The following is a 57,479-nucleotide window of genomic DNA, read 5'->3' as shown; positions in this document are numbered from 1 at the left end:
TAAGGTACGGCCAACCAGTAACACACATCTAACTTCTCACTAATCACCATTATCATTCATCGTAATAATCATAGACACACATTCTAACGCACATTATTGCACACATACACATAAGCTCTATCACACTCATCAAACACAAAACTTCATAAATTTTCCCAAACTATCACACAAACTACAGTACTATTATATCACAAACACCAAAACATGTCACACACAATCAAATCACACAAAGCAACATGATATCCCGCAAATCACAGCTATCTTACACCCAGCAGTTTAATCAAATACATGTTTTTCAAATAGCACCTATCATATTTAAATTATACATATCAAAGCAACAACAAAAATGAACAGTTATCCCATAACCACCTAGCTGTTGAATAATATATCACATAAATTAGTTTATATATAATTCAAGTACATAAAAATCACATTTAGCTTTCTATTATTTGAGTAGCTATCTGAGAAAAGGGGTTTAATACATGTGCGTAAAGTGTCGTCCCAGATTAGCCTGTGCAGTCTGCACAGAATAATCAGGCACGACATTTTCCACTTTTATTTTATTTTTTGTTTAAAGAAAGTATTTTCTAAGCAGAAATGCAGTTAAGGCGGAAAGTGTCATACCTGATTGGCCTGTGCGGACTGCACAGACTAATCTGGGATGACAGTTTATGCACATGCATTAAGCCCAGTTTTCACAGAGTACATTTCATCTTATTTGCAGACTTTCCTATTAGTGACTGAAGTGTTGATTTGGTTTTGCACAAAAAAACACACTGTGATTTACATATCGGAATATTTTTTGTATAATGTTCTTTGTAAAAAATTTGAACAAGGGACAAAATTGTCACAAAACCAGGTTTTCATTGTGAAAAAAAAATCTGATAAAGGGAGAAAACTCAAACTGAACTTTTGAAATGACCAAAAAAAATTAACCCCCTTTGTAAGTATTTTTTTTTTTTTTTTAAATCTATTTTTAGTCGTGGCGACCTTGACATTGGAGATATTGACGTGATTCTTTCGTGGGACACACCGTCCCATGATGGTGAACAAATGTGCCAAATGATTTTAAAATCTCACAATGAATGACATAGTTATGGCCAGGACAAGCTCATTTATGGCCATTTTTGACCTTTGAACTCAAAGTGTGACCTTGACCTTGGAGATATCGACGTAATTATTTCGCGCGACACACCGTCCAATGATGGTGAACAAATGTGCCAAATGATTTTAAAATCTGACGATGAACGACATAGTCATGGCTCGGACAAGCTCATTTATGGCCATTTTTGACCTTTGAACTCAAAGTGTGACCTTGACCTTGGAGATATTGACGTAATTATTTCGCGCGACACACCGTCCAATGATGGTGAACAAATGTGCCAAATGATTTTAAAATCTGACAATGAACGACATAGTTATGGCCCGGACAAGCTTATTCCGCCAGCCCGCCAGCCAGCCAGCCAGCCCGCCAGCCAGCCAGCCAGCCAGCCAGCCCGCCCGCATTCGCCAATCTAATAACCAGTTTTTTCCTTCGGAAAACCTGGTTAAAAATCTCTATAAACATATCTAAATTAAATAAATAAGCATTGACAAATCAACTAAAAAAATAAAAATTAAAAAAAACAAAAACATGATGACAACAATATATATATTCAATAAAAAATCTGCTTACATAACAATGCAACAGCCTGGTGAATAAAACACAACAATTAAAGCTTTGTAAGATGGGACTTTAACACACTAGAGAATAAATGGCACATTACAAAATTGACTTATAAGGTACGTACACACAGATATAAAAAATGGCTGCACACTCTTCTCTACACTGTCTAGAGCTGGTAATAAATTATATAATATATTTTATATATGAGTCCCAATCTGAGAAAACTGGGCATAATGCATATGCGTAAAGTGTCGTCCCAGATTAGCCTGTGCAATCCACACAGGCTAACCAGGGACCACACTTTCCGCCTTAAATGGATTTTTGCAAAGAAGATACTTCATTTAAACGAAAAATGTCATAAAAGCGGCAAGTGTCGTCCCTGATTAGCCTGTGCGGATTGCACAGGCTAATCTGGGACAAAACTTTACGCACGTGCATTATGCCCAGTTTACTCAGAACACGACTCATATCGTCATCCCAGTACAGCCTGTGTAGTCCACAAAGGCTAATCACCGATGCAACTTTTTTCTTTTATGGAAATTTATGGAATTTTTTGTTAAAAGATGTCTTTTCTAAATGAAAATCCAGAATAGGCAGAAAGTGTTGTCGATCATCAGCCTGTGCAAACTGCACAGTCTAATCTGGGATGACACTTGGGACACATGCATTAAAGCCCATTTTTCCAGAGCGCACGCAGCTCATTCAATAAACCATCACTTACTTTTGTAGAATAAAACTGCTTTTTTGTGTTGAAAGAGGATTTAAACAAAAAACGTCCATTGTTTCTCAAATTCATTTGCAGGTTTTAATTCTTAAAGTGGAAAGCAACGTGATGAATAGATGGCACAAAATTGCCACATGAGACTTCATATTAAAGTCACCGAACTATCATATTGTGAACAAAAAAAAGGAGCATGGATTTTGAACTTAACAGTTTTTACTTACTCTGTCTACCCCCATTTAAATGTGAAAAAATGTGTTAGACAGCACACGCCAACATCAGCTTTTTTTTAACATGCACTTTACATACACATTTTACATAGAATTTAACTGGGGGTCTAATTTATTTGTTGAGTGCATTGTAATATGGGTTTGCATCTGTGTAGCCATTTGACAGTGCATTGAAATATGGGTTTGCATGTGTGTAGCCATTTGACACAAGGAATTTGAAGTTGAATTTGGCCTATCTTCATAACAAGATCTTTTTATGACAGTGCTGTAATTTTAAGAAATGCATTTTATAGATTGCATAAATATCGTAACACTAATTTGATTTGGCCTTAAATTATTCACATGCCTAATATGACTATATCATGGACTCCCACATTAAATAAAGTTGTTAGAGGAATTCAAAGAAAAATGACTGAGTTTTTAAAGAATAGTACTCCTTTGAATAATTATGAATTTTCTACAGTGTTTCATATTTGTTTTAAATATGCAAATAATTCATATTCTTCTTCTAAATATAAAAACTGGTTAATTTCCTAGTAACTTCATTTTTCATATGATTTCTATAACAAAAAGTTTTACTGTTTCCATCTCAGAAGTTAAGTGAAAATGGCTGTTGCAAAAGGCTTAAAACCAATCAACCTGCGAGTGACGCCCAGGCTGTTTAGGTGTCCTGCTGTTTGATGCCCATCAGTATCGTAAGGTTGGAAATGAAGCCTTGAAAAGTTGAATCTAGTAAGAATGATATCTAATTTACTTTGATTTTCTACAAACGCGTTTAAACGAAGAGCCAAACGGTAAAGGGTTAAATTCTATACTGTCTACAGTACGGACATTCACGACCACTATACTGTCTACAGTACGGACATTCATGATCACTATTCTCTGTTGGTGTGGTATTGTGGATGGATTCCCTTGTACATAAACTCTGTCGGATGATCCAGGAATTTCGAGGGCAACCAACTGCAATACAAGGAACAAGATTTGCTTATAGATCACTAATCATGGCAGATATACCTTAGCCTAAAACATATTGAATTACTTTCGGCCAACATGACTTATTTTGGATAATTCAATAGTGATAACTCCACAATAGTAATTAGGCTGGGAACAGTAAATGTGAGCATGTGAATGCAATAATTTTTATTTACTCAGAGAGCAGAAATGAAAGTGGTCAACTGCAGACAGCCTGACTAACCTAGAATGCAATAATTTGTATATACTTAGAGAGCAGAAATGAAAATGGTCAACTGCAAACAGACTGACTATCCTATCTAATAACACCATTTTGACCATGCAGATTTTTAATTAAAGAGAAACTTAAAAAAAAATGTGTCATTTAACTGCTCTTTGTTTTGCACCTTGACCTAAAAGGTATGCAGCACAAGAGCACTGACCTCATAATAGGCAGGGTGTATCTATATCTGCCGGGTATAAACACACTGGGCTCGTTTCTCTGTACACCATCAACAACTGCCGCAGCAACATCACGCGGTGTAAGCATCCCATCTCTGAAAACAGGTTTGAGAAATAGTGTTATTCATTAGCATATGCTACATTGTTTATGCGTTTTTATTTATTTATTTTCTATAATTTTGATAAATGCAACTCGTTTAAACATAAATTACAAGAGCATTGCATAACGGGTGCCAACGCTCGGCTGCGGGTGCAGTTTTGAATAAATGAAAGCTTGTCAGATTATTTTTTTTTAAAGGTCACAGTGACCTTGAGCTTTGACCTAGTGACCCCAACAATGGGTGTGGCATGTAGAACTCATCAACATGCATCTACAAATGAGGTTTCAAAGTTGTAGGTGGAAGCACTTTGATTTTAGAACAAAATGTCAAGGTTTTAGCTTGGCGCACGAGCTGGCTATGACAATACCTCAGGTTTTTTCCGATAACAGTCGAGCTTAAAACAGTATGATTGGAGGAATAATAATTGTTTTAATAATATCTCTTCGAATAATTAAACTCAATAAATATTTATAAGCAAATCAATAACAATTAGGGATGGCAACGGTTATTCGGTTAACCGTTTATCCGTTTATGAAGGAGGTTAACCGGTTACAAAATTAATATTTGTTACTCTTGCAGAAAACATAATTTTTGGTTGAATGCAATAAATACTCAAATCGTTAGTTTTGTTTTACTTTATTTCACTGTATTGGCTAATCCACCTATCTTATCGCAAATTATCGGCAATTACCAACCCGCGATGCCCCCCTGTGGATCAAAAGCAGTTAGAGTTGTAAACCATCGGGGTGCAACGTATTAATGAGCAGCCACACGGGCAATTAGCACATACTCTGTAGTGTGTTTGTTTACCACTTTACATTTTATTGTGTTTCAATTATTCACATATTGATAAATTTAATTTATAAACCGACCAAAAAGGCTTGTCAATTATCATATTTGACTGCCGCATGTTCTTTTATTACGGTGCTGACTACCATTGTTTGATAAAATCAATAAAGCTGGACACTGATTTTACCCGATCACTGTTGTTTTAACAACAAACAATCTTAAACGCTCTAATAAAGACATTCAGTATATACAGGCCTTAATAACAGAGGTTTGGAAACCACTATGCCCATTGCAAAATATATTTACGCTAATTGACAATTGTTATTAATCAGCAAACTGTTAATGCACGTAATTCTTCAAGGATAATTAGTGTTGATAAAACACAACATAATTCAAATTCTGCACTAACTTTTATTGATCAAGATGTAAAACAATAATAATGTGTAAATGACATGAAGGTAATATTACAACAAAGAAATATCACAGTTCACCGACAAGCATTTTAAAAAATGTCGGAAATGACTAAGTATTAATTCAAAATGTATCATATTAAATTTAGAATTTGAATTCCAAACTTAAAGGACCAACAAATTTTGTAAAGAAACAGTATTTAATTGATAAAATGGATAAAGTAATTAGATTACAAGGCAATGAACAAGACAGAGTCTTTTTGGATATACATGTAATTGTTTATAAAAGTTTATGTTTTCAGATTTTTTTTCATTTATGTGGTACAAATAACAACAGTCGGTTAACCAATTAAACGCTCGAATATCAAAACAGGTTAACCGGTTACGGATTTGCTTTGGTTTGCCATCCCTAATAACAATACAAGCCTAGATCTGGGAAAATGTACTTTAATGCATGTGCTTAAAGTGTCCTCCCAGATTAGCCTGTGCAATCCACACAGGCTAATCAGGGATGACACCTTATGCCTTGGCTGGATTTATATTAAGAAGAAATTTCCTTTAAACCAAACATTCCATAAAAGCCAAAAGTATAACTCAAATTAGCCTGTGCAAACTGGTTTCAGGTTTCTTGCTGTATTCTTTATTGGTTTGTCAATTGAACATTTTTTATCATTGTAAAACTAAATAGTTGTGCCTCACTTTTGGAAAACGGGGTTTAATGCATGTGCATTAAGTTTTATCCAAGATAAACTCATGCAGTCCGCACATGCAAATCAGGGACAATACTTTCTGCCTGAGCTTGATTTTCGCTAGACTTCCTTCAAATGAAATATTCCATTAAAGTGGAAAGTGTCTTTCCTGATAAGCCTGATCTGGCTGCACAGACCTATCTGGGATGATACTTTACCCACATGTATTAATCCTTCCCATTCAGAGGCGAAGTGAAAATTGCTATGTGCAAACAGCATAAAACCAGAAAAGCCTGCAAGTATCTGGCAGTCTGTTCAGGTTTTATGATGTTTGCTGTTTATCAGTATCTAAGGGTAGGAAATGAAGCCTTTAAAATTTGAATCTAGTAAAAAAGGTCTTTAATTAAATTTTATTTTCTGAGGGACTGCAAATGCGTCAAAATACGTATCTAACTGGTAAAGGGTTAAACCCCATTTTCTCAAAGCAAGGTACACTTGATTTGTACATAAAGGTGATCCATACCATCATATATTGCTTGGACAAAACGAAAGACCATCATTCAAAATTTCACTTAGCTTATATTATTTATATAAATTGAGCTTTGTCACTCAAAATATAGTGAATATACACACATAAGAATACTATTTGTTTCATTGCAAAACAAAGCCTCATTCTGGGAAGACAAGGTTTAATACATGTGCATATACATTTTGTTACAGATAAGCCTGTGCAGTCCCATAGGTTAATCAGGGACAACACTTTCTGCCTATACCGAATTTTCGCTTACCTGTCAATGGCATACTGTGCTAACCCAGTATCTACAAACATTGGGTAAGCAGTGGTCAGATGTATCCCTGTATGTCCCTCCCTTCTCAGTTCATCACGTAGTCCCTGTGTAAACCCCTTTACTGCGTACTTGGAGGACCTACAATTGCACGGACTGTATTCATCAACTTATTCCAGGGGTGTGATTTCTACTCCTTTTCAGCTCACTGCCTCTTTTTCAATGCTAATATAGTTTTACAAATTGGTCTTCACTTTGCTGGATCTATATGAGACATGTTCTGAGAAAACGGGGCTTAATGCATGTGCGTATAGTGTCATCCCAGATTAGCCTGTGCAGTCTGCACAGGCTTATCAGGGATGACACTTTCCACTTTAATGGTATTTTTTGTTTAAAGGAAGTCTGTTCTACACGAATATCCAGTTAAGGCGGAGAGTGTCGTCCCTGATTAGCCTGTGCTGACTGCACAGGCTTATCTGGGGAGACGCTTTACGCACTTGCATTAAGCCCAGTTTTCTGAATCCTGTTGGGTTACTGTAAAATCATTTTTTATTCATGGGACATTAACCCATTTATGCCTAGTGGACTTTCCCATCCTTATTAATTGGATCAATTTATTTTCAAAATTAGGGATGTTTAGTATATTTATTTCTATATCTAGAATATTTCTTACAGAAATTCCTTTAAGTAAACAGCGCAGACAAAGATGAGGCGCCGCATCATGCGGCATCTCATCTGGGTCTAGGCTGTTTGCCAAGGTCTTTTTTCTAGACGATAGGCATAAATGAGTTAATTTCCGTTGATTTTGTGCATTTACCAATCCACCAATGAAACACAAGCACATCAGAACATCACAGATACAAAGTCCTAATATTTTTTTCCAAAGTCAGAAATTCACGAATTTAAGTGTCCTGCAAAAGTCATATTTGAAAAACCACGAAATTTCACGCAGCTGAAATAAAACAATTTTACAGTATTTTCTTCCTTGAGGTGTTTTCAAATTCAAACCCTGGCTTTTCTTCGACTTATCACTGAAAGTAAGAAATATTGTTGAAATTGTTGAGCTTTAATATGGTTTCTGACTTACAAATCATCATCTTACTTAATTCAGAATGATTTAAACAGGGTCATGCAAAAATAGGTCTTATGCCATATGTGGCATTATTCAGACCAACTTGGGCATATGTGCAGTCTGGTCAGGTGCTATCCTGTTGGCTATTAAGTGATGCAACATTCTCAGGTCTATTAAGCACAAAGTGTACCTCCTGACCTGACTGCCCAAATGCCAATAAAAACACAGGGCTTTTTTTTCTTCTGTTAGAATGGCCATTTTGCACAAACTTGGGAAATTTGCCATTCAAATTTTTACAATTTTAAGAAGTTTGCAACTCAAATTTTATCAATTTTAGAAAGTTCATTACTGATTTTCAAAATTGTCACTACATCTGCACGTAAGCTATCTGCAGCCGACTTATCAGTCATAAGGGCTCATGCTGCTTCAGTAGATGCAATGATTTCACGTGACTTGACTCGCTCAACTGACCAGCACATCGCTGATGAAGACTATGTGATATAGTCGAAATATCCGAGTAAGCAAATATTACATTTATTGACTCAAATTCTACTAATGCGTTGCTTGCATCCGTAAATAATATATTTGTTTTCAGAAATCCCCGCTGTAGAAGCATGAACGAGGTTACAAAACAGACCATTCGTATTATTATTTTAATTAATTGTTTGTTAAATTTTGTTTTAGCGATTATGAAGCATTTTTGTTGTTGTCTATGGTATCGCTGAAGTTATTGTTGAACTCATGTTCAACGTTTTATTAATTGAGAATATAAGCAAGCGTAACTATTTGCGTTGTTTTCCCAAATCTATTAATAGCCTAAGATTATGACTATGTTATTGAGGTGCATGTGAGAGCAAGGAACGACAACTCTGCGTGGAGATTGCCGTGCAATTGTACTCTCCCTTGTTTATGGGCAGCCACATCTATAAATAGCCTCAGATTTATGAATGAGCTGAGCAATAATACTACGTCAAGAAGACAGCAGAAAGTGGACTATTTTAATCATTCATAAACAATCTCTTCTGCAACACATATAATACAATCATTGTTTATTGATTCTTTTCTATATAAGCTCCGTTCGAAACTATTACATTTAACACGATATTCATATAATGTTTCCATTTGTGAATGAATATAGTTGGAGAACTCAAACCTGTTGCATAAATTATACAACTCTTTCCCGTGCGGATACGGCGTGTGTGGCGTTAGCAGGCTCTCCATAGATAAACGATATATGCTGGTCGCTAAGCGACCAACTAGAAATTGCAATGCTTATGTGAAATATTTCTCTGCATGTCATAGGAAAACTGAGCCAAATGCAAAGATGTTTCATAGCAATGATTCCCCTAAGATGTATGTTTTCAAACAGGAAAATTCAGTACAAGAGGACTTGCTTCCTCATACAAAAGTCATCATTATATAAGCCACATTCTGGGAAAACAGGGCTTAATGCAGTCAGTACAGGCTTATCAGCGATGGCATGTACTCAGCTTTCATTGAACTTTTTGTTTGAAGAAAAGCCTCATCTAAACAAAAACCCAGTTTAAGCAGAAAGCGTTATCCAAGATCAGCATGGCATATAAGACAGGCTTATCTGGGATTACACTTCAGGCACATGCATTAAGCCCCGTGTTTTCAGAACATGACTCTCACATACTCAGTACTTGAACAATTATGAAAGGGCCATTATTCCATAACATTTGTTGCACCTACATTTCCTTCCTACAATCACCTGCACAGTAATTTATCTACCGGTAGGAACATTCTGCCACCAAGCAGTCAATGAATACACGAAATTTTGGGGACTTTAAATTCAGTAGTGAAAAAATTTCAAAGGGCTTCTGCCAAAACCGGGCGAAGCCAAAATGGCTTTAATTACAATCATATAGACATTAAGGTCATTTAGCTCAGAGTCTTAACAAAATCAGCCCAGCAATTTATGAAGAGGTGAGTATACAAAATTTGGGGGTGTTTACTTTCTTCAGAAGAAAAACACACAAAGAGCTATAATTTTTCCAAAACTGTTTGCAGTCAAAATTCCTTTATAAAAAATATCTCCGCATGAAGGTCAATCGACTTAGAAAGTAAAAACAAAATTGATTAGCGTTCTGAAAAAACTGGGCATAATGCATGTGTGTAAAGTGTCGTCCCAGATTAGCCTGTGCAGTCCGCACAGGCTAATCAGGGATGACACTTTCCGCTTTTATGACATCTTTTGTCATAAAGGCGGAAAGTGTCGTCCCTGATTAGCCTGTGCGGACTGCAGACTCAATTGGTAAAGCAGTTAAATACAAATAAAGTGCACATATTGGGGCTCATGAGGACTTTCAGTACAACTGGGAATCTGAACCTTCTGACCCCTGATTTTGAGAGTTTTGCTAAGAAAATGTGAACTTGAAAAACAGCAATGTTTTCTGGTAATTTTAAGATATACCTATAATTATGAGTATGTACATACTTTGCTTTCAAAATAATTGCAGTCCTCATGGATTTTTTTTAAATGATTTGAATAGGGAATGATAATGTAATGTAAATTGGCCATATTGCTTGTCACTTAAAATCAGGAGGTTTCAATTAATTTTGGGGTTAAAATGAACATAACAAAATCAGAGGGTCAGATTTTTTGGCGTCATGTAACAATTTTTGGATATAAATTACATCTGTACAAATAGAAATTAAAGAACTTGCAGCTTATGTATTCTTAATCAGAAAATTTACAACAGGCCATAATTCTGCCAGAAGTTGTCTCCACCAGATTTCCCATGCTACTCAGCATCTACACATTGAACTCTTTCAGCTGTGCAAGATTGATTGACGTCCACCCAAAAGTTAAATGTGTTCATCTTATAGTCACAGGCTGTGATTCACATAAAATGGATTTAGGTTAAATGACAACAGTGTTAACTGTTAATAATAAACAGCTTTGGGTATGTAAGTATGTAAGTTCATAAGTATGGATTGTGGATTGACAAGTGTAATCTTTTATGCCTAGGCCACAAAAAAAAGTCCGTTTCGGGTCTCCCGACCATGTCTCCCGAATCAGCACCGACCCTCAACATTTTATTGGGGTCGCCAAAAAAAAATTTTTTTTTTTATTTTTTTTCATTTTCGTTCATACAAGATGTAATATAAAGCAAACAAAGCATATATATATATATGCATGTATTTCATTTTAAAAGCTTTAGAAGCCTTCCATTTTAGTACCCCACGTGCCCCCCCTCCAAAAAAAAAAAATCCCTACCTACAAACCCTGTTTTTTTTCCCAAGGAGACCAGAAATGGACCTTTTCTTTATTTTTGCCCTATCACTTTGGGAGTTGGGGGAGGGGGGGCGTTGATAATATATCAAAATGGGTACAGGTACAAAAAATTAAACATGAACTCCCCTTATGAGTATAGAAATTATTTGAGCCAATTTCTGGGAAAACTGGGATTAATTGATGCAAAGAATTTTGTCATCCCAGATTAATCCGAGCAGTTTGCACAGTCTAATCAGGGACAACACTTTCCGCTTTTATGAAGTCTTTTTATACATGAAAATCCGGTCTGCGCTAAAAGTGTCTTCCCGCAGCGGTCTGTGTACACTTAACGAACATGCATTAAGCCCTGTTTTCCCACAACATGGCTCATTACATACAACTGCTTACTCACGCATAGTCTGTCAGGTAGGCAACGGCTCTCTGTGCACTCATGGAGGCCACATTCACAATGTGACCCTCATTCTGTCGGATCATGTGGGGTAAAAACTCCCTACATGTCTGAAAGATGGGATCATGCAAGGTAAAAACTGCCTACAAGTCTGAAAAATTGGAACATGTAAGGTAAAATCATCCTACAAGTTTGAAAGATTGGATCATGTTAGGTAAAAACTGCCTACAAGTCTGAAAGATTGGATCAAGTAAGGTAAAAACTCCCTACAAGTCTGAAAGATTGGATCATGTAAGGTAAAAACTCCCTACAAGTCTGAAAGATCAGATCATGTGAGGTGAAAACTCCCTACAAGTCTGAAAGATTGGATCATATGAGGTAAAATCTCCCTACATGTCTGAAAGATTGGATCATGTGAGGTAAAAACTCCCTACAGGTCTGAAAGATTGGATCATGTAAGATAAAATCTCCCTAAAAGTTTGAAAGATCGGATCATGAGAAGTAAAATCTCCCTACAAGTCTGAAAGATTGGATTATGTGAGGTAAAATCTCCATACATGTCTAAAAGATTGGATCAGGTGAGGTAAAAACTCCCTACATGTCTGAAAGATTGGATCAAGTGAAGTAAAAACTCCCTACAAGTCTGAAAGATTGGATCATGTGAGGTAAAAACTCCCTACGTGTCTGAAAGATCAGATCATGTGAGGTAAAAACTCCCTACATGTCTGAAAGATTGGATCATGTGAGGTAAAAACTCCCTACATGTCTGAAAGATTGAATCATGTGAGGTCAAATTCCCTTCATGTCTGAAAGATTGGATCATGCAAGGTAAAATCTCCATACAAGTTTGAAAGATTGGATCATGTGAGGTAAAAACTGCCTACAAGTCTGCAAGATTGTATCATGTGAGGTAAAAACTCCCTACACGTCTGAAAGATTGGATCATGTGAGGTAAAAACTCCCTACACATCTGAAAGATTGGATCATGTGTGGTAAAATCTCCCTACATGTCTAAAAGATTGGATCATGTGAGGTAAAAACTCCCTACACATCTGAAAGATTGGATCATGTGAGGTAAAAACTCCCTACACATCTGAAAGATTGGATCGTGTGAGGTAAAAACTCCCTACACATCTGACAGATTGGATCATGTGAGGTTAAAACTCCTTACATGTCCGAAAGGGAAATCATTCTTTCAGATCATGTGAGGTAAAAACTCCCTTCATGTCTGAAAGATTAGATCATGTGAGGTAAAATCTCCCTACACATCTGAAAGATTGGATCATGTGAGGTAAAAACTCCCTACATGTCTGACAGATTGGATCATGTGAGGTTAAAACTCCTTACATGTCTGAAAGGGAAATCATTCTTTCAGATCATGTGAGGTAAAAACTCTCTACATGTCTGAAAGATTGGATCATGCGAGGTAAAAACTACCTACACATCTGAAAGATTGGATTATGTGAGGTACAAACTTCCTACATATCTGAAAGAGAAATCATTCTTTCAGATCATGTGAGGTAAAAACTCCCTACAAGTATGAAAGATTGGATCATGTGAGGTAAAAACTCCCTACACATCTGAAAGATTGGATCATGTGAGGTAAAAACTCCCTACATATCTGAAAGATTGGATCATGTGAGGTAAAAACTCCCTACACAACTGACAGATTGGATCATGTGAGGTTAAAACTCCTTACATGTCTGAAAGGGAAATCATTCTTTCAGATCATGTGAGGTAAAAACTCCCTACATGTCTGAAAGATTGGATCATGTGAGGTAAAATCTCCCTACACATCTGAAAGATTGGATCATGTGAGGTAAAAACTCCCTACATGTCTGAAAGATTGGATCATGTGAGTTAAAAACTCCCTACACATCTGACAGATTGGATCATGTGAGGTTAAAACTCCTTACATGTCTGAAAGGGAAATCATTCTTTCAGATCATGTGAGGTAAAAACTCCCTACATGTCTGAAAGATTGGATCATGTGAGGTAAAATCTCCCTACACATCTGAAAGATTGGATCATGTGAGGTACAAACTTCCTACATATCTGAAAGATTGGATCATGTGAGGTAAAATCTCCCTACACATCTGAAAGATTGGATCATGTGAGGTAAAAACTCCCTACATGTCTGAAAGGGAAATACACAAACATGGGCCTCCCTCATAAAACTCTGTCGGATTATGCGAGTTAAAAACTGGTTACAAGTCTTTAAGGGAACACCAAGGATTGCCCATTCTCATACTACTTCTTATGTTAACCCTTTTTCACTTACATACCCATTTTGACTAGTTTGTTTTCATTCCTAAGCCTAAGATACTGATGAGCAGCAAACAGCAAAAAAACTCAGTTACTCACAGACTGTTCTGGTTTTATGCTGGTTGCTTATAGCCATTTTCCCTTTTCTTGTGAGTGGGGAAGGGTTAAGGTATTCTTATATTATTTATTTACATAGCCCTCATTCTGTTTTGGAGGAAGCAATCCACAGTGGTAGAATAGGAATAAGTCTGCATCATTTCTAATAAAAGGTGAATCTTTTTTTTCACATTTGACTGTATCTTTGTAATGATCTGTCTCTTCTAATTTTATATAAAAACTCACTATGTTTAAACAGCAATAAAGTGTCCGTGACAAATGTTCTTAAGACAATTTACACATTTAAAGAAAATTGTAGCGCAATGTAGAGTAATTCCGACAGTCGTCTAATTTCAGCACTTTTCACAATATTTATCAGAATAGTCTTAAATCATAATCATCCCGTATGATTTCGTTGTAAATTGTGACGTAGTTGGTGTCGTGACGTCACCAGATAACATCTCTCTGTCAAGTGCCCCGCTGTTTGCATGTAGGTGAGTCATTTAAAATACGTACATTGTATTACTTAGCGAATTTTTCTAGCGTTATGGGCTTCCATAAGGGAGGTTACATAATTGTCAATTACGTCCCTTAAGTAATTCGCTGTATTTCTGGTATTTGTACAAGTTTTAGTATAACATTTGTTTCACTTCACATTGTATTTGTGTTTGAATGACGCCTAGCGTTTTAAAAACTATGATTTGTGGGGTGTCGAAATTATCCTACAATTTTATACGATGGTGGGTAATTCCGACACTCCAAAATGTTTTTAAGCATTCCGAGCGCATATATATATACATATATATATACATGGCAAGATAGATTTGTTAAATAGAATTACTCTTTAAGTTGTTGTTAACGAAGCTTATTGAATATTATGTATATATATAAAAAAAGAGCTTTTTAAAGATTTTGAAGGTTATTAATTAATGATTTTTTTATTTATTTAAGCACGATGTCGAGGCGAATTGTGTAAAAACCTAAGCACAGGCAATATTCTCCTTCAAAATTAAACGCAGCAATAAAAGTGGTCGAAATGGAATGTCTAAGAAAAAAGCTGCACAAACCTTTGGGATTCCACGCACCACACTTCTCGACAAACTGTCTGGGAGAACATCTTTTAGTGCAACACCTGGTCGCACAACTGTACTAACACACGCAGAAGAGCAAGTGTTGGTTGATTACTGCAAGCACTGTGCTAAAATCAGTTACCCACTTAAACGATATGAACTTAGCCTAGAAATCAAGAAAGTCCTCGATCACTACAGTCGATTTAACCCTTTTAAGAACAATCTGCCCGGAAAAGATTGGTACAGCGGGTTCATGAAGCGCCATCCTGATATTTCCGAGCGAAAAGCATCAACTCTTGGTCACCAACAAGCTATTGTGAACCAAGCGATGATTGCAAATTGGTTTCAAAACTTAACCACCTACCTTAAAACGGATGTAGATGATTTGGAATGTCTGGTTGGTGATCCTAAGAGGTTCTTCAATGCAGACGAGAGGGGTTTCCCCTTGTGCATAAACACGGGCAAAGTACTTGCAGAAAAGGGGGTACGACATGTGTACCAGGTAACAAGCAGCAACAAACAACAAATAACTGTCATGGCTTGCTTTAATGCTTGTGGAGATTATGTTCCACCGTTGATTGTCTATCTGGGTCAGCGATACCGTGATATGGGCATAGGTGAGTTTCCAGACGCCATTTACAGCATGACAGATAATGGCTGGATGGATATCCAGCTGTTTTTATCATTTTTGCACCATCTGGATGACTTCATTGGTCAAAAGCAGATACAAAGGCCTGTGATATTGTTTGTAGATGGGCATTCCACACACACGAGTCTTGATGCGGCGCAGTTCTGTTATGATCACCAGATCATACTCTACTGCCTGCTGGAAAATGCTACTCACGTCTTACAGCCCTGTGACATTGGCTTCTTTGGTCCATTAAAATCGGCCTGGAAACGACGAGTGAAAAGCTGGCACACTGAACATCTTGGTCAAATTTTCACCAAGAAACAGTTTCCGGGTGTATTTCGCAAATATTGGGAAGATGTTTCCAAGATAGAAAATGCCATACATGGTTTTCAGCGATGTGGATTATTTCCACTAAATCCTGAAAATATTGACCGATCTAAGCTTCATCCCTCAGAAATACAGTAATGTATCTGTTGGTTCGGGCGGTGACGAAGGCTCTTCAAAAGTGAAGCACTGCAGCGCTCCTTCAGAAAATGGTGACCAGCCTGTAAGCGCCTGCAATACAAGCGCCGAGACTCTGACGAAAAGTTCCGCCTCTTTATCCGGTACTGTTGGAGCTTCGCCAGTGACAAGTGCTTCACATCACTTCCCATCCAAAGCCAACAACAGAATGAGGGATCCGTCAGGGTTATACACACTGACCGGGAACATCAGGTGTCCGAGTCATTTGCTCTTCTTCGAGCACCAGAGCTGACCCCCAAAAACCCTGTGAAAAGACTCCGAAGCAAGCTCCCAAAAGCACTTTCCGGGCAAGCGGCATTGCAGATGCTGAAAGACCGCGAGATTGAAAAAGTTGCTCAAGAAGATGCTAAGAGAAAGAGAAAAGAAGAAAGAATGCAGCGCAAGAAGGATAAAGAGAAGGAAAAAGAACTGAAACGTAAGATCCGCGAAGAAGAGAAGCAAAAGACACAGGAGGCAAGGCATCTAAAGGAGCTTGTCAATGCGCAGAGGAAAAGGGGTGCTGACTCACCTTCTTCGTCTGACTCCGACAGAGATATTCCCTTTGTTGAGAGCGATGACAATTAAAATGATGGTGCTCAGTGCCCGGGATGTGATACTGATGACTGTGATCCCACCAAATGGGTTGCATGCACGAAATGCCAGAGAAAGTGGCACATCTCATGCACTGGAGATGCCATCCTGTGTGAAATTCCAACCAAGCAGATCGCACAATATCCATTCATCTGCGAATTTTGCATGTGACAATTGGTGAAAAATCAATCGTCATGGCTCATTTGCCACATGTATATTTGTGCGCTTATATAAGTCATTTGTTGCTATTACATATGCCAATATTAAAAAACAAGAGTTCCGCGGTCGGAGATGACCGCATTGAAGCCGGATTTTTTATTTAAATGACAGGAAAGTACCTTTCGTGTTTTTGTCAATGCAATACTTAAATTACTGAAATATTGTTCAAAGGTCAAAATGAAATGTAAGTACTTTTCAAGGCATGAGCAAACCTTGTGTTATGTGGTCATCTAAGTGTGCTTGCAAACCTTTACGTCAAGTTTGAGATTCTAGGTCCAAGCATACCAAAGTTACAACAATTTTAACATTTTAACATTTAAGTTCACAGTGACCTTGACCTTCAAATGAATGACATTGAAATGAATGACCTTGAAATGACCAGTGGTCATCTAAGTGTGCTTGCAAACCTTAACGTCAAGTTTGAGATTCTAGGTCCAAGCATACCAAAGTTATAACAATTTTAACATTTTAACATTGAAGGTCACAGTGACCTTGACCTTCAAATGAATGACATTGAAATGAGCAGTGGTGATCTTCTAGTACTGGCCAACCTTTATGTCAAGTTTGAAGACTCTAGGTACAAGCATACCAAAGTTATAACATGGAATAAGAACTTTAACATTTTTACCTACCAAAGTTATAAGAACTTTAACATTTTTACATTCAAGGTCACAGTGACCTTGACCTTAGAATGAATGACCTTGAAATGACCAGTGGTCATCTAAGTGTGCTTGCAAACCTTCATGTCAAGTTTGAAGACTCTATGTCCAAGCATACCAAAGTTATAACAATTTTAACATTTTAACATTTAAGGTCACAGTGACCTTGACCTTCAAATGAATGACATTGAAATGACCAGTGGTCATCTTCTAGTACTGGCCAATCTTTATTTCAAGTTTGAAGACTCTAGGTACAAGCATACCAAAGTTATAACATGAAATAAGAACTTTAACATTTTTACATTCAAGGTCACAGTGACCTTGACCTTCAAATGAATGACCTTGAAATGTCCAGTGGTTACTTACTAGTTCTGGCCAACCTTCATGTCAAGTTTCAAGACTCTAGGTCCAAGCATACCAAAGTTATAACAACTTTAACATTTTTACATTCAAGGTCACAGTGACCTTGACCTTCAAATGAATGACCTTGAAATGTCCAGTGGTTACTTACTAGTTCTGGCCAACCTTCATGTCAAGTTTCAAGACTCTAGGTCCAAGCATACCAAAGTTATAACAACTTTAACATTTTTATATTGAAGGTCACAGTGACCTTCACCTTCAAATGAATGACCTTGAAATGACCAGTGGTCATCTGTTAATCCTGGCCAACCTTCATGTCAAGTTTGAAGACTCTAGGTCCAAGCATACCAAAGTTATACCATGAAATAAGAACTTTAACATTTTTACATTCAAGGTCACAGTGACCTTGACCTTCAAATGAATGACCTTGAAATGACCAGTGGTTACTAACTAGTTATGGCCAACCTTCATGTCAAGTTTCAAGACTCTAGGTCCAAGCATACCAAAGTTTTAACAACTTTAACATTTTTTATATTGAAGGTCACAGTGACCTTGACCTTCAAATGAATGACCTTGAAATGACCAGTGGTCATCTGTTAATCCTGGCCAACCTTCATGTCAAGTTTGAAGACTCTAGGTCCAAGCATACCAAAGTTATACCATGAAATAAGAACTTTAACATTTTCGAGCACGCCGCCACCCCGCCCGCCCGCCCGCCCCCCCCGCCCGCCCGACAACATCAATCTATAAGCCGAGATTTTTTCGAAAAAAATCCGGCTAAAAAATCATTTAGTAATGTATGAATATTGTGAGTTAAATAAATATTCTGGTCGCTGTGTTCAATATAAATTAAAATTTTGCTATGATATCGTTTTAAGATGGATTTATATTAAGTCACGTAGGAGCACTTTATTTTTTTATTCTCTGATTGGTAATTAACACTAGTTTAGTTTAATCCTATTTATTTAGGCTCGATTGCATGAAAAGCCTACGACTTATTGAGACACTCTTCTGATCGCTAGGCGGACACCACATCCACTAAACTACCGCAACCTAATTAACACTAGACATTAAATAGATCATGGAATTCAATTAATTGAGAGATACAATGTAAATAACTGATAAGAACAGTTGTTAAAAATTAATAGAAAGACAAGTGTCAAAATTTGCCGCAAACTGTCGAAATTAGCCGCCAACTGTCAAAATTACACTCCGCCGCCTTTAGTTAAATCGCTTGAAGTTTTGAGTTATGCCGGCAACGATAATAACATTTGTTAGCAAATATCTACAAGTCAAAATGGTGTTTTTCATTAAGTTTGGGCACTAGGAGGGTAATTTCGACACTCTTACTCTTATGTTGTCGAAATTACCCGACTTTGTTCTATGTCAGATATGACATCAACTGTTTTTTGACTTATGAAACAATTGCCCTTTAAAGCCCATAATCTTTTAGAAGGGTATAGAAGACAGCTCAGGCACTTATTTGTCAATTTTATGGACTATTTAAATGTGTCAGTCCCAAGCTCAGTCCAGTGGTCCTCTGCCCCATTACATTAGTACAAGAACTGGGCCTGTATTCACCAAACAATTCTTAGACTTAAGTCTAAGAATAAAGAATTTTCAAAGCAAATCATTCAAGAATTGCTTAAATCTTTAGTTAAACTTGGAATTAATTACATCTATGTACATAATTCTTGATGCAGCACATTTTGATAATGACATTATAAACAGTGGTAGCCTAAATATATTCAAACGCCAGACAATTTTTTGGGGGGTGCAAATCTATTTTTTATGCTCAAGTCTAACAAGGGATAGATGAATATAGATCATAAGCTTATATTTCGCATTGTTTTGCATCATTATTGAACTAATGGAGCCTTGTTTCACCAAGAAATAAATTAAGCATACCCAAAAATGTGCGAGAACATTGACATCAAATGTCCTGCGAATGTCCTGTTCAGAGAGGCTTAGTAAGGCTCCACCATGCAGAATACCAGCATTGTTGACCAGCATTTCCACCTCCCCCACATCCTGCCGCACTTTTTTTGCAACTGCCTGCATGGGAGAAAGTTTCTTTGAGCCTTGTTCTGGGAATTCTGGGTTTAGTGCTGTTCGCAAATTCTAATCAGGGACACTTTTAATGTATTTTACACTTAAAGGAAGTCTCTTCTTAGCAAAAATCCAGTTAAAGGGGAAAGTGCTGTCCCTGATTAGCCGGCAATCAGCCCAGCTTTTCCAGAACAATGCTTAGTTAGTGCAATTTTTTTTACAAAAAGGGCATAGGGATAAACAACAGTGAAAGCTCCAAGAAGTGAAAGAAACACGAAGATTCCAGGATAGCTTAAATATTTATATAATGGCTGTATGCAATTAAAAGCGAGACAATGACATCAGGTTTCTACTGTTTATATTGTTCCTTTTCAAGGTTTAAATTAGAAACATAATGCAAAACGCACCTTAGTACCTGCACAACAAAACAGCTTGATTTAGTATTAAGAAATTTTGATTCAAAATTAAGGTTAAAGAATGCATTGTAAAAGCATAATGTTATTAAAGAAAACAAGAGGATGATATCATTAACCCTTTCAGTGCGGGAACCGAATTTTAAAGGCCTTTGCAAACAGTTTGGATCCAGATGAGACACCACAGAACGTGGCGTCTCATCTGGATCCAAACTGTTTGCTATTCTGATAGTATTCTTTGAAAAAAAATGAAGAAAATGCTTATTTTACAAATTCAGCAGACGACATTTAAGCAGACGACAAATTTCCCAGCATGCAAAGGGTTAAATGTCAAAACCAAATAGATGAGCTGTGGGGGTAAAATGCTGTATTAGCTTTTATAGTAAATTAAAGCAGAAATCTAAAACAAATAATTTGTTATACAGAAAATACTTAGAACCAACTTTTATATCTTCTATTTTGCTGACATCACAAACATATGAGACTGCAGTATGTCCTGTTTTCTGGATTTCATTTTTAACCTTCTCAAGATTAGCCTGAAATATAAAAAAGTATTCTCTGAAATATTTTTTTATTTTCTCAAGAAAAGACTGAAATCAAAAATGCCATGGCTCCGTTAAGACACTTCCTTTAATTGATTTGTGTACCACCGTAAAAACATTTCACTTGCACCCATACAAGTCAAGTGTGAACTAGGGTCAAGATGGACAACATGATTTCCCATCACACACATCTCATGTCTCCCAGACTCTGGATCTGTCAATGTCAGTCATACATTCCCCTCTCAGCTCAACATTTAAAAGAAAACATTTACGCACAGCAGCCAAGTTTTTGTGACTGGCACTTTTGTTAATACTTCATCTTTATTCATGACAATATGTAATTTCTCAATAAAAACAATTCAAAATCTAGAAACACACCACTTACTAATTGATTTCTTTTCAGGCTACTTGAATACCTAATACATTTTGGTCATAAATTTAATTGTATGAATATGTTATTGTCCTTTAGATCAAAATTTTTCACATAATTACCAGTCATATTTATTTGCTTGTTGCTGTACTCAACAGTTTAAACAATCACCTCAAACTGCCTGTCTATTCAACAGGTAGGTAGTGCATCGATGGCATGAAAGATTTTCATAGACAATCCTTAATCAAATGAGCTAGTCAAACCTTTCCCTCTAACAAGGCATACCACATCAAAGGCTCATTAATGGCACTTTTTGCTAGGAATTTAGACATTTTGAATGTCCAAAATATACCCAATCATGCGGATTGGTATTGCCATGAATAAAGACAGTGCCCCAGTTAATTATTTGGGAAATAGGGTATTCACCCATTGATTTTAAAAAATAGGGTGATTTCATTCTTTAAATAGGTTGAAACGAGTTATAAAAACAAATACCTTAAAATCATTGCTGCTTTACTTCTTTTGAAGCTGCGCACTTGTATTAATTCAATAAAACTGTAGACTATCATAATTAACTGATTCGGCACTTATTGGCCCTTGCTTTCTTGGTTTGAAAACGTTTGCAATCGATTGATATTTTGGCACAACAATCGCGGACATCTTTCGACCTCTCTGAGACGTTTTTATTTCCCATCGTTATAGAAACTGAAAGTACAGGCGCTTTAAAAATACATGCACAATGAGCGACGAATTAAGTCAGATTGAAAACGCATGTATGTGGTCGTAAATAATTTGGCCAGATGCTTTATTAAACTATGAAATCTTGTCCGCAGAGCGTTTAAGTAACTTTAATATTTTCCTGCTCCGTCATCCAGGCGCTTGCTGAATGAAAATGTCGCGGCGTTACGATAATAATTCTGAAGAGAAAATACCAAAAATTAGCAAAGCATTTTGCATCGAAGCTACATGTATTGAATCGTACTCATCTAATTTGACGAATATGCGTTAAAGTCGAATTGGTTGTGTTTTCAATACGCATAATATTGTAGTTCTTTGTGTTTTAAACATTTTAATAGGGTGAAAGACGCAGATACGCAGCTGATCTGGGGCACTGATAAAGATGACAAATTACAAAACAATAGTGCCAGTCACACAAACATTATGTATGATAATTATTTTTAATAGATTTGGGTAGATTTGGGTAATTGATTTCGCCCGTCTAAATACTTTTACACGGAGTCCACAATATGTGAAGCTTATTTACCAAACACTGTATTAACTAGACTGCCAAATACAAAAGAGTACCTCAACTTACACTGTTGATATCCCAAAGGACCAGTCGCGCTCCAATCTCGCTGAATTGCAGAGCCAGCTCTCGTCCGATACCGTGGCCCGCGCCGGTAACTAGTACAACTTTACCAGCGAAACTTTTCTTCTTTATTGGCACGAACATGCGAAAGACAGCTTCTCCGTAACAGTAAATTAGATAAAGTATTGTTCTTAAGACCTCAAGCACTGCATGCATGTTAACTGTCATATTTTAATCGCATGTAAATCTACAAAATGCTAACCGATGGGACCAAAGTCCACTGACAGATATACTTGTTTGTGTTTCAAATAAAATGTATGTTGTTAAAAAAGCAAAAGACTCTGGGCTACAATGTGCTAACAATGACAAGTGACTCGTGGATTCTAAAAATGATATAATTGGCAAATAGTCGATAAATCTTATTCACACGAAAATGCATACCGATTTAATATGATTATAGGTGCAACCTAATTTACGGGCAAAAGGTTTTTAAGTTTTTTTTTTGATAACCATCTATTTTTAATAAATATATGGACATGATTGTGTTAAAAAATTATAATTGTTGCAATAATTAAAGTCAATAACGGGAAAGACATTTCCACAATTAAGTATATGACGTAAAAGAAAACGTTTGGACTTATCCGATTAATAGATGCAATAATCCGAGTATCAAACAAAAGTAGTATTACATAACGTATTATTTATGTATGGTGTTTTTGAAAGCAACAAAAATAATTTCACTGTTCAGACAAATAAAGTAAAATACATACAATCATAGTATTAAACCAAATATAAATGGGCCGTGCTCTGTGAAAATGGGTCCAATTCATGGGTGTAAAGTGTGGGGTACGGACAAAAGCCCTCTCAGACATTAGCCCCTAGGACAAAAGCCCCTAGGACAATAGCCCCTTCAAAAAAGTGCACTCACGGACATTAGCCCCCAGGTGTTTTAAAAAGTTGTATTTTTATTTCATTTGTTTTATTTCATAAGTAATTACTTATTAATATTTTATGGTAACACGTAAATTTTAGTGTTTTCACAATTTCTTTACTTTTAAACTATTACTATTGTAGGCTTATTAATTAACTATGAAGTATTTTTTAATATTTATTGTTTCATAATAACAAGGTGACAAGATTGCAAACAGGTACGTGTACGAGTCAACAAAAGGGCAAGTAAAACACTACTCTATGAATCATTAGATTTAAGTAGGAACAAAACGCACAGGAAAGTTTACACTTATGACACAACGAACATTATAATAGTCACATTATCTAGTTTTCTGTAAGAGAACACGCATACAACTCACAAAGCACTTAATTTCTGCTTCCATCGGACGCAGTTTCCAACAGCTTGCAAGAACTCTGCAAGGGTCTTTCTGCCTCCTGAGTAATCCTGGCACAAGTTGTGAAGGCGCTCCTGGATGTTCTTTGTGGCTCGCTTCACTCGTTTTCTCTGTGGTTGGCCTTGGGAATCCTGGTACAGTGCAGTTTCAACCATGGCATGGTCCTTTCTGAAGTGGTCTATCACTGTCCAGATCGACGGGTGATGATATCCGATGAGTTTCTGGAAGCTGTGGTTCCAAGCCTCACAGAGGTTATTGGTTCGAGGCTCGTTGTCCAAGGTCTGTAAGTGCACGTTCCAAAGATGAGGAGGGAACAGTGGTGGAATTCTGCGGACACAAACGGGCTGCACATCTTCTTCTGGACCTGCAGGTGGTTGGATCCGGCGGATAGTGGTTTTCGTCGTCGCTTTCTTTGTATACATATATCCTTCAAAACACAGTTTAACACCACCACGATTATTCCTGATAACTTCCATGTTACAATATTAAAAATATGTGTTGCAGTCATTTTTCTCCCCAATATATATTGAAATGGACAATACCCATAAACAGTTTGCAAGAAAACGATCCTTTGATGTTTTAAACATTGTTTCACTTTTTTGAAATGGTATTATGATGTTTAATAATTGCCCCCAAAAAACTCATTGATGCCTTTTCTTTAAATAGATTAACTATAATTACATGTGCTTACACATACAGCCATTAATAAAGGTGTGAATGCATAATGGTGTTAAATTGCATAATCATTTTTTCTACAAACACCAATAATTAATTAATTAGTAAACTGTCATACCAATTAACCTATCAAAATCTACTTTAATTATTTGAAGTCAAACATATAGTACAGAAGATGCAATACTCTTGTTGTTTATCCAGTTGTTAAAAAAACTAATAATTTTTTCTTAAGTTTATATATATAAATATATATATATATATATATATATATATATATATATATATATATATATATATATATATATATATATATATATATATATACACATATATATAAAGAAGAAATCATAAGATGTTTAGTTATAAAAAGAGCACTTAATATATATATATATATATATCTTTTTATAACTAAACATCTTATAATGTCATCTTGATATGTATATCATTTTCTACCTTTTAATTGCATTTACTTTTTAAAAAGATGAAATTTAATACATAAAATGAATTTTAAAAAAAGGTAGGGGCTAACGTCCTAATGGGCTTTTGTCCGAAGGGGCAAATGTCCTAAGGGGCTTTTGTCCTAGGGGTTTTTGTCCTAGGGGCTAATGTCCGTGAGGGCTTTTGTCCTACACTCGTAAAGTGTCGCCCCAGATTAGCCTGTGCACAGGCTAATCAGGAATGACACTTTCCGCGTTTATGTTTTTTTGCGTTTACGGACAGTCTCTTCTTTGCATCAAATCCAGTTTATGCTGAAATTGCCGTCCCTGATAAGCCTGTGCGGACTGCATATACTAATCTGAGACGGCACTATAGGAACATGTATTAAACCCACTTTTCACAGAGCACGGTCCATATATAGTGATCAAGCCCTTCAAATCAGGCGTGTATGACTATTCCTTGAACAAAACCGTCACTTGACACTAACTAATATAAGATTTCAAACTGCTTCTAAAAGACAAAGCTAACCGATTGTAGTAACAATTTCTGATCGACGCAAAGATATAAGATAAAACTACTGATATTTATTACTTTTTAAATAATTATTTATGTTATTTTCTCCTTTTAATAATTAAAAAAGAACCATCGCAATTGTGTTAATAATAAGTATTAAACATATAGTGAGAAAAAGATTTAATGGTATATTTTTTACCGGAGGCTAGCAACAGTTACTAAGAATTCTGTATTTCAACAAGTTAAGTTTATTAATGAATCTTATACATACAAGAAAATTTACATCTGATACTACGTGTTGTGTATATATCATCAGGCTTGGTTATTAAAAGAAAAAATGATTACTGTACACATTACACTATTGTGCACACATATTATTAATCTTTAGTTTTCATTAATACTAATAAGTTCACATCATTTACTTTTTATTTGTTATACAATAAAGTCTATTGAAACAGAAACAATTATCATCGGCTTATCTATAAATTCAATATTGATTGGCGACTCCAAGACGGCAAGGATTGAAATATGACTAATTGTGGCATGATAAGAAGTAAAGAAAATTGCCTTTGATCTGTTAACGCCTCGTAATAAATAAGAGAAAAGGTGTTGAGAAACTCTTAATGCAATATTGAGTGAAGTGTCAAAGACGGCAACAATGGACATCTGGTTAATTATCAAATAATTACTATTTATAAATATTACTATTTATCTTTTAATGCCGTTTGAGAAACCTTTGACAAACAGTTGAGAAAGTTGAAATTTATAGAAACTCTCAAAACCTGCTTAGCTCATTGACTCAACTTGTATATAAGCAACATTCTAGCTGTATTATTTAAAAAAGAACTTTGTTCAAACCAACTTGTGATTTTAAAATGCAGTTCAAGGAGCTGGAAGTAACCATGATTATTTTCGTTTCATTCATAGTATTTGGATTGTGTAAAGCAGGTATGGCATTTTTCTTAATGTTCGCATGTCAATGAAATTCATTGTTAAACATAAGTAGAGTATTGTATATATTATTTTGAATATAGCATTGCTTATTTAATGTTCATATTCAAACAAAGCAGGGACCTGTTTGTATAGGTCCCTGAACAAAACCAATGCGATTCGATAAAACATATAATGACGGCCACTTTGTTTTTCAACACATACAATGCAGAACTAAATAACAATATGATTATGGAATACAATTCGTGAAACTGAGCAATACAAAATTCTTGTTGTAGGTGACTTTAAAATGCATTACAACGTTGTTTTTGTACAAAACCATATTTAAACAGGGACGCTTGTAAGCACAACGTATGATAAGATATTATTTTTTATAAATTTATTTGTATTTAAACATATCGACGAGTATTTCGAATAGTATGGTTTATTAACAAATTTTGTTGTTGTTGATCTTCACACATATATTTAAATGATAAATAGTGGCTCTACGCACAAACTCGGAAAGCACAAGTCCTATCTATTTGTTAATTTTACACATGTCATATATATATACGACAACTTGAATAATATGGGCAAAGAATACAGCCGTTATCGCCGATAAATAACCGAGAAGAAAAAGTTTCAAAGCTGAAAAATATATATTAAACAAAACTGTACAGTATATGTTGCGATATTAAATATTTTCGAAAAAACTTCTTACACGAGTGTCGCTTTTTTTGCGTATCATTAAGTAAGCAGGTATCACTTCATGCTTTTGATCTATTATGTAAGTTAGACATTATCGGTATATCATTCGTGGTCTCCCCTTTATTACATATCAAACGAAACAACATATTTTATGACCGCCATCATTTTCTTGTACTAGACATCAGATGCTTCCCTAATGGCACCATAGTGGTTCCTAACCCCGGCGGGCATTTCAACAAGGTGGATGTAGAGTCAAAGACGTGTCGTCTGCGAGGCTCCGAGATGCACGAGGAGCTTTGGCTCGACAACTGTCAGATGGTGAGTGGTATTTACAAGATTTTCCGAAGAGCTTTAACCCTTTCAGTGCGGGAACCGAATTTTGAAGGCCTTTGCAAACAGTTTGGATCCAGATGAGACGCCACAGAACGTGGCGTCTCATCAGGATCCAAACTGTTTGCTATTCTGATTATATTCTTTGAAAAAATCGAAGAAAATGCTCATTTTAGAAATTCAGCCGACGACATTTTAGCAGACGACAAATTTCCCAGCATGCAAAGGGTTAAATTTAACGCTTTCTTCATGATTGTATTGGATGTATCGTTCTGAAGCAGATACACAGAGTACTGCTTATTATTCATTTCATATAAGCCAATGACTGTACTGTACTATATGAGTTTTATGACATACGTGATATAAGTTATCTTTTAACAACCGCTAGGCGTTTAATCAAAATGAAATATTTTTCACGACTTATTTACATAATATACATATATTTATGTTCCAATTGCATGGCATATGACATTTAAAATAAAAACATCCCCAATAGCACCATAATTAAGACTATGGACACAGTTAAGAACAATTTCATAAATTCATACAATAAAACAATTGCGAAACACAGAAATTGAGGAGCGGTAATAATTGTTTTATTATACAGGACGCTATCCACAATGTGACATTATTGAAACTTGTGGAACCAGGTATCATCATAAACGGCACTTTTCGGTCTTTCGTCTGCAAACAGATCCCGGACGAGGGCATCATCGTGAACGTCAGTGTGGGCATGAAAGTCACGTGAGTATTGCAATAATATGTGTCAAATGCAAAATATATATTCAAACCGTAATAATGAGTGGGTTGTGATAATTGACGTGATCGACACGGTGAAGCAACACAGCATAACGATTGTATTTTCTTAAATGTGAATTGCTATAGAGATCATATTTTTGCGGCGGTAACATGCAGAATGTTTTTAACCCTTTAAAACAAAGTAACATTAAAACCGAAAATTTTATACATATTATACAAAATCAACTGACGGTCCAGGAGCGTTAAAATACGATTTATCACGTGAATGTATAATTTTAAAGCACAATATACTGTTCTTTTCAGGGAGGACCCATCGATACCCACAAAAGAGCAGGTGTTGGATAATGGAGTCCGAATAATAACACGTCTTGGGGAAAACACTACCGGTGCAAAGGTTCCCGCGCAGGCCGCAACAAAGATCGTCTGGGACTTACAGATAGGTAAGCGAATGTATTTTTAAAAACATTTACTGATCCTACATGTTTTGTGAAATCTAATGCGAATGTGTTACTACTGTGCAGTGACATTTAACATTCTATGGCACATACATTGTTGTGAAAAAGTATTTACTTAAAAGCAATTATAAAATATAATGTAATTGACCGTACAGCGTAAAAAGCTTGTTTTCCATTATAGCGCAATTCCGGATCATACCGGAAGTGTGCAGCTACATGTCGAAGAGCGGCCCCGTGATTCTGCTTCAGAACGGGTAAGATATGCTATTTTAAAGAGGCATGTTCTATAATGAGATTTATTTTTCAAACAAAAAATAAGCTGGAAATAAAAATCAGTAGTAATTTGTGTGGAAAAATAACTCCAAATTGCCCTCTTATTCGCAATAAATGACGTTAAAACACATTTTGTCTTAATTTTGTCTTAATTTATAATTATTCATTCTTGCAACGCATGATATATGATAAACATGCGTAGTAGGTAACAACTTGATATCATATGCTAAATATGTGTCGAGGACAACAATATGATGTTATATGCTAAATATATGAGTCACATGCATTAAAAACCCCAAGATGCTCAAATCCGTCACACGCGTGTAGCACCGTTTTCCCATACAGCCTCTAAAATGTGCCCATTGAATTGAGCCTGGTTTTATTTTTTTAGTAGAATATGTTGTTATGTACGCGCATATTTATAATTCACGTTTATATTCATAGATGCAGTAAAGCTTCCGGTCAGGTGTCGGACTTTGTAACCGGTGCAAGCGGCGGCTTCCTGATGTTATTTCCGGCCAGTTTCAGCGACCGAGCCTCCAATGACGTTGCCATAGTGTGTTCCGTGAGGGTGTGTCTTTCCAGTGACGCAGATAGCTGCAATGCGGTAAGTGGAAATAGATATGCGTTTCTTGTGGGGAATCAAAAATAAATAATTGAATTTTATTTTATATCAAGATAGATTGCGTGTGGTTAAACCCATATGGGAATTTATAATGTATGAAGGTAATTGTGTGGTTTGGAGCAGAAATATATAACAAATAAATGCTAATTAATTAAGCAAATACGCGAGTTATAATACATTGTTCAATGTTTGTTTTCATACTTGCAATGCACTTACTTCTCAATATACAGTTTATCATTGGTTTATTTCAGAATTGCGGAGCTAACAGCAAAACTAACCAGCGCCGACGCCGACATTTGGAGAAGCGTTCCACTTCCGTTCAGAGGTTGCTATCCTCACGATCCAATATGATACTCCGAAAGTCTCGTCATTCTTCAGAAATTCACAGTGTCCGAAGTCGACACCGACCGTGGGAATGATTATGTCATATTTATGTATTGTTCTGGCTGTGCTGTAGCATAAACATTACGAAAGATACTTTCATCTGAACAAACACAACAACACTAAAACTGATTGAAAACCGTGCTAGATGTGTATATAGCATGTATTTATATAGTACATAGTGTACATACCGTGTTGCAGATTGGTATAGGTTAATTCTACTAATTTCTGTATGCTAGTTTTCAAACTGTGTTATGCCCAGTTCAAGTTTGATCAATCAGATTGCTAAGGGTATATATTTTTCATGAAACTAATTTGTATTACTTCTTCACTGTCTGGCTTATATTTCGTTTCAGATAAGCCCGATGGGAACGAAAGTTATAGTGAATGTTTGAAATCATATTGCTGTTGTTGTGTTTTTTTTGCATTTGGCATTGACATTATTATTTTATTTTAATTAAAATAATTATGCTTATTTTATGAGAAAAAAAGTCAAACATACAGATTTTGTATTCCTTTGCCTTGTAAGACCAAGTGTTAATCTTGCAGAACGGGTTCCCATTCCTGTCTATGTTGCGCCACCATTTTGATTCGTGTTACGGTAAGTTATCGAGACTTTCATTAACAAAAGATCACGCATAATAATGACAGTTGCATCCATATAGCGTAAAAACAGTGCATGAGGCCCTCAAATACAAAGAGTTTGATACTATGCTGGTATTATACATTATTTGAAATAGTTTAGAATATTTTATTTAAAATATGTTTGATTGTCACATGTGGTGTTCATTTTGATCGCGGTGGCGGAATTGTATTTACTTAGGCAGACAAAATGAAATCCATCCACATATGGCATCACTAAGAATTGTTGACATACGAGCTAATAATTTATTTAAACCGTGTAATGAAACGAATGTTTCTCTGGTCTATTTATTTAAATGTATTATTTATTAAATTAGATGTAACGCAATGTCTTTATTTACATGCCCAAAACATGGCTCTAAACATTAACAGTCTTTGCTTGAAATAATTAAATTGAAAATCAACACCAACACGCCATTAAGTAAAAAGTGAGCAATATATGAAATAGTATTTTTAGAATATTTAAGCGCATGTAACTGTAGTACTTCGCGTCATATAACTTGTATTCAAAAAACAGACCTAAATTAATTATCTGGTGCAAATTTAGTGTGTCGTTTTAGCGTTTCTGAATACATACAATCTCAATATTCACGTGAATAGGCAAGCGTTTGTATAATGCCAACTGATACACTGTTTGTTCTTTGCTTCTTATAAATAATCTGAAATAAATATATATGATTGTTGTCAAATAAGTATATATTACTTACTTAAATAATTAAGAAAGTAACCGGTCTGAAAAAGGGGAAGGGGTTATGCTTTTACATGTTTTAATTAATGCGTCGGAATCGGCGCTGCAGGCGACGCGGTCGCGGCCAATTATTTGATATTTTAGGTAGCCGTTCTTTGAGAGCGAAAACAGCAGTTGCAATGAATACCTTAAACTTAAATGAACTTTACTCGACACTTGTGTACTATAGGATATAGATTCTTAATTACCGGGCGTCATTGTAGCCGCTAGACCGGTCTGTATCCATGAACAGAACGGGTGTCTATAATGTACATTATATCAAGTACATGCATCTAATCAACACGATTATAGTCTTAGTATGAGCTTGTGCTGCCAGTGACTGTTATGTTTCACATTGTATTGATTGTCGTACACACGTAAGATCCTACTTTTTTTTTATCATTTCGTGACGGTTTCTTCATTACTTAAGGACCGGAAGTACCCGGATTGTTTCACATAACTCAACCACAAAAATGGGCATACATTTCGAATCATGGCTGCACTTGTACGTGTTTTATGTTGAACTGAAATATATTCATTTTGTCGGGGTCTTTTACTGTGTGAGGTGGGACCGGTGAGAGTACCCTGGGAAAACTCAATATTTTCCAGATGGTGACCATCAATCCAACGCACATACACTGGAAATGGCAATTGGTCTCTAATCGCCTAGTGTCGATGCGCGTTAACGACCCACTACGTTATACCCCCGTCACACTGCACTGGCGTCCTTACTGCGTCCTTACGGCGACCCAAGTCGCAGTGAGGACGCCACAGACGCCGGAGGGACGCAGTAAGGACGCAAGAGGACGCAGTGAGGACGCCGAATATTGCTCAGGACGCGAGCCCACGGCGACCACTTTGAACATGTTCAAAGTAGTCGCCGAAGTCAGGCGTTTTACGACGTTCTGTTAAGGACGTCGTAGGGACGCCGTAGAGACGCAGTAGTCGTAGTAGGGACGTGGTGGGTCGCTGTAAGGTAGCCATGGACGTCGTGTGGTCGCCGCTCAAACCCACATAAAATGATCATTGACTGCAAGGCAACCGTACGGCGACCTAATTGCGACATTAGTACGTACTTTGTACGTCTATTGCGTCCTCAGAACGACTATGGTCGCAATACCAACGCAGTCAGAATGCCAAAGACGCCGCTCAGACGCCGTATGGTCGGCTTTGGTCGCCGTAAGGACGCAGTACGAACGCGGTAAGGTCGCCAGGGACCTATTAAGGACGCCGTGAGGACGCGCAGAACGCCATAAACCAGGACGCTGGTGTGATGGGAAGGCGAAAAACAGCATTTTTACCGAAAAAGTTATTGGCGTTCTTACTACGACAATCAGAAATTTCCAGAAACACAGTCTTAGGTCGCCGTAAGGACGCCAGTCCGGTGTGACGGTGCTATTTACCGGACAGAGAAATTACCGGAAACATTTATTTATTTTATCATGTTAGCACCGAGAGACATTTCGGGTTAACTTTGGTTCTAGTAGAATCAGTGGTTGAGGTCTTTGTAAAACATCTTAAGTGGTCTCCCTGAGTGGGGACCTGACCCGATGTATTTACAGATCCTCGGCCCTTTCATACGGAATACCGATAGGACCATCGTGGTTACACAATAAAATTTAGAGGGCGACAATGCGATAGTGTGATGGCGACAATGCGATAGTACAATGGCGACAACGCGATAGTACGATGGCGACAATGCGATAGTACGATGGCGACAATGCGACAACGCAATAGTACGATTGCGACAATGCGATAGTACGATGACGACAGTGCGACAATACGATGGCGACAATGCGATATTACGATGGCGACAATGCGATGGTCGCATGTGTTAATTAACCAATAAGCAGATAACGTGAATCAATCTACACTTAAATTAGTTTGATAACACAGTTTGTTGACGGGATTTATTAATCATCTCTTTTACAAACCGATTAGCGGATAAGACTAATTAGTCCAACAAGGAGCTTACGGGCTTTATCAATCGCCTTAAATCGGGTGCATATTGTCCGGGTTTACAACTAAATCGGGTGCCAATTGTCCTGGTCGACGAATTTACGTGGTGCTAAATGTCCGGGAATGCAAAAAACACAGGGTGCCGCTTGTCCGGGTGCCGTTTGTCCGGATACCACTCTTACTGACTGAAATATTTGTATGTCATGTTTTATCACGCATGCTTATAATAATTGTACAAGATTATCATGATAATGACAGATAAGGTTTTGATTGGAGAATACATTTTAATGAAAAGGCTTCATCCGCCTGATGACTTATACACTATTAAATACATCATTTAAATAACAATTAGATAATTATAATGATTAATACACGATTTCAATTACTTTATAGAAGACTGAAACAATACTTAAAGTTATGCATCTTAAAAAATCAATCTTAAAACGAGTTACATGTTCCTAGCTTAAAGATCTAGCATCTTATATTTTTTTGTTTTCTAGCAACAGGAATTTAAAGCTGGTTCGGTGGCTGTGGTATAATGGATGGGGTGTCTGCTAACTGGCTTAGTCACTGGGAGGTCTCTGTATTGATCCCTTAAGTGGGAGCATTCTTTAGATAACCCTAAAGACATACTATGGCGTACCATTTGGGTTGAAAGTCAGAAGACCTACTAGGTAAAACGAGAAATGTACGTCGAAGTACAACAATTGTACGTCGACATACACATATAAAATACACTTCAAAGTATATGTTTGTACGTCAAAGTACAATTTGTACTTCGACATACATGTTTGTACTTCGACGTACACATTTTCTGAACAGCCAATCAAAACACTTGTCTATTATGCCGCTTTTCCTTCTGATTTATTCATAATAAATGTTAAAAATCTTTTTTTTTAATTACGGACAAAATGAATAAAAATATCAGAATGGAAAAAAAACACATAGAAGTTTCAAGTATTTAAGCCATTGAAAAAGATTATATACAAATTTGAAGAAGATTTAATTGTTACATTTTTTAAATTAAAATTATTCAGCATATTGTGAGTATTTATTCATGCGGGGCGGAGTATCACGACCGTCCAGCGCATTACTGTGTAGGAAATTCCCAACGGTAACCAAACAGATACCAAATATTAACGGGATAAATAATGTATAATAACCTCCCCGTTGGTCGTATTTTGTAATAACCATAACTTGCATAAGTCAGAGTTTACTTCCGCCACGCCAGGTCAATAAATACGCACAATATCTATAAGTAAGCGGTCGATAGTCGCATAATTTGGTATAAATGTTCAATGTCAAATATCTCTTAAAGCAACAGATGTAAGGTATCTTCTGATTGGCTTACACTCAAGGGTCGGTGAAAATTGTACGGCAAAGTACATTTCTCGTTCTACCTAGTATGTCTTGTAGACTTTCGACGTCATGATACGTCATACATGTATAGACACTAAGTACTGGTCCTACCCCGGAAACAGTTTGTTTCATCAAATGTCTCAATCAACTTGACAGCTTGCTAAAGCAGTTGCATTAAGCATACAGTACACTGATTTAACATAATCAAAATCATGTGATGTGTCAAATCCATTTTGATTGACAAATTTGACAGGATTTTTTTTTAATCCAATAAGTTTTAGACTGTCAAATAACACACAATACGTATTGAAAGACATACCTGTAGCTTTCGTCTGTATACCACTGACTACATCAAAAGAATGATTTCTACTGTTGGGAAACGTTAACACCGCTAATTGTCTTCTTATTTACTATCAATGTATAATTATGTGTAACAGCATAACAACATACTTGTTTCGCAATTAAAATATTTAATAAATATAGGTATCTGGCAGGATTCTAATTTTCTTTCGCAAACTATTGTTGAATAGTTTAAATTTTGTCGCCACTAAAGAACTAGCCATTTTGTAGCAATTCTAAAATCACAGTCTAAACTGCATACACTTAGCTCTATAGTTACAATTTGAATGCAAATATTAGAATGTATCATGTTATTTCATCCATATTTTTTTATTTAAACATTCAAATTACACATAACACAGTACATATATAAAAAGGTATGTGGTATTGTGTGGAGATACAAAACACTTCACATCATTTATTTGCACATAAAATAATAGTTACAAAATAAGTAATACTAAAACACTGTCATCAACCTACTGTACACGAATATTTACGTATATGAAATTACAAAGTGGAATTATTTTATTACCTTTTACAAAATTAACAATGCTGGTTTTGTACTAGCCATAAAACATCATGGATTAACAAGTAACAACCAATTTATTAATTACACAATATAAAGGAAATCATATTAATTGCATTATGCATTTACTAAACAAGCTATTTGCTACTGTTTAGAATTACACTATCTTACTAAAAATGATCACAACAGGTACTTAGTGCTTTTACATACTTGAGGTAAGTTTTGTATTACTAGTTTGACATTAATTGACAGACACTTGTCGATATACAGACTAAATTTGCATGGGAACTTTCATTTTTTTTCAGCATAATTGCCTTCAAATTGTTAATTTAACAACCCTTTGACATCGTTTGCACATGTGAGCTTATTATACCATAGCTGATTTTTGTTTATAGATAGACAGATATAGACTTTACAAAGTTCTATAAAAGTTCACACATGTTCCATCCAAGTAAATCAACAGAACCAATAAAGATCACCACAGATAATAACTGTGTGTATAGCTTGGAAACTTTGATAGTTCAGGAATCCCTCCTTTGTTGATTTCTTTAAACCAACACTGTCAGTTTTGCTGGATAGAATGGCTTGTGTGATGCCCAGCTCTTGCCTTGGCAGAACAGCTTCTAAAGACGGAAAACCAACAAATATCTTAAAATCTGATTAATAATGCAGACAATTTATAAATGTCTTGTTTTTTGTTGACTTCGAATCTGGAAGATTTTTTACGTAAAATTGTGATAAGAAAATCAGAAGGTATCGGATTTTGTGGTTTTAGGCCTAAACTTATTAGTGACATGTAACCTTTCGGGATATTGGTAAAGTGTGAGCAGACGAGGTGTAAATACGTTAAAAATTAAAGCTAAAAGACTAAAAAGTTAGATCGGAATATCTTTAAATTTTGTGAATAAATGTGTTTCTAATGGATAACAACGACAACTTACCAGAATATTGCTCATGCTCACACGTACAACTTCTTTCTGAGAGCGAATGGAAAATGCGTCACGAATTCTGACAAATAAACAGTAGGGTGTCGCTATTGAAATACCGCGATAATACTGGAAGAATAGAGATGCCAACTATAATGTTTAAAACAAATATCTTTTTAACAAGCGTTTGTGATTTGTCAGGATATTAATAACAATAAGATATCGAAAAGATCAAAGCAAATAAATTTGACAGAAATCTGATATTCGGCAATATATTTAAGACGGGTTATGTTCACGTAAATTGTGTTTGGTAAAGACTGTCACTATATGTAGTGAACCAGTCTTCGGCTTATACCCACTGAAGAAGAGTATTCAGGGGAGATAATTGAGTAATGTCTTAATTCAAACTCCTCACAGCAGTTACTTCCCTTGGGCATTCGCCCAGTCATTAACCACTGCCACCACAAATATCACGTGATCTACATACAACAACAACAGGACAATAATAACAAAAATGGCGGAGACGCAGACGAACATTGTGAAAAATCCGTGTTTATTGTGTAGCAAAACCCAGCATTTTAATTTATATAGTGGAATTCACTCATCTTCATTAATTAGTAAAATTTCATGTTTGGTACAAGTCGATGTTCAACGTTGTATTGATAAAAGGTCTGGTGTCTGCAAGTCTTGCCATCTGAAAATAAACTCTTCTTTTGAATTTGTACAATTAATAAAAGAAAAACTTAGCATTAATGAAGGCGTTCAAAACGCAGAAAAGCGTGGGGCTAGCAGTCCAATTACTCCCCAGTTACAAAAAACTGTAAAGGCTCCGAAAACAAATTTGGGACCTGAAAGTGAGTCTGAATCAGAAACTGTACTTGATGATGAAGAAAAAAGTAATGACGATCATCATTATTCAAGACCCTTGAATGTTCGTTTAAATACACCATCTAAAAGATTTCAATATTGTCACCCAGTAGAAGATGAGACCGTAGTTGCTGATATTCAGTCAAATTCTGTAAGCGTCCTAATGGTGTTACAAAAAAGACCCGATAATGCAACTCATAATAGGCGTTACTTACCCTTATCAATGTTGTTATGCCATGGAAATAATTCAATATGAATTTAAAACACCAGACATTTTCGATCACACTAGTGCCAGTATGATAAGAATTGTTATTATTATGACTGTATTATGTATATTAAATCAACCATATTATAGTGATAATAACACATAAGGAAGGGTATTAGAAACTACCAGTATTACTAAAACAATGGGTTGCATTATAAGTTTAAATAATTGCATCTAAAATTTATGTTGAAATGCATGATTCTTTATAAGTTTACTGTTTAGTATTATTATGCATGAGTATTCATCTGTTATTGTCCATGGTTTGTTCATTGTTTTCAGACAGTTCCAGAAAACATTGCAAACAAGCAGAGTTCTCGTCCCTTCTTCACCATACACCTCTGAAATGGGCTCAGTGACAAGAATCTTGTCAAAACTAAAAAAAATATTTTATCCTCCTAAATGAGTTTAATATGAATTAAACCTGGCATAAATATACAAATAATTTACCTAAAAAGTTCCAAACTTTGAAATATAATGATTGTATTTACATATTTTATACAAAGACCTATAGATAACATATGGTTATCTATAGGTCTTTGTTTTATACAATAAGTCTATTTTTCTCGTAAATATTTTAAAAGTGTAATATATGACAGCCAAAAATTGCTGAATTCTTCATTTCTGCCCTTGTGTTTCAAGAGAGAATACTTTCCATCCAAATGGAGAGAGATCTGGGTTCATATCCCAGTAGGGGCTTAAGATGATGCATGCAATATTTTGTTGTTTTATTTTCTAAAAACAATAAATTAATGATAAAGAAATTAATTTAGTAAGAGTTTTAACATGTAATAATACTATAGTATTCATATAATGAGTGGATTTTAGAATTAGTCATGTCTTGAGTTTGTTTGTCATTATGAACATTTTGTCTTATATCAAATTTTTATAAGTGACATAATACTTAAATTTAGATTTGATAAAAGAATATTATGTTTATAATTAGGTGCTACGAAAAGCTGTTCAGGATCTGATTTTGAAGGAGATCGAGGATGAGGTTTTCCTACTTTCATCCAGAAATGTTGCCTTGTCTAGTGTTCTTATTCGATATCGCAGCATTGAAAGCTTGTTTGAGAATGGAGAACATCTGATCAAGGAGATCATTAGTGAAATGTCAGAAAGGTAAACAAATATTAAAATTTTCAATTAATGTTAAGCATGAATTATATTAGATAAAATCTATTCATCCTGTTATTTTGGGTGATTTATTGCACAAAAAGCATGAAAGATCTTTTATACCTGAAAGCTATTACATTTGTTTCAAACTTCCCAATCCTAATACCTAGTTTAATTTTGCCTTAAAACTTTATCATTTGCTATGACATGATATTTGATGATTATTTTTTTTTAAATAGTGATTGGAAAATCATGCTCTTTAAATGTAAAAATGAAGAGCTCAAGTTTATGCAATCAAAGTACATGTAATAGGATTAAGACATTTCATGTTTTACTGTCAAGCTGAACACACCACTATATGGTCAGGGTAAACTACATTGATTGCCATGTGAGCTTACCTTATAGTGAGAATAGCTCTATGAGCTATTGGTATTGGGGATATGCACAGTTTTATGCATGACATTTTAATCAGAATGGCAATAGGAAGTCCTCTGCTACTTCATACAATTGTTATTTTTACATATTTGCATACTTCTGTACCTATTTTATTTGTAGCTCACCTGAGCACATAGCGCTCATGAGGATCATTTTGGATACAGTGTTGTCTGTCGTCTGTCTGTGCATGTGTAATGTGCGCTAGTTAACTTTTTTGGCATGAACTAATGTCTAGTGGGCCTCTACAAAGATTGTTCAAATTACGAGCCTGGGGCCAAATGTGCAGAGGGGCCCAATGTTATTTTCCCTGTATGTATGTAGTTAAAACTAAAAAAATCTGCACTTAAACCACAGGCTTACCCTGAGATATTTGGTTTAAACATTGTTTATTTGGCCTCTACAAAGATTGATCAAATAATTGACCTGGGGTCAAAATTAGCCCAATTTATTTATTTTTAATTAATTAATTTTTTTATTTAATGATTTATTTTTATATATTTATATAATTGCCCTTGGTTTCACTTTTTTACATAATGCTGACTAAGTAAATACTTAAAAAATCTTCTCTGAAACCGCAAGATTTTGAAATAAGACATTTAGCATGAACATGAACATTGCAATATTGAACTAAAAGAAATGTTACCAAAACTTCTGTTGATATTAAATTATTAGTGGAAGCAGAAGAACAATAAGGATAGCAGCAGCGGGTGTTTAACTGCCAATCTTTTTCACATCTTATAGCTTTTATGTTACAGACTTCCATTCTTGTTTCGTATCATGGCAACCATTGCTACTGGGGGCAAGGAGCTGCAAGGGACAAAAATGGCCCCTGTAGCTACAGCATATGCAGTGCTAATGAACGCACATTCTGACAAGTTGTCGGCATGGCATAGGATGACCACCATTGTGGCCATAAAAGGTCATCTGGAAGATTCAGTAAGTGTTTTGATAAAAATTTATAAATGCATTCTTTGTTATTCACCTGAGCACAAAGTGCTAAGAGTGAGCTATTGTTACCAGCCTTTGCCAATGGACGTTTTGGTGCATTCCTCAACACGATAACTCCTACTATTTGTAAACCTCAGGAGCAAATGTGTTTTCCTTATATGTTCATAGTGAAATCTTTTAAAATCTCAGAAAGGCCTAGAGCTTAAAAATATGGCATTGAACGCCATCTGGTGAATCTTTACTAAGATTTTTCCATAATTTCACTAGAGTAAAAAGTAGCTGTGCTGTGGGGCCAACATGTTTTCCTTGAATTTATATACTATTCTAACATGGCACGCGACTTATTTCTATAGACAAAGAAATAAATCAAGTGTGGGTTATTCTGCAATAAACTATGGGCAGAGCTTAATGTTTCGAAAATAGTTCAGAATAAAAAAAGAGAGGAATAATTGCAGTAAAATGCACGTGCAAAACCCTGCTCTAAAAGAAATGTAATAAATGTAGCATGTTTATAAATGTAATGAATCAACAAATTGTTTATTTTGTGATAAGTGACATAACCACGTCTGCAAATAATGTTTTTTGTTAAGAAACGTACGGTAATTAAGAAAACATTTATGTTATGTCAGGTTTTTCAGTAGCATCAATAAACGTGAGGTCATATATTTTCTACGATTGTTGTTTTCAATGAAAGTGACGTCATTTGCAAAATATTTATGAATGAAAACAACGTCTTATGTTGGTACAATTCAGTGACGTCACTAAATTGTACTAAGAAGGGCAGAGTATTGCAAAATATAGTTCACTGCACATAATGATAATAAAGCACTTGATAGCTCTGTTTTGTTGATAGGAATTGGATATTGCATTTTATTATATTGCATTGAATGTACAGGCGTTAACAAGATTCAACCGCCTTGGTGTTACCATGTCCACAACAACTAAGCTGCGGTTGTTGGATGAAGCCAGCAGTATCATGGACAAGGGCATCGTAAGCCGATTGCAGAAGTCCCCATTAGTCAAGATAACTGGTGACAACTTGGATATGTACATTAAAACAGGCCAGCAATCTCTAGAGAAGTCAAATAGAGACCTTCATCTGTTTGCCTCTAATGTACTGTTCAACAGGGTACAGTAGCCGGATTACTTTGTACCATAATTACATTGTGTATATATCCTGTTCATTCAGATAAAAATCCAGCAAGTTTGGACTGAGTTTTATGTTATGTAACATAATTAAATATAAAAAAAATGCATCAAAAGAGTTTTATTATAAATGTCTTATGTGAATTAATGCCATGAACATTACCTGCATTTGGCAGGAGAAATCAATTTAACGAATTGTTATACCAATTTTGACTTGTACTGGTACCCATTCCCAAAGTATTGAAGGAAATTACTGTTGATCATACATGATTATTAGCCGTGAACTTACAAAATGCATCTGTTACAGATTGCCAGTCCAGATAAATACAGTTTGGTGCCCACTCGAACACCACTGACAGATCTGAATGCAGAAATGTTTCTCCTGAGTGGCAATTACCGGAGTACGCTTGTGAACAGCTACTCTGTAATACTTGGTAATCTGTCCACTATCTTTTTAGTCAAATGGATATATGGCAATGTGGGCATTATGCACGTCATTTCATTTTGTTCATACGTCAAAAAATCTGGTTGCTATGGCAAAATTATTATTTTTTTAATCTGACAATGGTGGAGTCGGTAGTGGACATATATTGCTTGGCAGTTGTCTTGTAATTATTTGTGTTTTTGGTATACTTCTATGCAGATGTAAATAATATTCTAAGCAATTCATTTCATTTTCCATTTTTGGAGCACAGACAAAATTATATTAGGATTTTTTTTAGAAGATTCCAGAATACTTATCAAATATGTTTAAAATGATAGTACATAGCTCTTTTATATGAAAAAAACTGTATTTTTGGCTAAGCAATTTGTCATGAAATCACAATATCATGCTTTTTATGCACCTGAAGGGAGGCATTTTTTTTTTATGCCCCTGAAGGAAGGCATATGGTGATCATACTGTCCAGCCGTCTGTCCGTCACACTTTGCGATTAGGTTTCGAAAAATGCTCATAACTTCTTTGTCGCTTCAGAAAGCAATTTCATTTTTGACTTCTATCAAAGTGTTTATAAGGGACATATATCATCCAATGGTGACAGCTCTTGTTTAAACTGTCTATCGGTCTGTCAGTCAGTATGTATGTCACAATTGTGGGTCATCTTTATATCTTTGTTATTTATGGTTTGATTTAAATACAATTTTATTATTTTGTTTTAAAGATGTTGATAGTGATAACAAATGTTGTTGTGTTTTTTTGTTAAAGGAAGAATTCTTTGTGAGCTAAAAGCTTTCTCTTGGATGGCAAATGCATTGCCAGATCACATTCACCACCCATATCAGCATGAAATGAGTCTGAAGTCAGACATATTCCAGCTGCCAATTATGATGAAAAACGAAGCCAAACATGAAGATTGTGTTGACATTCTGGACACTTATGAGGCAGTTCTCAGTGATTATTATCACAAGGCTTTTGGTAGTAAATTTTGTTTTTTATATGCCTTTTTGAAAAACATACTTATTTTATGATAAACCATGTGTTTTGGCATCCTTTTCTTTGTCCGGAGTATAACTATTAAACTATATGATTTTTTTAAATGTAACTTCATATATGGATAGATCTTATTGAGATGAAGTGCAGTGTACAAGAAACATAAATATAGGCCCTTTAATACTTGAATTGTCTTCCTTTTTAGCTCATCTATTTTTTGAAAAAAAATTATGAGCTATTGTCATCACCTTGGCGTCGGCGTCCGGTTAAGTTTTGCATTTAGGTCCACTTTTCTCAAAAAGTATCAATGCTATTGCATTCAAACTTGGTACACTTACTGCCTATCATTAGGGGACAGGGCAGGCAAAGTTAGATAACTCTGGCGTGCATTTTGACAGAATTATGTGCCCTTTTTATTTTTAGAAAATTGAAAATTTTGGTTAAGTTATGTGTTTAAGTCCATTTTATTCCTTAAGTATCAAAGCTATTGCTTTCATACTTGCAACACTTATTAACTATCATAAGGGGACTGTGCAGGCAAAGTGATGTAACTCTGACTGGCATTTGGACGTAATTATGGGCCCTTTATACTTTGAAAATTTGGTTAAGTTTTGTGTTTTAGTCCACTGTACCCCTAAAGTATCATAGATATTGCTTTCATACTTGGAACACTCGCAAACTATCATAAGGGGACAGTAAAAGGACAAGTTGCATAACTCTGGTTGTCATTTTTACAGAATAATGACCCTTTTTTGACTTAGTAACTTTGAATATATGGTTAAATTGTGTGTTTCGATCCACTTTACTTCTTAAGTATCAAGGCTATTGCTTTCAAACTTCAAATACTTTCATGCTATCATGAGGTTACTGTACCTGGCAAGTTAAATTTAACCTCGACCTTTGAATGACTATGACTCTCAAGGTAAAATTATTAAATTTTGCTAAAATTGCCATAACTTCATTATTTATGATTAGATTTGATTGATACTTGACAAAACTACTCTTACATGACATACCACAATAGACTCCACCCAAACCATCCCCCCATTTATTTTTATTATTTTATTTTTGCAATACCGTCCAACCATGGCACCCAAGAATCCCCTCCCCCCACCCACCACCCCCGCAATTTTTTTTTTGGCATTTTTTTTCCCGCATTTTTGGAAGATAATGTAATAAATGACCACACCCCCACACTATACACCCCTCTTCACGCCACCCCTCCTGCCCATGTGATTGAAATTGAGAGTCCCTTCACCTTTAAAAAGAAAATAGATGAGCGCTCTGCACCCGCAAGGCGGTGCTCTTGTTAATATTTCTTGTCTTATAATAAAGGTCAGGGTCACACTAAGACTTATATATTAATTATTAATAGATAATAATCTGGTCCATATATTTGTCAGACATCAATGGAAATAACTTGACAAATATGTGAAATATATCTTAGGCAAAGTATCATCAGTAATTATGACTCATACATGGTCCTTATCTCAAATGTCAAAACACCATCATGAGTCATCCTCTGAAGACAGTTCTTGTGGTGGTTAAAGGTCAGTTCTGTGAGGTCAAAATTTTATTATTTTAAGGCTCAGAGGATGTTCTTCACAAGTTTGGTGTCACCGTTGGTGGAGACCAATTGACAAGAGTTCGGCTTGAAGAAGCCAAAAACCTCCGTGCATTGGCTACTACACCCAACAAGCGATTTGAGGACCTGCACCCATTTGTAATTGAGTTGTGGCACACAAAGCAAGATTTTTTGGAGGTTTGACACTTAAGTTTCATTTGCTCAACCTGGAAACATATTGTAACTATTTCATTCTCCCAAACGTCTGCATCTGCCTGGGCCAATGTCATACATAAAAAATCAACTATATTTGTATTTTTTTATTTATGGATATTATCTAAAATGAGACAAAACATAAATTTCTTTAATGTTTTTGTTTAAAAGTATTAGATAATAAATGAAAATAACTTAATTTTCAAAATGTTCCTGCAGTCATTGTTATTAAAATTATGTGCACTTGTCATAGTATTGTTCTGAGAAAATTATTCAAAATCAGTTACAATACTTATGTACTTTTTCATTTCTTTCCCAATTAACATTAAAAAACACATCTTATAATTAAAAAAAACTAGTTATGAAAAAAATGCATTTACCATAGTATTGCCTGGGGTAGCGATCAACCTCATTTTGACATGAAGAATTTAATTCATGCGTGTTTGATATCTCATATTCATTTCACCCAAAGATATTTATGAACGGTTACGTTGGTTACTTTAACATAAGAGAATAATCACATGATTTTAAGAACAGCTTATACATGTAAGGATGTAATGCGTGTTAAACTATTGTTTTTAATTAACTTTTTAGAAATGCTTCAAAGCACTGTACAGTGCCTTTAGTGTACGCCAGCCTGGTACGCTCTATTATTTCAAGTCCAATCTGCAGCGCACAGATATCAACGGAAAGGTGAAGGGAGGCTTCAAGGCACACCATGAATTCCTGTATCTTGTCGGAACAGCTATGGTTACTGAGCAGTTCCTTCAATATTTTGGTATGGAAAATGTTGAGTCGGAACCAACCAAAAACATGCCCATTATGAAAAAAAATCTTTCAGATAGGCGCATTCAAATATTTGAAATGATGGAAAAATTTATTGCAGAGTTTGGATATTTGAAAAACTGTACTGATGCAGATGCACAAGAAAATGACAGTGTATTCAAATATTGTTCTAATCTTTGTCACTGGGTTGTCCTTTTGTTGAACTTTGAGGATGTTGTACGGGAGGGAGACTTACAAAGAATTGTGCCTTCTGTCATGTACATGATGCAGTTCTTCTTGTCTCATTCAAAGTTATCAAAATACTTTGAGGAATGTCTAGACTTTGTTATGAAATGTGAGTTTTTATTGAGTCCTTTAGACAGAGTCCGTGTTTTAGAAGGCGCATTTGCAAATCTGCGAGGTGGTATTGGCAAGAACATTGAAAGTGATCTTGTGCAGGAAAACTCAGTAAGAAATCAGAAAGATCTTATAAGAGCTCTAGGTGCTAACAAAACAGACCAGGCAATATTGAGAGCAACAAGGTCAGCTGACGTTATTGCTGAGATTTGCTCCAAGATTGACAATTCTCTTTCATTGAAAAAGCAAAGCAGCAAACATTCATGTTCTAAATCTTTAAAGGATGAAGCAGTCATTGCCAAAACTCTAAGAAAACTAAAGCCTTTTCAACGGACAGAGGGACGTATTTGCCAAGGTATTCCTAATATCCATGGTTCTCCATTAAATAGAATAACTAAAGAAGAATTTAGCAATAGGGTCACTGATGTTATGTGTAGACTGTACTATGGACAAACAAGAAATGGATCATATGATGATCCACAAGAATGTTCAGATGAGGATTAATATGCCATACAAAGGGAAATATTCTAAAATGTTGGCAATTTGTATATAAATCTCGACAAAATACGTTAAACATATTGCCATCTATCCATGTTTCAAGTTTCATGAAAAAATATTTATAACTTAAAGTTATTGCAGTATCCACCATTTTCAGCAATATTTCTATACTATGTGTTGGCATTGCAACCAGATTTCTTGACATAGGATCATAATGAAATGACGTGCATAAGCTCCATATTGCCATCTGTCCATGTTTTATGAAAAATTATGAAGAAGTTTTAAAGTTATTGCTGGATCCAGAAAAGTGTGACAGACAGACAGACTCACAGACAGACGCAAACCATAAGTCCCATCCGGTTTCACCAGTAGGGGACAACAAAGTCGGAGACAAATGCCCCAAAAACAGGGCATTGACACAGAATGTTTTTGCAAACAAAATTAACCATAACAATTAATTATATTAGTGTGAATAGGTGTTATAATGTTATAAATATTTGAATACACTGTCATTTTCTTGTGTGGGCTGTCTGCATCTATGTTATGTAATCATTGAGTATGTTCATTAGCTATAGCCTGTACCTATACAACTCAAAATTTGTTAAGGCTCACTATGTATTTTCACATTATCTTCAATGTAATTTAATTTAAATTGTTATTTTGCAGGTTTTGGTATTATATTTTGTGTTTTTGTTTTTATTTTTATGCCCCCCTTCGAAGAAGAGTATATTGTTTTGCACATGTCGGTCGGTTGGTCTGTCGGTCCGTCCACCAGATGGTTTCCGGATGATAACTCAAGTATGCTTAGGCCTAGGATCATGAAACTTCATAGGTACATGATTGATCATGACTGTCAGATGACCCCTATTGATTTTCAGGTCGCTAGGTCAAAGGTAAAGGTCATAGTGACTCGAAATAGTAAAATGGTTTCGGGATGATAACTCAAGAATGCTTTGGTCTAGGATCATGAAACTTCATAGGTACATTGATCATGACTGGCAGATGACCCCTATAGAGTTTCAGGTCACTAGGACAAAGGTCAAGGTCACAGTGACTCGAAATAGTTAAATGGTTTCCGGATGATAACTCAAGAATGCTTAGGCCTATGAACTTCATAGGTACATTGATCATGACTGGCAGATGACCCCTATTGATTTTTAGGTCACTAGGTCAAAGGTCAAGGTCACAGTGACTCGAAACAGTTAAATGGTTTCCAGATGATTACTCAAGAATGCTTGCGCCTAGGATGATGAAACTTAATAGGAATATTGATCATGACTGGCAAATGACCCATATTTATTTTTTAGGACAAAGGTTAAGGTCACAGTGACTCAAAATAGTAAAATGGTTTCCAGATGATAACTCAAGAATAATTAGGCCTAGGATCATGAAACGTCATAGGTACATTGATCATGACTGGCAGATGACCCCTATTTATATTTAGATCACTAGGTCAAAGGTCAAGGTCACAGTGACAAAAAACATATTCACACAATGGCTGCCACTACAACTGACAGCCCCTATGGGGGGCATGCATGTTTTACAAACAGCCTTTGTTATGTTTTGATTTATCATTGATTCGTGACGCTGGCTGAATCTAGCTAGAGGTGAATTTCGAAATTACACGTACTATAAAAAGTGATCCTTAGCAAATTTTGAGTAGTATATGTAACAATAAGCCACTGAAATAGAGGTCATCTACTGTCCAAGGCCAATGCATCTAGATTATGTGTAGGTCAAGTTTTAATATTGGTCATGCAGTGTCAAAAACTAGGTCATGTGGTCAATTAATGCGTTTGAAAGAATGTTTGTACGAACTATAACTATGTCATATATCGTTAGATTTTAAAATGACTAAGTACATTTGTTTACCATAATGGGACGGTGTGAGTTCAAAGGTAAAATCCAGGCCATAACTTTATCGCTTATGGTAAAATTTATAATCATTTGGCATATTTCTTCACCATAATTTGACGGTGTGTCAGGGTCACACTCTGAGCTCAAAAATGCTTGACCTACCATAACTATGTAAAAAATGGCCATTAATGAGCTGTTCCGGGCCATAACATTGATGTTCATTGCGAGATTTTAAAATCATTTGTTGCCCATTATTGGACAGTGTATCACATGAAAGAATTATGTCGATATCTCAAAGGTCATGCTCATTTGAAAACAATTTACATAAAACACTTGATGGCAAAGTGACACAGTTTCTGTATGTTTATTAAAGTGACGGTTTATGGTTTTATGCTTAAAAGTATGCTACAATTTTTGTTTAACACTAATGATTATCTAGGAAAAAACATAGATCTAAAATGAAATAGTGAAGAGACGCGTATGTCCAGTTAGAATATCTAAGTGAGTTTTCATGTACAGTTATTATTCTCAATGTCAAATTTGTAAATATCACAAAAAATCTATGTTCAGTAATTAGTACATTATCTTAGAAAAAAAATTGATCTTAAATGAAATAATGAAGACACGCATATGTCCAGTTAGAATATCTTAGTGAATTTTCATGTACAGTTATCATTCTCAATTTCTAATTTTCAAATATCATAAAAAATCTCTGTTCAGCAACTAAGTACATTGTAATGGATGCATTAAAGTTTCAGAAACAAGATATGTTAAGAAAATCAAATACGCTTATTTGTGTATATAACAATATTGTAATAAGAGCAAATGTGCATGTTTCCAATTTACTCATGTTTATATGTTTCTATTCATTCCATTATATATGTATATGCACATAATTTACAAAGTAATGCACATTCATATTAATTTATTTATTTACATCTAAGCAACACTATACATTATACAATTCACATTTATAAATTAGCATCAAATTTACTATCACAATTACATGACAAATAATATACATGTACTATTAGAAAAAAAGTTGATTTGATCCTGTGACATAAGGGATACATGTGATATGTTCTCATTTGGTCATTATAGTAATCACGGATAATGTACATGTATACATGTATATGGCATAAAATCAAATCACAACATAATATCCAACTTGTTAAAATTTTAACTGAAGTGCCACACCTGGAAGACCTCACACATCTATCAGCAATATTTATTTAATTTATTTTAATTATACTAACACAGCAAAAACCCTGGGTTAGCCCCTTCAAATGAAAAAGTGTGATTTGTGACATACCCTGCATGCAACCCAAAAGTTACGAAGTCTACACGTATTCTCCTTAAATATCTTGATACATTCAAGAGTAAGAACGAAGAGAGGATTGTTAACTAGGTTCTCTTTCAGCATAAAAATAGTCATAACAGAAACTAACAGAGATTAAAAGGTAACTAAAACATGCTAGATTTTCTAGACTGTTACCTTGGTTAACAAACTCTCTCATAACCTTTTAAAACATAAAAGAAATATATACAAATTCTTATAGAGCTACATGTATGTAATTAAGTAGAAGTTTGTGCCTTGTATAAAATTACAAATCTAAGTTGAAGTATATTATAACAGGTTTTGGCTGTTCTCTTAGTTAAATCTAAGTTGGAGAAAACAAATACACATTTTTGTTCATCTGACAAGTGAATAAAATCTTTATTAATTTGAATGGCATTATCATATAAAACAGTTCTTAATGCCTCATAGACTGGACACTGTGTCAAAACATGGGTATCAGTTTCAACGCCTGATTTACAAATAGGACATATACGTTTATTTAATGTAACGTTTTCATATGTCCCTGTCTCTAATCTAAGAGGGGCAACGCCACATCTCAATTTTTACAATGCTGCTCTATGCTTAAAAGGCATTGCTATGCAACAACAACAACATTTATGAGCTCTTAAGCATACAATTGCTTTTAAGCAATATGCATTATACATAATACACAAGTGTAACGACCTGGATGATAATTATTATAATTAGGTAATAATTATAAAAATTATGTAATGGAGAAAGTTAACAAATATTTTACTGAATCATAACATAGGATATGCCTTCTAACATTGATAATGATGGTTGTTAATAAAATAATGAGACAAAGAGTACATTGTGCTACATTATAAGTTTCATTTTAACATTCATATTGATTACTGCTCATCAAGTTCTTGGAAAAAAATAGTATATATAGGTAAATTAATTTGCTTAAAAATTGTTCCTTAAACAATTCGCATTATATATATATTTTGAAAGATTAATGATTTCTTTCTTATTTTGTGTTTTCATTAATAAATCAAACTTATTTAACGGTGGCCATCTTTGATAAAATGACTTTAAATAAGTTTTTCTAACATCTTTGTATATTGGACATATTAATGAGAAATGGTATTAGCTTTCTACGACATTAAGATTACAAAATTTACATTTCCGATTATCCTGATGAATATTGTGGTATCGACCTCGTTCTATTTCTAATCTGTGTGATGATAGGCATAATTGAGTTAGTGCTATTTTAAATTGTTTCGTTGTAATGATATCCAGATATTGTTCTGTATTAAACGTGTCCTTGATGCGGCAATATGTATTTAGTCTTGGTGAATTATTGAATTATCTCACTGTACCAGTATTGCTTGTAATGATCGAATAATCGCTGTTTCATTAGATAAGTATATGTAACCAGTATTGCTTGTAATGATCGAATAATCGCTGTTTCATTAGATATGTATATATAGATGTGTTCAGAGTTTTCTGTCAGGGTTTCTTGTTCAGTACAAACATATTTTTCTGTTTCAAATTCATGTTTAAAAAACTGATATGTACTAATATATTAATCTACCATATGTAATGTGTTTTAACTATATTATTAAATTAATTACACAATTTGAATTAATTTCATGCAACCTTCAACCTTTTTTACTTCTTCGACTGGACTTAAATAATCTTTATGTACAACGCAATAATAAGTGTGTCTTGAATGAAGAAAGGTCTTGATTTAAACCACATCAATTTAATTATGGTTACAAGTTTAAACAAGATACAAAAACAATTATGTATCATTTTACAAATCAATCCTTTTAAATGTATGATCAATATGCACACAACATGGTAAGGTTTGATCAAGTAAACAAACTGCATATTTCATAATTATGTAAAGAGACTTAAAGACAAAACCAAATTATTTATCATTTGCAAGTTTTGTTAAATAACAAAGTTTGCATTTACAAACAGAGTGCAGTTTACAAATATTATCAATTTAAATTTATGATCAATATGCAAACAGCATATTAAGATTTGAACAAGTAAAAAAACTTTGCACATAAGTCATTTCATCAATTATGTAATAAGACTTTGAGACAACACCCAAATATGTATCATTTTCTAGTATTGTTAAATAACAAATTTTGGATTTACAATAAGAGTGCAGTTAACAAATACAATCAATTTAAATTTATGATCTATATGCAAACAACATAGTAAGATTTTATCAAGTAAACAAACTTTGCACATTTCATATATAACGACAGTTAAAAACAGCTACTTTTGTTAATAATGTAATTATGAATTACATATTCATCCTATTACTGTCCAAAAATCCTTTACTCGATTCAATAGTTTTAATTGCATAGATATTTAAAGCTAATCTTAGGCTAGCCTTAAATCCCTGAAAATGTGGAATAACTTCTTTCTTATTGCATTCAAAACTGTACTTTTCAACTTCCATGAAATGAAAAAAGCAGTTGTCATTTTTATTTATATCTCCAAGAAGGAACATTTTGCAGTGTATTACTATTTGTAATTATGCATTTTTTAAGCTACCAGATATATCTTTCATAAACATTTTTACTCTGTTACATTCCCAGAATAAATGGGCAATTCATTCTTCTGACATTTTGCAAAATGTGCATATATTACTATCTGACAAGTCCATTTCAAAAGGAGTGAGTTTGTTACCAATATTCTGTGGATAATCCTAGTTTGTAACCATTGAATACATGTATTATCATTTTTTAACACTTTCCCATGGACTATTTTCCTGGGCATGATGTATATATGCATTATTGAGTGTTGTTGGTATTGTCTCAAATGTTGTCAACATTGAGGTTGAAAACTTATTGCATGACATAGTTATTCACAGTTTCTCTATATTTATGTTACATGCCACTGTTTTACATTAGCCAAGGCATGTAGGATAAAAACTGATTAGTTTGTAATAAAACAGCATATCATACTACTCAGTTACCAGTAAAACAACAGTAATTATGTTATGCTATGCAAAAATACTATGCGTAATAAAATGTACATATTTAACTTTTGTTTTTTTCTTGCATATTATATTCAATTGCCTATCCCCAGAACAATAACATAGAAATACAGAGCTGGTATTCTAGAGGCTTCTAATAGAGAAACAAAGATGTTTCCATATTCTTCACATTTATTTTTATGCTTTTTTATGTATAGATATTTGGCTTAATTATGTGTAACTATAAATAATATTTTATGCTGTTAAGATTTAAAAATTAAATATTTAAGTGTATGAATTATTGGCTTGGAACAGTAAAAAAATAGAACATAAAAACTAATCTTTGTAAATTTAAGTTTCATATTTTTCTAGGAAAACCTTGGAATACCAGCCGAAGAGTTTGATGTAATAGTGGTACTGTCTTAACACAGAACATATTTTGAACCCCCTTGCAAGCAACTGTGTTTGAGATCATTATAATGAACATAGTTCAGTATCAATAAAAAAAAATCAAAGAATTGACATCGCATGCTGAATACAATATACAGGATTATTTAGGTTTACTGTTTCATGGCATTGAATACAATATTAACTGGGAAAAATTCTGGAAGTACCAAATTCCTAAATTTCAATCAATTAAAGAGACATAACTCTGGAGTTAAACCAATACAATAAAGCACAGCCAGTCCAGTATCTACAGTGGGAGAGAGCATAGGGGTATTGTCATGTACATACTGTAGTTACATTTCTTTCATAACAAGAAATGTGTTTGTCAGAAACACAATGCACCCTTAGTATTGCGCCGCTTTGCAGCGATATCTTTGACCTTGAAGGATGACCTTGTCCTTTCAAAATGTGCAGCTCAATGAGATACACAATGCATGCCAAATATCGAGTTGCTATCTTTAAAATTGCAAAAATCATGACCAATGTTATAGTTTTCAGACAGACTGACGGACAGACGGTTCAAAAACTATATGCCAGCCTTATGGTGCATACAAATGTACCAAGAAGAATGCTTTCATTATGATTAAGATATTAATATTATGAATATATTTATATGTCAAAACAAAATCTAGATTTTAGAAATAATTCTTTTAATGCAAAAGTACTAATAATTTTAAATCTCATTTAATATCACATTAGTTGTACATGTGCCTATTAGGCAAAGCAATTGTCAAACGGAAAACAGTGCTTTTATTTGCTTTTTATTCGGCGTGGGGTATTGTTTGGGTGGAATCCATTGTGGTATTGAGGTTGTGTTGTTTTGTCAAATCATTAATACATAGAGGATATTTGTTTGAATCGGTGGATTATCGATTTTAATTCACGAGTGATCATAGAAAATAATATTTTCACGAGTGGCGCAGCCACGAGTGAAAATATATATTTTCTATGATCACGAGTGAATTAAAATCGATATATGCCACCGAATCCAACAAATTTTCTTTTTATTTTATGCTTTTTTCACAGTTTATATACATTGTTAAAGAGTTTCACCAAAGAATTTCGCTGGAATAATGACGTCATTTCGTCAAAAAAATGACGTCATTTCACAGTAAACAGTGTAAAATTATCGATAATTTTCACTGATAATTTTCATTGTTTGAAACAGTGAAATTATCAGTTTTAATCAACGGATATTTCCCTATAAACCACCGGAAAGCATAAAATAAAATCTGATCATAAATAAAGAAGTTATGGCAATTTGAGCACAATTTTCATTTATCTAAGTATAAAAGGTGCCATGATAATTATGTCAAAATGCTTGATACAGTTGTCTGCTCTTGTTGATAGGTTGGGGTCATGTTGTTAAGCAAGTATGCAAACTATAAAAGCAATATGTCAAAGGACATAGAGAATATTTTGGGTAGAACGCAAACGTTAACATAGATTTATCAATAATATGCATATTCTAAGCATTAAAGGGGCCATAATTCTGTCAAAATCCTTAATACAGTTTTCTGCTTTTGTTTATAGGTCGGGGTCATGTTGGTAAACAAGTATAGAAAATATGAAAGCGGTATGTCAAAGGACATTGTAAATATTTGGGGTAGTACGCAAACTTTAACATTTGCTGCATATTTTAAGTGGAAAAGGGCCCATTATTATTACAAAATTCTTGATAGAGTTTTTCTGCTCTTGCTTATAGGTTGGGGTCATGTTGGTAAACAAAGTGTGCAAAATATGAAAGCAATATGTCAAGGGACATTGAAATATTTGAGGTAGTACGCAAACTTAAACATTTGCACGCTCACGCAAACGCAGACGCCGGGGTGAGTAGGATAGCTCCACATATATTATAGTAAAGCTAAAAATGTCTGGCCTTTTTTCCCACAGGTGGAAGTAACGTTCCTTGGACAGTATATGGGCCTTGGAGCCCTATACATTCAAATTAACATATAAAATCATGTGTAATGAGAGAAACCTGAACAAAGAGCCATGAAAATAATTCCCACCCTCTGATATTGGAATCGTAGTGTGTTTTTTCATGGCTCTTAGTCAATTTTTCTCTCATTAAACATGAATTTATATATTAAGTTGAAAATTTCGGGCTCCTTGGCCCATATACTATCCAGTAACGTTACTTCCACCTGTGTTTTTTCTAACAAAACATTATATCTCGACATTTTCCATGGCAGACAATAAGTGTGACGCTGCAGACTTTGACTTGCAAATTGAGCAGCATTTGTCATTGGCAATCTGGTCACTTTTCTGAAAGCCAAAAGGTTCCAGGAGCTTTTCCCGAAGACACCTGGTGTCATCAGAACAATACTTAATTATATCTTGCTGTATACCAGGAGTATTTGCAGCCAAATCTCGTTTATTGTAATAGAGAATGGCATGGCTCTGTTGACCCCTTCTACAAGCCCGGCCTATCTCCTGCAGGTATTGAGCTATGCTGGCCGGTGGCTTGGCATGGATGATTCTTGTTACACATGGGGGATCAAAACCCATGCCAGCCACTGAAGAAGTCAGGATCAATCTAATCACTGGACTTGCTGCCTTCAATGCATTTATCGTGTAATTTAAAACACATTTGTCTTGATTGGAGTACAACACAGCATAACATGATTTTGTAATGTCATTTGAACCAAATATAAATCTAAGATATGCAGATGCTTGGCTAATGTAATACAGTGGCATGAACATTAATGTAACAGGATAATTTAATTGATCTTTTTTCAAACCATCACATTCCTTTCTAAAGATTTCTTCATAAATTTGATGAACATCAGTTTGTTTTGATTTGAGAATTTTGCTTAAGAAAATGTTACATCTGTCGGGGCTTTCTTCAACAATTGCAGGTTCATGTAGACCTAAAATACTTGGAAGTTTTTTTATTTGATGTTTTGTCAAGGAACCACTCAGAGCTATGAAAGAGGCATTAGAAAAAATTGATGGCAAGGTCTTCAGATGTTGGAATGAGGTTCTGAATTCTTCTCCCCTGAAAAATTTCAAATATGCATGTAAAAACTTGGACCAAATATTTGTTACACAAATGATACATGTACTAAGTAGCTGTTGACATTTGTGATAATAAATGCATAACAGCTGGCAACTCTTATTGACTTCTTGTAAAGGACCACTCTAGTATGCAAAGCATTGAACAGCAAAGCACAAATATTTGAGATGCTAAGGCCTAACAGGCCTTTTCTGCACTATGAAATGGGTCCAAAATTTGGCGCCATTCCCAATGCAAATCTGGTTGTTTTTTTCCCAATTGAGAAGAAATTTCCCAATTCTAAAAATATTTTTTTTGTAAACCTTTTAATATATCAGATAACCTGATACAGTGTAAAAAATAGAAAACATGGAATAATTAAAATATCTGTTGTCTCGAATTTGTTTTAAAAACAGTAAAATATGTTAAATTGATTATTTAAGACTAATGTTATTTCCTCAAAATCTGGCGTTTCACAAGATTTGTTTCACCTCCAAAAGGCCAGGCCCTTTCTCAAAAAACAGATAAAAAACTGCACTTATCACACTTGTTCATAATATTTTGTTAAATTGTTATATTATGTTATAAAAATAGTCGTTATTTATCAGTAAACGTCTTCTTAGAAACAAAAGAAACACTATTTACATGCGATTAGCCAGTTTTGCAAGTATTTTTATCCCAAAATGTTATTTACGACGCAAAATTCCAGTGTGGCGTTTTCCAAAAATGGAGCAGAAAAGGCCTGCTTAAAAAAACGTGTCCTTTTCTGTTTACATTCTCAAAAAATGAGTCCATAGGTAGGATATTTTTGTATGTTCTGATATAATCTGATGGTAAATAAATAAATATGATTCTAGACTAAAATGATTACTTAAATTGCATAGTATTTGTAAGCATAAAATCAACGACATTCTCAAATCGGTGAAAAAAACTGCTTTGCTAATTAACTAGTACACGCCGGGTATGCGAATACTTCGTTTACGGATGGCACTTCACTTACAGAGAACAACAAACGCCACGCGCGAGAGGTGAGTTCTTCAGCTTTTTTGTATTTATGTTCTGTTTATTTGGTTTTTAGACACAGAACATTGTTTGGGTGATTAATGGTATAGCACTTCGTATTGCGAAGAAAGAAATTCGCGGAAAAACGGTGAATTATTTAAATAAAAACGATAAAATTTCATCGATAATCAGCATGAATTGAATGATCAGTACATATTTAAACAAAATAAACATACTTGGAAATAAATCAAGAACGTGCTTACTTTTCCAAATAAAAGATCAATATATCCAGTAATGTTACAACATGTTACATTTTAGTTTACTAATGTATTTGAGAAAATTCAAATGTTTTAAGAGTCGCATGCACATTTTTCATCTGCACTTCGTTTACCGATCATCTAAAAAACAATGGCACTTCGTTTCCCGACATCTAGACACTTTTTTCCAGATATAACGCACTCGTTTTTTGTGAATCAAAAATGCAGAATTCGCTGTGGAATACTGTTAAAGTAAGCAGGCAATAAATAAAAATGTATGTACTTAGTACGCAAATAAAAAACGAATTACCGAAGCATGTTCTTATCCCTTTGAAATATGATTATGATTTGGTATAAATGTGAAAGATAAATGTTAAACAAATTGGATATGTCTAATGAGTAAAATCTATATGACCATATATTTTAAATTACGTTCTAAGCGGTTGATCTAAAGCATTTATCTTTATGTCCAAATGAAGGTACTAAGGCTATTTTCTTTTATATTAGA

The 57,479-nt window shown here is 34.9% G+C and overlaps 4 protein-coding genes across 4 annotated transcripts; 2 read left to right on the top strand and 2 right to left on the bottom strand.

Annotated features, from left to right (window-relative positions):
• Nucleotides 1–1,555: 1,555 nt before the first annotated feature.
• On the bottom strand, nucleotides 1,556–22,925 carry LOC127859028 (17-beta-hydroxysteroid dehydrogenase 13-like). Its single transcript, XM_052396413.1, has 7 exons — nucleotides 22,605–22,925; nucleotides 20,821–20,913; nucleotides 19,824–19,970; nucleotides 11,527–11,633; nucleotides 6,808–6,945; nucleotides 4,012–4,125; nucleotides 1,556–3,577 (listed from the first exon to the last, which is right to left on the bottom strand). Exons 1-7 carry the CDS (start codon nucleotides 22,824–22,826, stop codon nucleotides 3,493–3,495), a joined length of 906 nt encoding a protein of 301 aa, XP_052252373.1. The 5' UTR covers nucleotides 22,827–22,925; the 3' UTR covers nucleotides 1,556–3,492.
• A 979-nt stretch (nucleotides 22,926–23,904) lies between these two features.
• On the bottom strand, nucleotides 23,905–24,366 carry LOC127857406 (uncharacterized). Its single transcript, XM_052393801.1, has one exon. It carries the CDS (start codon nucleotides 24,364–24,366, stop codon nucleotides 23,905–23,907), a length of 462 nt encoding a protein of 153 aa, XP_052249761.1.
• A 2,079-nt stretch (nucleotides 24,367–26,445) lies between these two features.
• On the top strand, nucleotides 26,446–30,369 carry LOC127857405 (uncharacterized). Its single transcript, XM_052393799.1, has 7 exons — nucleotides 26,446–26,518; nucleotides 27,387–27,526; nucleotides 28,146–28,282; nucleotides 28,601–28,737; nucleotides 28,934–29,006; nucleotides 29,470–29,632; nucleotides 29,902–30,369. The coding sequence occupies exons 1-7, from the start codon at nucleotides 26,446–26,448 to the stop codon at nucleotides 30,067–30,069; spliced, it is 891 nt and encodes a 296-aa protein (XP_052249759.1). The 3' UTR covers nucleotides 30,070–30,369.
• Nucleotides 30,370–38,192: 7,823 nt separating this feature from the next.
• On the top strand, nucleotides 38,193–51,321 carry LOC127859024 (uncharacterized). Its single transcript, XM_052396409.1, has 7 exons — nucleotides 38,193–38,760; nucleotides 39,945–40,125; nucleotides 41,033–41,266; nucleotides 41,591–41,717; nucleotides 42,488–42,697; nucleotides 44,299–44,474; nucleotides 45,084–51,321. The coding sequence occupies exons 1-7, from the start codon at nucleotides 38,750–38,752 to the stop codon at nucleotides 46,113–46,115; spliced, it is 1,971 nt and encodes a 656-aa protein (XP_052252369.1). The 5' UTR covers nucleotides 38,193–38,749; the 3' UTR covers nucleotides 46,116–51,321.
• Nucleotides 51,322–57,479: the final 6,158 nt, after the last annotated feature.

This window comes from Dreissena polymorpha, chromosome 14 (assembly GCF_020536995.1).
Source record: "Dreissena polymorpha isolate Duluth1 chromosome 14, UMN_Dpol_1.0, whole genome shotgun sequence".
Classification (NCBI taxonomy): domain Eukaryota; kingdom Metazoa; phylum Mollusca; class Bivalvia; order Myida; family Dreissenidae; genus Dreissena; species Dreissena polymorpha.
Note: the sequence above shows the minus strand (reverse complement) of the source record. Positions and strands in the feature narration are given on the sequence as shown.

What these genes read in the sequence shown, in the direction of transcription:
- LOC127859028 (XM_052396413.1), bottom strand. Translation starts at nt 22,826, where the DNA reads ATGACAGTTAACATGCATGCAGTGCTTGAGGTCTTAAGAACAATACTT. An exon ending in GCACAGTATGCCATTGACAG is followed by an intron (nt 4,126 to 6,807) that starts GTAAGCGAAAAT and finishes ACCTGTTTTCAG; the next exon opens with AGATGGGATGCTTACACCGC. An exon ending in TACACCCTGCCTATTATGAG is followed by an intron (nt 3,578 to 4,011) that starts GTCAGTGCTCTT and finishes CTTGTATTGCAG; the next exon opens with TTGGTTGCCCTCGAAATTCC.
- LOC127857406 (XM_052393801.1), bottom strand. Translation starts at nt 24,366, where the DNA reads ATGTATACAAAGAAAGCGACGACGAAAACCACTATCCGCCGGATCCAA.
- LOC127857405 (XM_052393799.1), top strand. Translation starts at nt 26,446, where the DNA reads ATGCAGTTCAAGGAGCTGGAAGTAACCATGATTATTTTCGTTTCATTC. An exon ending in ATTTGGATTGTGTAAAGCAG is followed by an intron (nt 26,519 to 27,386) that starts GTATGGCATTTT and finishes TTCTTGTACTAG; the next exon opens with ACATCAGATGCTTCCCTAAT. An exon ending in GGCTCGACAACTGTCAGATG is followed by an intron (nt 27,527 to 28,145) that starts GTGAGTGGTATT and finishes TTTATTATACAG; the next exon opens with GACGCTATCCACAATGTGAC.
- LOC127859024 (XM_052396409.1), top strand. An exon ending in CTAATGTACTGTTCAACAGG is followed by an intron (nt 41,267 to 41,590) that starts GTACAGTAGCCG and finishes CATCTGTTACAG; the next exon opens with ATTGCCAGTCCAGATAAATA. An exon ending in CAAAGCAAGATTTTTTGGAG is followed by an intron (nt 44,475 to 45,083) that starts GTTTGACACTTA and finishes TTAACTTTTTAG; the next exon opens with AAATGCTTCAAAGCACTGTA.